Source organism: Gigantopelta aegis, chromosome 6 (assembly GCF_016097555.1).
Source record: "Gigantopelta aegis isolate Gae_Host chromosome 6, Gae_host_genome, whole genome shotgun sequence".
Lineage (NCBI taxonomy): Eukaryota > Metazoa > Mollusca > Gastropoda > Neomphalida > Peltospiridae > Gigantopelta > Gigantopelta aegis.
In genome coordinates, this window is record NC_054704.1 from 21,465,559 (window position 1) to 21,537,647 (window position 72,089).

The 72,089-nt window shown below is 37.4% G+C and overlaps 2 protein-coding genes across 2 annotated transcripts; one reads left to right on the top strand and one right to left on the bottom strand.

Annotated features, from left to right (window-relative positions):
- Positions 1–4,373: 4,373 nt before the first annotated feature.
- On the bottom strand, positions 4,374–42,184 carry LOC121374095 (protein wntless homolog). The gene is made up of 13 exons (XM_041501015.1): positions 42,024–42,184; positions 36,241–36,546; positions 26,748–26,872; positions 21,989–22,138; positions 21,325–21,461; positions 19,166–19,206; positions 14,995–15,122; positions 13,242–13,339; positions 12,421–12,484; positions 11,920–12,063; positions 10,838–10,991; positions 9,546–9,626; positions 4,374–6,681 (listed from the first exon to the last, which is right to left on the bottom strand). Exons 1-13 carry the CDS (start codon positions 42,127–42,129, stop codon positions 6,581–6,583), a joined length of 1,635 nt encoding a protein of 544 aa, XP_041356949.1. The 5' UTR covers positions 42,130–42,184; the 3' UTR covers positions 4,374–6,580.
- A 23,520-nt stretch (positions 42,185–65,704) lies between these two features.
- LOC121376175 (synaptonemal complex central element protein 2-like) lies at positions 65,705–70,558 on the top strand. The gene is made up of 4 exons (XM_041503986.1): positions 65,705–65,804; positions 67,760–67,901; positions 69,036–69,237; positions 70,071–70,558. The coding sequence occupies exons 2-4, from the start codon at positions 67,774–67,776 to the stop codon at positions 70,257–70,259; spliced, it is 519 nt and encodes a 172-aa protein (XP_041359920.1). The 5' UTR covers positions 65,705–65,804; positions 67,760–67,773; the 3' UTR covers positions 70,260–70,558.
- The last annotated feature ends 1,531 nt before the right edge of the window (positions 70,559–72,089 follow it).

Below are 72,089 nucleotides of genomic sequence, written 5' to 3' on the forward strand. Positions count from 1 at the left end.
ACGCCACTGAGGCTGGTAGTTTCAAATAAATTTCAGAGCTCTACAGTGTGATCACTAAACTGTTTTAATAAGAAACTGCACGGATTTCAAATCAGTATAACCTGCAGGTGTGAACACAACATTAGGCTTATTCATCATATATACATTTTCTCTAAAAATGCCCATGTTATGTTTGGAGCAATCACTTTATTACATTTTTTGTTTTGTTTCATAAATCATACCATATGAAGTTCATATTCACATGTAGAGAGATTATAACTTAAAACTGTCTGTGATCTTTGCTGTTTTTCTTATATGCAAAATGGATATGATCAAATATGATATGTGAACACAAGGGCCCAATTGTTCAACGTGCAGTGATAAATGGAAAGTTTCTGTTCTAAATAATTATTAGAGAAAGTTGATAAATTATTTCAAGCTGATTGCTTATGAAAATCTGACTTTTAAATATATTAATTTAATTTGTCTCCTGTTGTATTTTATTAAATCAGATACAAAGTCGTCACATCTCATTTGTTACTGTAATTTGGTATCATAACTGAAATGACTGCTATACATAACTATAAATAAGAAAATGTAACTGTTCATTTTTAGCGAACACTGTTGACAATGTAATTACTGCCGAGATTTTATGTTATACAATGGAACCTTGTTAATTCGGACAGTATGATTTTCAACAAAGGTGTCCAGATTTATAAATTTCTATATCAAATGAAACCTGAAAAGTTACTTCCCTTGAGTGACAACCCAGTTAGAAAATCAAGCAAAAACATGCAGACATTTAAGAATAACAAATACAAATATTCGGTAATTAATGTTCGTTTAAGAGACTGATGAAAGTAATTCCACATGTATTTTACCAATTATCAAGTTATGATATAACCAAATCAGTTTTCTAAGTTATTTCTAAACTGGTTTTTGAATTTAAAATTTATTTGTACTGACATCATCATCGTTTTAAAAGCATTTTTTTTTGTGCTATTGTCTTTTCTTGGCTTAAAAAAAGGATCTTAATTTGATTAATTATATTTTATACAGACAATGAAAATGTTACCAAAACAGTAATCAAGATCTGTGAACCTTGGAACCCACATGTTGAAAGAAAACCAAAACATAACTGTGTATGATACAACTAAATACAGACGTTTGCCACCTTTTTTCATGATTTTGACCTGTGTTCGTTATCTTTTGGTGTTTATTAGATATAGTTGAATGACCTGAAAGCAAGTTATTCTTTTTTACCCCTAATTAACAATCTATTCTAAGAAATTACCTCCAGTCAGATGAAGTAAAGTTTCACTTTGTTTAGAATAGTGACTGTCTGGTTCCACGAGCTGAATATCTGGATTAATGAATGCATTTAAAAGTGAAACATTTGTTTTCTATCTCGGATGTAGATAAGGCAGGGTTCTCAGACTACCAGAGTTTGGATTATCGAGGTTTCAGTTAGTTTGATATATTTAATGCAATTTAACCATATTATAAGGCAGTGATTCAAGGCTTCCTAATACGTCATTTAAAAAAAAAGAAGAGAGAGTTGTCATGTAATCAGTGTGAGTTTTGCCTTTATTATGCAAAATGCTATGCAACCCTTAATAAATTAGTTTTAATTTGAACTGGGCCCTTGAAAAACTGGAACCTGTGTAGGACTATTTTATATACAGATCTCCTGTTTGTCCCAGTCAAAACACGGTTTATTGCAAATAATTTTAAACTGTCTGAAGATTGCATAAGAATTCATACTAAATTACACATTTCATTTTCATTTTAACTTATTTTTGTGCTTATATCTAATTAAGATTCAAGCACACTGTCCTGGGCACATACCTCAGCTATCTGTCCAGGACAGTGGGTTAGTTATTAGTTGGTTAATGGTTACTGAGAGAGAAGAGGGTGTAGTGGCCGTAAACCTACCCATTAAGCCCTTAAGAACTCGCTCTGAGTTGGAGCCGGTACCAGTCTGCGAACCCTGTACCTACCAGCCTGTAGTCCGATGGCTTAACCACTGCACTAGTTTTTAAATTATCTGCAATAAACAGTGGTCTGTAAGGAACAAAGAAAGTGACCATTATATGAAATGGCTCTGTATGTATGCATATTAAACTAGGGCATGGTTTTGATTAATCTGTTAATCATTCTTTCAGACTGAATCATTTAAAATTGTTTGCAAAGGAATAAAAATTAAAAACATATATTTGTATAATTCACCAATATGGCATTTGAATTTGGCACCTTTTTGCTAATGTTTATATTCTTAAAATAAACACCAAGAAATGAATGCCATTTTCAGAACAGTAATTCCATAAAAATATGAGACATTGTGCCTTAATGGTCATGTTATATGTAAGGGCTCAAAGACGATTCACAAGATATAACAAATTTTGTTCCAAAATCTGATATTCTAAATCCATTTTAAAGGCTGCCTTTAGTATAATCCACCAAAAATGAAGACCACATTGAGACTACTGACAAGATGGATATTCTTGTCACTACATGCAACAAATAAATTTAATAAAAAATTTTTTTTTTAGGTAATTAGTGATTAACAAGAAAATGTAGCCATGCTCTATCATGAACCCCTTACAAGAACTCTCTGAGTTATAGAACCAAGTAACACATAATGTGTTTGAGTGTGTATGTTTATATGTTATGGTCAGTCTGTCAGTTGTCATTTAACTGGGTTTGGGGATCGAAACCTCCCTGCTCAAAGTAAATTTTATTGTTTCAATATATATTCCAGGGTAACTTGACTCGATAGAGCCATAAAACATGCCACAGTACAGATCTCCCCCAGCACAATTTCCTGTTGTGTGCATTAACTAACTCATAAAAGTCACCGTAACTGTGTTTTTCTCCAGCCACGACTCTTCCCTTGTATTAGTGTATTCTAAAATACTGACCAACCCAGCTCAGTATTTAAAAGGTGAAGAATAATGATAAGCAGAAAGCAGCGCATAAAATCTTGCCTACAACCACCAGTAATGACTAGTGTCCACCTAATAAATTCAAGATCTCTTGAATATTTTACCTGCTACGTCCCAATTACACTGGCTAAATACATGGAATAAAACCATTTACGTTATTGCCTTCATTCCACAACACTGCGGGATGTAGCTCAGTGGTTGTGTGCACATCGGAGGTTCACTGAATCAGTATCAATTTCCATCAATGACTGTGGTATGTCTGTCCGGTCTCTGGGAAAGTGCATATGAAAGGTTCCCTTGCTGCTTTTTCCGTGGGAGTAGCATGTGTGGCAACAGCAAGTTTCCTCTTGACCAAGTTTTAAAATTACCATATGTCAAACACCAGATAACAGTAGATTAATGTGTTGAGGTGTTTTTAAATACCATTTTCCCTAAAGGCGATGCCACACGATAAAGAGTACCGTGTACAATATAAGCCATGAGAACAGCCAATTGACATAACAACATTGCAGTCTTATCAGTTGCTATGCAATTGATTATCATGTGCATTCTCATACAAGTTGCCTTTATTCTGCAATGTAATATTGAACTTATATTTGAGATGAGCTGTTTGATCAAAGTTAAAGTTTGTTTGCTTTAATGACACCACTAAAGCACACTGATTTATTAATCATCAGTGTTTGGTAATTTTTGACATATTGTCTCTGATAGGAAACCTGCTATTTTTTTTCTTGAATAGCAAGGGATGTTTCATGTGTACCATCCCACGGCCTTTGATATACCAGTTATGGCGCACTGGCTGGAACGAAAAAGAGCCCAATGGGTCCACCAATGGGTATCGATCCCAGACCAATTGTGATACATCCCATCCCTTGGTTCATCAAATGCTGTTCAGTCACTTAACCAAATGACATCTTTGATAGCTTGACTTTAACATATAAATGTATATATATGTATTTTGTATGACATATTACTTTATATGCAAGGTATAAGATTTACTAGATCAGTGCTTGTTTTTTTAATTGTATGATTGTTAAAGCAAGAGTTCCCAACATAAATGTGCCAATGTAGCTTTCATTATTATTACTAATCTACTACAGAATTCATTTTATTTTAATTATTTGCTAACTTTAGATGACAATGAAAATATAGGAACAGAAAACATTTTAAATAAAATGCATCCAAATAAAACTTGTTTTTGTTTTTTTAATTTGAAATATTATATATACCGGTCTGTAGTATTAACAAACTAGGTTTTTGGGGGCTTTTTTTAAAAGCATTGATTGCACAGTAAAGGTGGGTATGTATACAGTTTCTCTTTTAATGGTAATTGCTCAGAGATCTATTTTGGTTTAGGGGCATGACCAAGCTCTCATATGTATGTCCATGTGTGTACATCTAAAATGCATTTATTTTGAATGACATTCACACACCAAAACAAAATCAAAGTTTTTCATTACAATTAATTTATTGACTACTAACTGTAACATTGTTAAAAAGTGACACATTAAATACAAGCTGCAAAAACATGCATTATAACAATATATAAAACTATGTAACTGGTCTGAAAGTGTAAAAATACTACCAAAATGTACATGACTTTATTGTATACAAATATCAAATATACACTTGATTACTGGCACGGAAAAAAGCAGATCTATGGAAGCTTAAAAAGAATAAAGTATGGAAGACACTTGTCATAATTACATATTTTTTAAAACAAATTCTGTGCAATTAAATGTCTCACCTATATTTTGTCAGAAACTGATCAAAATACTTAACTTTTAATGATAAAAGTTTAATGCAAAAGTTGCAGCTGTCACCACCAATGGAAATGTATATCTTATATCTTGCCTTTTTACTTCAAAATGGCGAGACAAAATTAGACTGTAACAAAACTGACTTTTATGTACTTACCAGGTTGTAATAAAAAGAACTGAATTTTGAATTTTTTTATGTTTAACGTAATAATATATACCAAACTTCTGAGCTAATATAAGTATTACCAATGAAACCTGATTTAAAATTACTTAATATGCAAATTTCATAATTGATATATAACCTTTCGAAATTATTATAATGAAAGAAAAATTCTGAATCCCTTTTTGTTACAATGAATTGACTTCATCAAGCTAATAAATTAACTTACTGAAAAAGGTGTGTAAAGACAAATGAGTACATTAATACAACATTCCAACATTAATCAACATATAAGTACTGTTTTGTTATGTGCACCTTTGTAATATATATAATTCACATATAACATTCTTCCCAATTGTTAATTTCACAGACAGCCAGTAAAATATGTATTTATTACGATTCTATTAAATCTTAAGTAAGTACCGGGTAAAGAAATTACTAAATACAATGCTACATATACAAACACTGGAAAATACAGATACATGTACATCTGTATGTATATTTAAAAAAATGTAAACCATTACTATAAACTCAGCAGTTTCAAACTATGAAATAAAGAGTAATATCGAAACAATGCCAGATAAATATAGTATTGCACAACAGATAAACAAAAGAACTTACACGCATAACTTTATCATGTAGACTGACATACCATACATTTACTCTTTAAAAATTATGAATTTCATTTTACAAATTAAATCCAAACAGTAAAAAACCCCAGTACATTGTAAAATGGTTATACTGGATACAAAACTTGATATTCAAAATAACTGATATCTAAACAAAATATTTTTAGTTTTAAAGATGAAGCCATTGATGTCCAAATACGTTTTTCTTTCATAAATATTATTCTATCTTGGTGGTTACAAAACTATATCCAAAATAACTAATATCTATACAAAATATTATTAGTTTTAAAGATGAAACCATTGTTATCCAAATGTTTTTGTCTTTCAAAAACATTATAATTACTCTATCCTTGTGGTTTAATAACAATAAGGTTTTTATTTGACTTGTGATTCGAAAACTAAATAATAAATTTTCTGACCAGCAGAACTATAAAACTTTGGTAAAAAAACAAACAAAAAACCAATATCCTTAGAATGTAAATCTGGCATCGAGTACAATCACAAATAATAATCACAACTCTTATATTTCTAATTTTGTATACAACACGGGCTATGATGAATATTTTGTTTTAAAATTCATCTTATGTAACTCTGCTCATTGGAACAACACTTTTGCCAACAAAATATCTACAGATCTTTAAGCCACATTGCAAGCAAGTCCTGGTTTAAATGCAAATATGTTTTCAGCCATATATTCCTTTATATAATGTACACCTAAACAGCACATATGATTTATTTTTGTTTGTCGTGTTCAGTACTAGCTGTCATAAAATTATTTGCAGCAGAAACCTTGTACTGTTAAAACACATGCAGGTATTAGAACCCACTGGTAAAAAAAGTACAGTACTATAGTCCGTCCCATCCTCTTACAAAAATGTTTTATTTTGTAAATAATTTCAGTTTTGTTTCATGTAAAAAGAAAATTAAAAGTGTTTTGGAAATAACAAAAAACAACAACTATTTTTTGTCTCCAATTTAGAACACAATTGGCTTGAAGTTAATTCCACAACATGAAAAAAGGCGTTCTCTGTGGGATGGACTATAGTTTTGTCTCCAAGCTGCTATAGGTAGCAGCGTCGTGCAAGTACCAAGGATCATGGTTTTCAGCTAGTCTGCAGCAGCCTTGCTTGTGAACGCGGTCATCGCGGACACCTCGGAGGGAATCTGAGTGAGTTGAACCTCCTCCTCCTGGCTCGTATTGGGTGAGTCTGAAAACACCACACACACAACTTTATCCAGCAATCACTGTACACAGTAGCAAGATACAACGACAAGAGAAGAAGAAGTTTGTTTTGTTTAATGACACCACTAGAGCACATTGATTTATTAATGATTGGCTATTGGATGTCAACATGGTAATTTTGACAGTTATAGTGAAATCAAAATCTAGGTCATTAACCTCTATTGTGGGCGGGGCCTATGCTGACACCAGCTGCTCTGAATGTTTACTTTTGTTTGATGAATTCTAAGCAATAATTATAGGTAGGTAATAAATAAAATACTACATTCCTTTCAGTTTAATAAATATTACATTCCTTTTAGTTTAATACCATTTTAATGCACTTGTACATTAGAAAATGGTATCTAGCTCGCTTTCGCTCAATAGATACCATTTTCTAATGTACTTGTCCATAAAAATGGTATTAAACCGAAATGAGTGTAGTATTCTCTATATATATATTTAGTGAGTGACTAAAATACGTGACACAAGCCTGAATCAACAGCTTTATGTCAGAGTATATTTTAATAACATCCGCCTTATATTGTGATTTTGAAAAAACTCATTTTGTGTCATGATAAAAGAAGAAATGTTTTATTTAATGATCCACTCAACACATTTTATTTACAGTTATATGGCGTCAGACATATGGTTAAGGACCACACATATACTGAGAGAGGAAACCCACTGTCACCACTTCATGGACTACTCTTTTCGATTAGCAGCAAGGGATCTTTTATATGCACCATCCCATAGACAGGATAATACATATCACGGCCTTTGATGTACCAGTCATGGTGCACTGGCTGGAGCGAAAAAATAGTCCATTGGGCCCACTGACGGGAATCGATCCCAAACCGACTGCGCATAAAGCAAGTGCTTTACCACTGGGCTATGTCTCGTCCCGTGATGATAAAAATAACAATACTTGCTTATTTAATTATGAAATAAAAGTTTAAGAAAACTTTTTTGATGTGACAAAATGTACATGTAACTAGCATCTAAGATTTTTATAAATGATGCCATATATTTTGCTTAACATCAAACCACAAAATAGTTTCTAGACAGATGTCTCACACATTGTATACAAAAACTACAATAAATATAATTTTCGAACTCTTCTTGCAGGATTATAGGATATGTACCGTATATTGCGATATTAATTGAGAAATTAATAAATGGAAATGTTTTTGTCTGTTCTGTTTGTGAAGATGTACATAATGTAAATTATAAATATTTGTTATAGTATAAATTAACCATTAGTATACTGTGAGACATCTCACTTGATGTCAGGTAAATTGACACCATATACTGCATGCAGGGCATATACCAATTCCAGGGTGTCAAGTGAAGCAATGGGTCAAAAACAATTTAAGAAAGAAATATTTCCTCAGAAAAACAGGAATTTTTATGAGCAAATGTACGAAAATAGGGCATAATGACAGTCCATCAAATGATAGTCACCTCAAAAAGTAGGATAATAGGAATCAACCCACTGAATAAATAATATGGGGGGAAAAAACAGGACTATCGTAGGAATAAAATAGGTTCATATTTATAGGATATTAAAAAAGCTTCCATTTCATATCATATTTATGTTCCGAGTGAAATAATTTTGAATTGTCACGAGCTTTAGTGAGTGACAATGAAAATTATTACACGAGGAAGATAAACATGATACGAAATAGTAGCAAGTTTAATATCCTATTTATTACCCATAATCGATCGTAATTTATATCACTCAACTTGTTTAGTTGACATTCCTGTAAGGTTGGAGTGCACCAATAGATGACGTTACATGATGTTACGTCCCCCTTGGCGTTCTAGTGGGATGTGTCACTTTGATATGTACCAAGATATTTTGAACCATATGGGTAATAATTTATTGAAGGTGGCCTCCCAACACCCCTTTAGCCATCCCAATCCACTACTTTATTTAGACAGTGCAGTGAATAATTTGGTTCCTAGAATTAACACTTTATCAAGAAACACACTGCAGTACTTCTCGTCTGAAAATATTGTGCTATTGAATAATACAAGTTACAAGTTCAAATTTGAATGTTTGATATGACATGGGTGTTAACTAATACAATGTTTAATGATGGCATCGCAAAAAATCAAAAACAAAATTGTCAAAAAATCAAAAACAAATTTAAAAAAAAAAAAGGGAAAAAATTGGGCTAAATAGGGACTCATGAAAAAATAAGAGGAAAAAATAGGACACTTGATGGCCTGCAATGACTATTTCTCACCAGTTTACATACGGCTTGCCTGGAAATAATAACAGAACAACTAAAAATAGCTTTAATAAAGAATGGCTGATTATGTTTTTCATTTTTCTGTGAGAAATACCTGATTGTTACAGTTGAAAAAATTGTTATTGGCAAGTATTTTCGATTGATAATTATATCAGGAACTAATTTGATAATAAATTTGACTGTTTTACTAACAACAAAAATCATGAAACACTGGGATATGAATTGAAGTTCTGTATATTAAAAACAAACTGTGGTCAGCAAAACAGTGATTGGGAGTAATGGCTCAAATACTGGACATCTGGCAAGAAATGTGCATAAGAAAGCATAAATTTATTGATTTTTAATTAATTTAAATAACATTAGCTACTCTAAAATCTCAAAATTAGAACCCCCCCCCCCAAAAACCAACAATAACTATGCTTTCACATAACCCCACCCCCACCCCCAATGTGGTTTTTGTCAAAAATGAATTCAGCAGTCTAAAGGTGTAGTTAAAATAATGAAAGGCAACAGCAAGTCCATCACAATGCAGAAACTCCTTATGTTATCCTTACTTTGAAGGTCCACCCACACCCGAAACAAGTTTGAACCTTACCTATATCTGTAACATTCTTGTGGGATGGCGCATACAGGGAGAGCAAAGCAATCACGTAAACATTCCATATGCCATACACTCCTGAAACATGACAAAACATTAGTTTTTAACAAAATTTGCATGCAATAAACAACTTGTATGAATTATATTTCTTAATTATAGAATTAAGAATTTCAGATTTACACAATGAAATACATCTTGAATCGTCTACAGCAAACACCAACAACAAATGATCATACCATCATATTTTATTATATTACTTTAAAGCTTAGTAATCTCATTCCTGAAGAGACAACCCAGGCAGTGAACGTGCATGTGGAAATCCTAAGTACTGACCTCTTCTTTAGTCTTGACTAGTCCACCCTTCTAACCGTTCCACTGTGCTTTCCAGTTTACTGTACTGTCTGTGGACGTGATCGGTTTATCATACTGGCCAGTCCTCTGTGGCCACAAGTCTACATTACTGACCTTTCTACAATAGTGACCAGTTCACTGTGGCCACAAGTCTACATTACTGACCTTTCTACAACAGTGACCAGTTCACTGTGGCTACAAGTCTATATTACTGACCTTTCTACAACAGTGACCAGTTCACTGTGGCCACAAGTCTACATTACTGACCTTTCTACAATAGTGACCAGTCCACTGTGGCCACAAGTCTACATTACTGACAATTCTACAAAAGTGACCAGTCCACTGTGGACGCAAGTCTACATTACTGACCTTTCTGCTATAGTGACCAGTCCACTGTGGCCACAAGTCTACATTACTGACCTTTCTTCAATAGTGACCATAAGTCTACATTACTGATCTTTCTACAATAGTGACCATTCACTGTGGCCACCAGTGTACATTACTGACCATTCTACAAAAGTGACCAGTCCACTGTGGCCACCAGTCTATATTACTGACCGGGGCAGGACGTAGTTCAGTGGTAACACGCCCGCCTGATGCACGGTCGGTTTGGGATCGATTCCTGTCAGTTGTTCTAGCCAGTGCACCACGACTGGTATATCAAAGGCTGTAGTCTGTGGGATGGTGCATATAAAAGATCCCTTGCTGCTAATCAAAAAGAGTAGCCCATGAAGTGGTGACAGTGGGTTTCCTCTCTCATATCTGTGTGGTCTTTAACCATATGTCTGACGCCATATAACCGTAAACAAAATGTGTTGAGTGCATCGTTAAATAAAACATTTCTTTCTTTTCTACATTACTGACCATTCTACAATAGTGGCTGCCAGTCTACATATTAGTGACCATTGTAACAAAAGTAACCAGTCTCCCGTACTGACCTGTGAGAAAGGCACTGGAGTACTCGAGACTGATGCCCTCGTCCCCCCACTTCCAGCGCCCCTCGCTGACCTGACTGATGATGAAGAAGATGACGGTCAGTGCGGCACACAGCAGGGTGGTCAGCATCAGGAACTTGAATCGGAAAATCAGGCCCTGGAAACACACAGCACAGGGACATTAAAATTTACACTTTTGTTTCAGAGCTTACGGCCAGGGCTCACACTGGAACAAATTTTGTTTTAGCCAATTTTCAGATATGTAGAGTATTTCCTTAAAAGTCATTAATTATAAGGAATATTTCATTAGCCAATCACTAATTTTTTTAGCTACTTTACATAAAAATTAGCAATTGGCTAATTTGGCAATGGACAGGGTGAGCCCTGCATTATCCTGTCCATTGCCAAATTAGCCCATTGCTAATTTTATACAAGGTGGCTACAACATTTAGTCTTTAGCTTATGAAATGTTTTCTAAATTAATAATTTTCAAGAAAATACTGTGTATCTGAAAACTGGCTAAACCAAAATTCATTTCAGAGTGTGTCCTGTTTTCAAACTTTGTTTTAGGTGATCATGGTCTCCAGCTAATTAGTCAGATTAGTAACATGGAAATGTCAGTTGCAATATTTTCTCTAAAAAACTGAATGCCAGCCCAAATAATCACTTCAAATAATTTTGTTTGTTGCAAAAAATTATTGAACATAATAAAAAGACAAAGAAATCTTAGACATACAACATACAAAAGAAGAGTTGTATATAACTTATATGCACCGATAGCTCTGGCACTCATCAAATTTGCAAAATGTGAATTTTTAAAGTAGATGAGAAATTTTATTTTAATTTGGCGAAATAATTTCATGTAATTTTTAACAATTTGTTAAAAAATAACTCTTGATTTCTTCAATTTTTTCAGTTCAATAGATAATGAAATAATTTCATGTAATAATTGACAATTTGTTAAAAAATAACTCTTGATTTCTGTGATTTTTTTCAATTCAATAGATAATTTGACAAAATTTTCTGATCACCCAGAGCAAGCCCTGAGATGAACATGTTAAGAAAAACACAAAAAAAGAACCAACCTTGTAGTATTTTCTGCGCACACTGCTCATCTGAGGCAGAGCTGTGCTTTTAGAGCTGATGTTTCGGAACACTTTGTACACCATATAACACAGGAAGATGAAATAGGTGCATGCTGCAAAGCCAGCCAGGATAATGAATGCCAGCTACATTACGGTTAAGGCACATAACAGAAAAAGATCATGACATTAATTCAGTATTTATTCAACACTTGATGAGGGTGAAATGGAGAAAAGGGATGTTTTGGTGATCATCAGGGCCTCGTTCCACAAAGCGATCTTAGTGCTAAGATCACTGTATGTGCATAACTACCGTATGCAACTAAGATTATCTTAGCACCAAAATCACTTTGTGGAATTGGGCCCAGGGCCCTGTCCCACAAAGCGATCTTAGCCCTAAGATCCCTGTACGTGTATAGCTACCCCATGCACTTAGGATGTTTGTAGCACTGAGAACGCTTCTTGGAACAGGGCCCAGGACAGTGCAATCCTACACAAGGATACAGCCAGATGTCTTCCGGTCTCTGTCACCCAAATGCTGTAGAATGGATTGGACAGCTGAACACCTCTGGAAAACAATAAAAGTGGTGTCGTGGTTAATCCATCGAAAATAAGGCTGGTAGGTACAGGGTTCGCAGACTGGTACTGGCTCCCACACAGAGAGTTTTAAAATGAATCAATGGGTAGGTGTAAGACCACTACACCCTTTTCTCTCTCGCTAACCACTAACGCACTGTCCTGGACAGACAGCCCAGATAGCTGAGGTGTGTGCCCAGGACAGCGTGCTTGAACCTTAATTGGATATAAGCACGAAAATAAGTTGAAATGAAAATAAAAGTTAAAAGTTTGTTTTGTTTAACGACACCACTAGAGCACATTGATTTATTAATCATCTGGCTATTGGATGTCAAACATTTGGTAACTTGACATATGGTCTTAGAAAGGACTTCTGCTACATTTGTTTTGATTAGTAGCAAGGGATTTGTGATATGCACCGCCCCACAGACAGGATAGTACATGCCACAGCCTTTGAAATACCCATCATGGCCCACCGATGGGGATCGATCCCAGAGTGACCATGCATCAGCCGAGCACTTTACCACCCGGAAAAACAATAATTCATCAGCATTTATAAAATAAATATATATATAGACTGCTATCAATATTTTGTATAAATTACTCTTTAAAAAGCCAAAGCCAAAGCCATGCACATATATATGTTTGAAAATTATATTACTTTCCAGTGTGAACCCTGCATTCATGGATCAATTTGTTTTCATTAAAATTAGAAAACCCACCCCAACTTTTATATGTTTGATCAATACCTTTCACAAATCTCAAACACAAAGAGAGCGAGACAGCCGAACACCACAGCTCCCAAGTGTTTCCAGTATATTACAAGTCTGTTCCTTTCCAACTGATCCTGAAAACAAATTAACAACATTTATTTATGCAATAACAATTCATAACAAGCATTCAGAGAGTACTACATGTCCCTACTGGGGCCAACAAATTTTTGTATCTCTTAAATTCAAGGGCTATAATTCTGTCAAAAATGGGTAAATTGTCATGAAAGTCAAAGTTGATTTGTAACTTGATAAAGCTATATACAAAATTTAATCTCAATATCTTGTGGCATTGTGGAAAAAACATCCGGAAAACTATGTGGAACAGAAGGACGGACAGACAGACCGGTAGACTAATAAAACCTGCGACGCATAATAACTATTATTAACGGTCATTAGCTCTTACCCATGTGAGAACAATGATACAAAATTAAAATATCATTTGAAGACAAAACTAAAGAACACCATAGTCCATCCCATCCTCCTACAAAAATGTTTTTTGTAATTAAGTTCAGTTTTGTTTAACATAAGAAGAAAAGTAAATGTGTTTTGGAATTAACAAAAAAAAACACACACTATTTTTGTCCTATTTAGAAAACATTCAGCTCAGAAATAAATAACTTATAGTACATTCCATAACACGAAAAAGGTGTTCCTTGTGGGACGGACTGTAGACACAGGAGAAATGCTTAATGAGTTTGCTTCATTGTAAGGTGTTTCTGACTAATAAAATATTTCTAGGAAAAAAAAAAAAAAAAAAAAAAAATGTTTTATTTAACGACGCACTCAACACATTTTATTTACGGTTATATGGCGTCAGACATATGTTAAGGACCACACAGATATTGAGAGAGGAAACCCACTGTCGCCACTTCATGGGCTACTCTTTTTCGATTAGCAGCAAGGGATCTTTTATATGCACCATCCCACAGACAGGATAGTACATACCACAGCCTTTGTTACACCAGTTGTGAAGCACTGGCTGGAACGAGAAACAGCCCAATGGGTCCACCAATGGGGATCGATCCTAGACCGACTGCGCATCAAGCGAACGCTTTACCAATGGGCTATGTCCCGCCCCATATTTCTACGATTAAACTTACATATTAAATATATTTTCTTGTTTAGAATATCGGTGTCTGATATTCAATGTGTTTCTGGTCCTCTTAATATTAGGAAATAAGATGAAATTTAACCTAGTACAAATATTAGAACAATCAGAAACAAGTTTAACATACAGCCACTAATATTTTATGCAGAAAAATATATTTGATATGTAATTACAATAATTAAAAAGTCTCTGTTAGTCGATGACATCTTAAAACAGTGCAGCAAACTCAGGAATGTCCCTTTAATTATGGCATATACACAATTTCTGGTACACATAATTCCTAGGCTGTACTAAATGTACTACACCATGTGATGATCCTGCCTCATACAGTATTAAAAATGTTTTGCTGGACAAGATTTTCATTTTATGCTCATATCGTTGATCCTACATGATATAGTATGGAAGATATTCTTTGAACAAAATGATGAACAGAGAGACAGCACCATAACATAATGTTCTGTATTTTTAAATATGGGTGTAAAAAAATTCACTGACATTCACATTAAAGACACCCAGACACAAGCAAAATGTTATTCCCATGTAAAACAAAATGACTTCTATACTACTGACTATATATACCGTATATACACCATGACCAGGACCTAGATAATGTCAACGAACCATCATGTGTTCTCCAGCAAATATAATCCAGAATGAGAGCAACATGGCGTAGAACGCTCCCTGCCGGACGTCTCCTATCAGCATCATGAAGGGCATGTCAAACCACAGGGTCAGCCACTCAATGGGACCTGCAATGTACAGTACTGGTGCAATTGTATGATATAGAATAGATGTAAAACAATTAACCAGGGGTTCAAAAATTTTCAAAAAAATTACTTGCCACAGGGCAAGTGCCAATCAGATATTCACTTGCCCCATATATTTTTCCCACTTGCCCATACTTCTTAAGGTAACCAATTGTGTTACTCCTATTTAATTTAATACAGTGCTTAATAATGTAATTATATTGAAAGTAATTGGTTAATTGCACAAATAAAGAATTTTGCCAATAGGTTACAACACTTACCCAGGAAGTACTAAATGTATATGTCTGTCCAGTAGTATCAGCTGTCTTCTCTATTTATTGATTTAAACTTTATTTTTTAAATAGTGTCCATTTGTTGATTTAAACTTTGTTATTTGTTTGGTAATGTCCACTTGTTCATCTAAATATAATTATTGTGTCGATGTATGCCTTAGTGACCACTTGTATGTTGTGAGACCCCTTTCCACTCGTGAACCATTCTTTTATGGCTGGCATTGGTTCAAATATTTTTAGGGATTGGTAAACAACAGCCGGGGAGGGGGTGTACATCGATTGCAGCCTTGTATTTTTAACTTATTGAGCATAATTTATTTGTTAAAAACTAGTAATAAAGCAGAAAAAATGAATATATTCATGTATGCTTAGAGGGCATCGCACCATCACGATTATGGTGTAGGGCTAATGAAATCTAACTTCACCGTACCCGTTCATTTTACACGAACGTAGATTTACATTTGCAAAGTACTGAAACACATTAAGTCTTTTCTGCTACAAGGTTTATTATATCTAAACTAAAACGTCTAGCATCTTTTATAAGTATACAGTTCATAATAAGTGAACTCGGAAATTATAAATTTGCTTTACGCCCCCGTTCATTTGCAAAGAGCAGATTCCGGAACCATATTAACGTCTAATTTGATTTGAATATGACATTTTAAAACTGTATCCCACCTCATTTAATATGTTTGGAAGGATTAAACATTATGATTGCACACACAAGGCATGTATACTTTATTTTTATATGAGCTGTAAAGCGTATTGAATTCAGTTTAACGTTCAGTGGCGGAAATGACCGATCTTAGTTGATAGTGAAAGGGGAATAACTCTAAAATTGTTATAGAACTTTTCAACACATTGTTTTCAGTTTTGGTGTGCAACACATTGGCAAGAGTTCCGATCATTCCAGCATTTAGGGTTAGGGTTAGTTATCCTTAGAGCTATGTAAATGCTCGCACGATTGGAACTCTTTCCAAAGGTTTTACCAGGATTTGTAACAAAATTTTAAAAAGGTTTTAGGTGTTACATTAGTCACTTAAGTCTTGTCATCGGGCATATGCAGTTAACATATTTACTTGCCCAGCATGAAAATTCCACTTGGCATGGGCATCGATTTTTGAACCCTTGATTAACATATGTAATTTTGGAAAATTTCTCTATAAAGCAGATAAATTAAGAAAATAAATTTTTTTAAAGGCATTTTCCGATTATATCCAGCAGCAACCATTTTTATATGTATGTTTATGTATTGTTTGCTTGTGTTTTGTTTCTCCTGTACATGTGTTGTTGTATGTATGTATGTATGTATGTATGTATGCCCACAAATGACTGTCAGGTCAGATGTCGGGAATTAACGTGCTTATATCAATTTAATGTTCAAGCACGCTCGTTGCGAGTACGATTTCTGACTAGGGCCAGAAACTGTGCTCACAACGAGAGGGGTGGGGAGAGTGATAGTAAAAAAAAACAATTAAAAAAAAAAAAACGTTTATACATTTGATTAGATAAAAATACTAATTAATGGTTAAATAAACTTTATTTACAAGGAAGTTAAAAAGTGTTTATACAAAGGGTTAAAACAGGGTTTCTACAAATGATTAGGTAAAAAGTAGAATATTGACAATAAAATATGTCTGGTTAATCTGGTATTTATGTCGGAGGAGAGTAGACGGGAAGGTCTGCCCCATTTTAATTCATTTCCCTAGGCCGTCCCGTCCACCACCTCCACCATAATGGAAATGAGATTGATGAATGATATCTCCATATTAACCATAACATGAACCTGCATAAAACTATGTGATTGGTGCTGTGACTTAACTTAAGTCAAAAGAGCTATCACCTAACTTTTAACATCCATTTAAAACAATGAGAAGGATAAAAAAAGTAAATAATAAAATAACAATAAAACAATAATAATAAAAAAATAAAATAAGAAAAAAACCTCCCAAAAACCCAACATGTCATAGTAGTAGATTAAAAGGTGTTAATGTAAGTAGAAAGGGAAAAGGTGGATTATATTTTAGTGTCCAGTCGTATAAAAGTAAAGTAAAATTGTGGGCAATATTAATGTTAAACCCCCTCTGGAATCCCAATAAGGATAAAAATCCATACGAGATGTAGTTCCAATAGGGGTCACATAATTATTAAAATACCTAAAATAATTTTGTTTTTATTAATCACATATGGTTAAGAACAAAAGTCAAAAAGTTAAAACGTATAAGGATTACTAATATACAGCGTATTACTCCTGCCAGAGAGATTAGACGCAGTGTAACCCTTGATAAATTAAACGTATAAAACACAGCATAAAACATAGAACATAACACACACACACACTGATCGCCATGTTGTTGTATTTGTAATGTTGTTTATACAGATGAGCTGTATAGCTCAATGTTAATAAATAATTGAAATATTGTAACGATCAATCAGCAATGAAAACTGATCGCCGTGTTGTAACAATTAATCAGCAATGAAAACTGATTGTGGTGTAGTAACAATTAATCAGCAATGAAAACTGATCGTGGTGTTGTAACAATTAATCAGCAATGAAAACTGATTGTGGTGTTGTAATGATCAATCAGCAATGAAAGCTGATTATGGTGTTGTAATGATCAATCAGCAATGAAAGCTGATTGTGGTGTTGTAATGATCAATCAGCAATGAAAGCTGATTGTGGTGTTGTAACGATCAATCAGCAATGAAACCTGATCGTGGTGTTGTAATGATCAATCAGCAATGAAAGCTGATTGTGGTGTTGTAATGATCAATCAGCAATGAAAGCTGATTGTGGTGTTGTAACGATCAATCAGCAATGAAAACTGATCGTGGTGTAGTAATGATTAATCAGCAATGAAAGCTGATCGTGGTGTAGTAATGATTAATCAGCAATGAAAGCTGATCGTGGTGTAGTAATGATTAATCAGCAATGAAAGCTGATCGTGGTGTAGTAATGATTAATCAGCAATGAAAGCTGATCGTGGTGTAGTAACGGTGTCAGCAATGAAAACTGTAATGATAATCAGCAATGAAAGCTGATCGTGGTGTAGTAATGATTAATCAGCAATGAAAGCTGATCGTGGTGTAGTAATGATTAATCAGCAATGAAAACTGATCGTGGTGTAGTAATGATTAATCAGCAATGAAAACTGATCGTGGTGTAGTAATGATCAATCAGCAATGAAAGCTGATTGTGGTGTTGTAACGACCTATCAGAAATGAAAACTGATTTTGGCGTTGTAACCAAGTTCGATTGAAAGATAACAAACATGCTAGATTATATTTCAACCATTTTCCTTTGTAAATGATTGCAAAGTCAGTCATCTATGCGACATTTCATGACCTGTAGCCAAATAAAATCCCACCCCCTTAGTTGGTGAATTTTGCACTGAAATCTTTTGTAATCTGTCCAGTCTTTAGCACTAAAATATAAACTGGAAATAACAAGTGTTTTCTATCTCTTTTAATTGTCTATCAGTAGGTGTATACAAATATTTTAACCAGTGAACCATACATAAAAAGTTGTCCCCCTCCCCACATGAATTATGAACAATTCTGAGCAGAAACTACAAAATAAATTGGGAGCTGAAGTGTTCGATTAGCTAGCAACACCTATGTAATTAGTAAAGAAAGTAAAGTTATTACTTGTCAGTTAATTCTTTACCAACATCATAATATTCCTATGAATAATTTCATTTCCAGCACTCTAATTACAATTACTATAAGTAAACTATTTTGTACAGGACTTACAGTTCAAAATGCTCAGCACAATTCCCAAAGCAAAGAGTGTTCTGAAAAAGATTTACGTTTATTAATTAAATGTCCATTATCATATCTGCATTTTGATATTTTTATATGTACTTGTTAAAGTAACTCCAAACTATTACACATAATCTCTTAGCATAATTAACTAGAGAATATCAAAACTCTAAAGGGCTGCCACTGGGAGTAAATACTGGTTTCCTAAAATATTCTTTGCTAAAAATAGAAAGAATACATCTGAGCATGTGGTTGCAATGTTGGGTTTTTTGTCAATTTTCCAGATCAATGTGCAAAGTTACCATACGTTAGACCCATAACAGAAAAAAAGAAAGAAAGAAATGTTTTATTTAACGACGCAGTCAACACATTTTATTTACGGTTATATGGTGTCAGACATATGGTTACGGACGACACAGATTTTGAGAGGAAACCCGCAGTCGCCTCTACATGGGCTACTCTTTCCGATTAGCAGCAAGGGATCTTTTATTTGCGCTTCCCACAGGCAGGATAGCACAAACCATGGCCTTTGTTGAACCAGTTATGGATCACTGGTCAGTGCAAGTGATTTACACCTACCCATTGAGCCTTGCGAAGCGTTCACTCAGGGTTTGGAGTCGGTATCTGGATTAAAAATCCCATGCCTCGACTGGGATCTGAACCCAGTACCTACCAGCCTGTAGACTGATGGCCTAACCACGACGCCACCGAGGCCGGTCAAAACCCATAACAGAGGCCGATAAAACAATGTGCTGGGGTATCAGAAAACATTCCTTTCCATTTCTCTATCGATTATCAGTGAGAAACAAGTGTGCTAAGAAGAACAAAGTGAATGGTTCATAATACTACAGGTGTCAAAAACAGACCAAACAACAGCTATACAGGTTGTCAGACACAGGTAATATAGATGATCAATAATTGTTTGGAAAGCAAAAATGTATATTAAATGTTAAAATTAGTGAAACATTTCAGCCAACGAGATACGAGGGAAACTTTAAAGGGAGACTATCCTGCAAGACTGCAAATACAGAGAATTCTTCAATGAACCAAACCTTATATTAAAATCTATCAAGAAAAAAATCCCACGAAGTTGTCATACAGAAACCAAACAGTAATAAAAGGTTTTATTCCTGTGAAGATACTGACAAAATAACAAAAGATTTTACTGGGACATCAAAAAATTCTATCAGAGGACAAGAAAACCATATAATTTTAAACTTTTTTTTTTGGTTTCTCTCTTATATACACTAAATGAAATACAACAGTGAAAAGAAATAGAACTGAATATAAAATTCTTTCAAAATTAATTCTCCGAGATTTTACAATTTGAATTACAAGAGAGAAAAAAAAGTGATATATTTTTAATGCATCATAAAAACTAAATTTGCAATAAGAATTAATTAAAAAAACAAGAGTACTGGTGAGGTACATGATACGCCCATCAGGAGTTTGATGAAAAACCATATCTATATTAATGAATAGGTCACGGGTATGATACAAATTCTAATTATGTGAAAAGTTTGCAATGGGAAGGACGAACAGTTTGTTTTGGACCAACCACCATCCCAAGTTGTTCCTACATGTGGTTTGATGGTCCTGTATGCATCTGTATGCAAGATATGAACTGGACAAGGATTTACTGTTATGTGCAGTAGACCATGAAAAGTAGGTCACATTGACCTAGTAATCATCCGTGACACACTGCCATCCCAAGTTGTTCTTACATGTGAGGTTTGATGGCCCTGTATACAAGATATGGTCTGGACAAGGATTTACTGTCATGTGCAACAGACCGTGAAAAGTAGGTCACAGTGACCTAGTAATAGTACACAACACACCGCCATCCCAAGTCGTTCCTACATTTGAGGTTTGATGGTCCTGTATGCATCTGTATGCAAGATATGGTCCGGACAAGAAAACGTTAACAGACAGATGTAGGAACCGATAATGCCATACCATAATACGACCCATCTTAGATGGGCATATAAAAAGGTTTGTCGGGCCTCAATATGAAATAAATTTGTTACAAATAGAGCGGGCAGCCAAAACCAAAAAATATACATTTAGACTCCATTTCAGTCCTTAAGCCCAAAATTGCCATTTCAGCAGCAGTTTGTAGAATATGTTCTGAATGAAATATGGCTGCACACCTTTCCAGTAGATTGGGCAAGCGACTGAGCATCTGGATTCTTCTCCAAAACCACACGATCACAGCCAGAAGACTTGGAAAGAGAACGGTCTTGATGGAGAACCACACTTTAGTGAAACCTCCATTCTGATGAATTGCCTGCAACAAATTATATACAGCATTAATATCATGGTGCAATGATAAATAAATTGGTACTAATTAAACCAAAAAAAACCCCACACTTCCACATTGTTTGCACACACAAATATCAGCTCCCATTTAAAGTAATGTTTAACAGCTCAATGGGAAGGTGTAAGGCCACTACATAGACGTCTCTTTCAGGGTGAATTTTAATAACTATTGGCAAATATTATTTTAATATGGTGGAAAAAAAATAGGGTAAGAATTGATATTTTGTTGGAAAATAACTATAGGTTTTATGGTTCTGAAATAATTTAGCGAACTTTTCTTATCAACCAGAGCTAAACCCTGTCTCTTAATTAACAACTAACATCTAACCATTAACCTTGAACCTGTAGACAGGTGTGTGCTCAAAACAAGAAAAAATAGTTTTAAATTAAATCAAGGAACATAATAGAGAAAAACAAATAGTCAAAATAACTTTTATAAGCTGGGTGACTTATATATTTGAATAATAATATATAAAAAAACCCTCCAGTACTCACAATAATATGTACATCCTCTATCTGTCCGATGTCGGAATTGGCCCCACGTCTAACAGGAATCCTGATGTTGATTACATAGTAATGATGATGGCAGCTGCCCAGCTCAAAGAATGGAATTGGTTCACAATGGTAATAGTCACCTTCCTGTTGCTAAGACAGAAATCAAAACAAACACACAATGAGCTAAGAGACACGGATGTCCTAAGTTAGACAGTTAAAATAATTCTGCTGTTTTCAACACAGGCTCCTCGTTTTACATAAAACCTCAAAAGTAGTTTACAGCAAGAAAACCAATAAAAATGTAAAAACTACTTAATATATTTTTAAAAAATATAAAAGTTATTGTCTCCAGAATATAAAATGGCAGTGTCAGGGTTGGGATGCCCTAAGCTCACAGTCTCACAATATTTTTTTATATTACATATGATATACCGTATATCGCTGTGTATTAGCCGACTCCATGCATTAGCCAACCCCCTAGTTTCACCCTCCAAATCGGCTTTAAAATTATCGACCTTGTATATAAGCCGACCCCCCTATATAAAACTAACCAAGTCAGATGTCTGTGTGGTCTCTACAAAATGACAAAGTACATCTGCTTTCAAACGTCATTTGTCACAGCAAACTTATCCGGAAGCAGTAGCCGATTTCTATTTATAGAAACGGTGTCCGGTTAATTTATTTCTCGTAAAATATAAGTACCAAGATAGCGAAATATACCTAAACATTCTTGATTGCAGCCACACGTTAAAAACACAGTGACTGTTTGCATTGTTGATTGTGCTAATCGGTCTTTTCATTACTAGTCGGCTATACCCTACCATACCCAACCACCCGTGTCGATTAATCCCAAGCCGACAAACAAAACAAATGAAGCTGGAACAATTAACGTGTTCACCGGTTTAGTAAGCAGTTTTGTAATGACACGTGACCTGCGAAGTTTGGCCTCAGACCACAATTAATTTCGCTATATGTTTCTATATAGCCTTAGTGGCTATAACATTTTTATTAATATCAGCAGGCCCGTGAAGTTTTGTATGTACCTTTGCCTGCATGGGGGACACATTCCCTGAAAAGGACAACACCTGTTGTCCAGCTCTTTCTCCCAGCATATTGGTTTAAACAGACACACCCTCTAAACCAGGCCGGAGTACACCCATTTTACACAAAAAGCACTACTTTTGCATGGGCCGGAATTACCACAAACAAGTCTTCAATGTCGACAAGTTACACTGTTTACAAACTACATGCTATCCCCTGTCACTTCAGTCAAACAGTTTGCCACTTCATAGCTGTCTGCCATGAAATAATCACAGTCAAACAGCAGACTACTTGCGCGGTGAAACTTCCGGATTTTGGACAACCAAATGGGAAGATAACTGTAATCTGAGGCCTATCAGTCCATTTTTTTCCCCTAAAAACTGGCCCACACTAATGCATTCCAATGATATACATATTAAAGCAATGCTCGGTAAGTATCGGTATGTCACCTTTAAACTGAGAGTATACAGAGGCTGTGTTAAAAAACACCTACCACAGTGCCTTGCATGGCCAATTTTAGCAATGGAAACTTGAGGGACACCAACTTCAAAATGTAATAACTTTATCAAATTTTGGAATTTCTTCATACAATGAGCAGCTATTTTTTTTCTTCTACATATGTTTTCTATCTGCACAGTGTTGTCTTGGAAAGATTTTGAAATATTTAAAGGAAAAAAAATCAATCATTAGATTTTACTTCATTTTTAATTAAATATTAAAACTTAAATTTAAATTTTTGAGAAACAAAAAAATCTAAAACTGTAAAATTTTGCATTTTAGATATGATAAGTGGAGGCTTAGTAAAGATATGGTGACTGATTTCATGATACATTATTAGAAATGTGTCAGAGGGATGGTGAAAGTCACAAAATTGGGGCCATTTGCAACAAATGTTTACACACTAAATTTCAGGGAAAATTAGACATGATAGGCCTCATATTCAATTTTGACCTGCTGTATTTACTTAATCTACTTCATTTACTGTATTAGACATGTAGCCACTTTGTAAAAGGCAAAACAGTCCATATAAATGCATATTAATATGAATATGCCCTACAGATATTACTTAGGTATACACCATAATATTTTTTTTGTTGACGACAACTTTGAAAATGAAGATTTTGTCACAAAATGCTGATATAAATCCTACCAAGAGGTACTTGCACCATATTTTTCAGTTTCCAGTGATAACTGTTAACAAGTGTAGTCATGTGCCAGTGTCTGGGATACCTCAGTGTAGTATTTCTTGATTGGAAGGATGTTTGTAGTAATGACCACTGAATATGCATTATGGATTATTTTGCCATATGTATTACAAGCCAAATGTTAACCTTTTTGGCACATTTTTCTGCAATAAACTGACAAGTATACCAGCATCTGGTTTACTGAACACAATAAATACATTCAGACAGCATAGAATATTAGCCTATTAGATTTTCTAAGATAAAAGACCATTTTTGAAAAATGACTGAAGTGTGTAATTTACATAAATGTAGGTGAAATGTATTATTAGAGTACTTAATCTTGTTAAAAACTGTATACTATTTATTTAAAGTGTTTTATTACATTTAGTAGTGATATATTCATTATATTTAGATCTTCTGTCCAATTGCAATAATTGAGAAACTCATTAAAATTCAATATGTAAAAAAAATTAAAATCTCAATATTGACTAACAAAATCCACTTTTGCTCTTTTTTTACCAAATTATTAGCTCAAAACTGTTAAAAATATTGCAACAACCTGTAGTAACATCAGAGGTCATCTTATGCTATTTTGGAGGATACTGAAATTTAAAAGTTGAAAATTTTTAATTTTAAATTTTTAATAAATTCAAAAAAAATGTTTTTTAATTTAATAAAATATTTAGAAAATAAATAAATTAGTTTTCATATTCCTTGTGGTATGCACAATCAGTCTGTGTAATTTCACCTCTCTGGTTATAATACTTTCATCAGAATCAAGCATTTAACCGGTGTAATGTGTGAACTATATCAGGCCTCAGACCACAATTAATTTCGCTATATGTTTCTATATAGCCTTAGTGGCTATAACATTTTTTATTAATATCAGCAGGCCCGTGAAGTTTTGTATGTACCTTTGCCTGCATGGGGGACACATTCCCTGAAAAGGACAACCCCTGTTGTCCAGCTCTTTCTCCCAGCATATTGGTTTAAACAGACACACCCTCTAAACCAGGCCGGAGTACACCCATTTTACACAAAAAGCACTACTTTTGCATGGGCCGGAATTACCACAAACAAGTCTTCAATGTCGACAAGTTACACATGTTTACAAACTACATGCTATCCCCTGTCACTTCAGTCAAACAGTTGCCACTTCATAGCTGTCTGCCATGAAATAATCACAGTCAAACAGCAGACTACTTGCGCGGTGAAACTTCCGGATTTTGGACAACCAAATGGGAAGATAACTGTAATCTGAGGCCGTTTTCCGAAATTGTTTTGATCGGTCACCATTTATTGTTGTTTAAACAGATAAATATTACTAAATAACTTTTAAACACCAACATTTATTAAAGATGAACATATATATACAATTTTAATATCTTTTATTTGTAATAGCTTGTGTTAAAATGCAATATTAAACCTTTATGAAAGCGGAAATGCAGAGCACAATAATGACAATAGATCGAGTCGAGCCGTGACGTCACTATTCTAACTTTACATTTCCAATAAAATGTTGACTCCTTAGATAAGCCGACCCCAGCCTTTGACTTTATAAATTTTGTATCAAAAAGTCGGCTAATACACAGCGATATACGGTACACAGTTTTATATACATACATATAAATGGCAAAATGTATACACACGAATTGATATAATCTACACACTTTATGTATATTGTTGTTGTTGTTGATATTTTGTTTGTTTTTTGTTGTCGATTTTTTAAAAATTATTATCTGGGGCCAAAAAGGAAAAAAAAAGAAGAGGAAAATATGTTATGTACGGAATTAATATTGATAAAAATGGAGATTTAAAAAAAAAAAAAAAATACATTTTCAGTTTCCAACTTTTCTTTAATTATAGTTTTTTTAAGGCAGAGAAGTTTAATTTAAGTTTTTGTATTTTCATGGAATAAATATAATATTTTATGTTAATAATTAACCAATTTATTGCATATGTATTTGTTTTCTTAAGCAGATCCAAAATGGCATTATGTTTATCTATAATTATGCACTCTCCTATAGTATTGAATATCCAGTTTGTAATATCTTTCCAAAATTCTTTAACATAACAACAATCATAAAAGAAATGTTCAGTTGTCTCTGGCATACGATTACAAAAAGTACATTTATTTGAATTAATATAATGTATTGTATATAGAAAAGTGTTAGTAGTGAGAATCTGTGTAGAAATATTATATTGAAATATCTCTATTAATACCTGTATTAATCAAAGAAGAAGTTATTTCAGATGAGGCTTAATTTAAATTTAATTTCTATAGAAACATATTATAAGATCTCTTCATGTGCACATATACATGTATATTTGCTATTATTTTTATGAATACAGTGCAACCCCTCAAAACCGTACCCTGTGTAAATCAGAATTCTCTCAAAACCAGACATTTTTCCTGGTCCCATTTTAAATATAAGTACAGAACCTGGACAACCCTTATAACCAGACTTTTTACTTGGTCCTGTGGATGTCTGGTTTACATGGCTTTCACTGTATATTATTACAAATATACGTACATCATCTTCGTTATTGTAGCAGTCCAGGGGGCGCTCTTCCTTAGCACGAGCAAGTTCATACCAATCCGAGTCATTTTTATTACTATATCCAAGTCTCACGTCCATAGTGAGGACTGGGTTTTTACCTACAAAAATAATATAATAACAATATCCAGTACGTACCTCCAGTAATGTTCTATGATGAAGCTGATGTTCACCAAATACCACATGAAGCTGAATGTGGTGCATATATTTTACAGTGAATTCATCAAGAAATATTACTACGGAAACTTTATTTTAAATTTAGTTTAGTGCTTTTGATTAGGCTGAATGTTTTTGTTTTGTTTAAATGAAATTTGTCGAATTAATGAATTTGGTAACAATGTTTTCTATATGTTTTTGAAAGCATTGTGATGTATAATTTGTAGACATTTGAGTGTTTTTCCTGCCATCTTATTGTCATTGAGTAGAGGCACTGGCATAGCCAGGATTTTATATTGGGGGTGTCAACCCATAGTGGGGGAGGGGGCCACAACCCACACTATTGATGTATGTAGGATTTTATAAAATTTAATACAGTAAAAAAAAAAAAAAAGATAAAAAGTTTGATTAGATGATGGGGGGGGGCATGGATCCTGTGGACCCCCGCCTGTGTCGCTGAGTGGACGTAGTTGTTTGAGTTAGTGACTACATGTATATACCAGGACACAATATTTCACGGCAATTCATCTTCTGTTTGCGTGATGATTATGAGAACTTTAAATTGACGAGAACTGCTGATTGGTTACGTAGTGCACCGTTACATTTTAAAACTGAAAGTTACAAATTCAGCAGACCTTGCCTTTTAAGGTGCGCGGGTGCGATCGCGCTCATACAACGCACGTAATTTCAATCTGGCGTGTGAAAAATAACGCACGTTACATTTAACAAACAGTGCACGTAAAATAAGTTTATATATTGATTGCCACTATTTACCGTATGTAGCTGAAACAAAGATCCATTTAATAATACCAGACAAAAAATGTTACGAGAACTGTAGCGTCCATGCAAGATTTTAATATATGACTGGTACTTATCTTTGCTATACAAATTGGAAAACACAGGTTTAATAGACATCTTCGAAGAAGTACCAATCCAATCAAAACTTCTTTGCCTATTTAATTTATTATTAATTAGAAACAGTCCACTGTTCATATAGTTATGACAAAAAGAGAAAAGGGATTGAATTAAATACTAAATAGTGGCTTCTGTAGCCTACACAAATTAACTTATTACGGAAATCAGCGAAGTCAGTAAAATTGTCTCTATTAGTTCATAACTGTTAGCCTACAAAGCTTACATGAGGTCCCGAAAATGGCAATCGTGTAATTTTATACTTTCTTAAAAAAAGAAAAAAAAGAAGAAATTTATACTGAATAATAATAAGAAGGAAACGAAATGATAATAGGCCTAGGTATTTCTTTTTACATGTATTATTTTTCTTTTTTATCTTTAAAAAAAAAATCAAATAAAACTTCATTTAAATATTTGTATTTCAGCCAGAGGTTAATGAATGTGCATATGCTATTTATATATGTATATATGGACTATAGTAACAGTAATCAATGATCATTGCCGAATATACATTTTTTGTTTTCGTTTGAAAATCACAGACCATGTGACTGGAACATGATTTGATGCGCAGTACTCTGTGGCATATTGATTATCAGATTATTTTTACTCTTGGAATTCTGCATGCACATGCTGGTCTACTTGACAACTTATTACACATTGATTATCACGTTTGGAATAAAATCCTTTGTAATGACAGATTTGGTCAGAGTTTGTATATTTTTTATCAAACATTGGGGCCGTCCTAGATCAATGACGTACCGCTGTCAGAGCCGTTCGTAACTTGTAGTGGTAGGTCAAATGACGTGTTACAAAATGTTGAGGGAGGGAGATGGGCTGCGTAGGCTAATTATTAATTATTGTCCAAACACTATCAACTGAATTATTTCAAAATAATTATTTTAATAATATGAATCAGTAGTGCACACCTGAGATGCTTGGGTCGTAGTTGAGGGTTCTCACTGGATTTTCTCCATTGGGGGTCATTTGAGCTTTCTTGTGAAATTTGGGGAGACCCATAATAGGATTTTAAGTTAAAAAAAAAAAAACTAGAGTCCTGTCCAAGTTCCATGCTTCAAAAGACACTTTTCGAGGGTCAGTGAGATCCCTGAAGTTCATGAACCACCTCCTCGGAACCAGTGGGTTTCCCCCATACCAACTATCCTAATCATGTTCATTGTACATAATAATGAAATTCAAGACAAGTTGATTCCTATATATGTTTAGCTGCACATTCATCAAACCATCTAACACTGAAAAGGTATATAGTTAGAAAATTTGTTTCTAATTTTCATTATTATTCATACTTACCTAGTGCTAGCATAACAAATATGCTATTCAACCTGAGTCATACCTACACACTGCAGAATTCTCTCCCTTGCCAGATATGCGCAATGCTATCCTTGCACGGGCTACCTGTAACGTCATTCTTGGTTCAAAGTCCACCCAAACCCACCGAGGGAAAGCCTCATAGGGGTGGGTGGGAGGTATAGTTTGTTGTGCTAGCACTAGGTAAGTATGAATAATAATGAAAATTAGAAACAAATTTTCTAATAGTCTTATTCAACTTACTGTGCTAGCACAACAAATATGCTATAACGGATATGCAATGACACCGTTAGAGCACGTGAATTCAACATTAATGGGAGGAGGTAAGAAAAAAGAGGACTTACCCGTACCCAAAAAGCTCCTTTGAAGTAATGACCATGACATACGGTAACAAGGAGTCAAAAAACTTTTGGGAATAAAAAGGGGCTTCCCAAAAGAAAAACTCATCCCCATGAAAGGGAGGAAAAACATCTCGCCAGGGAGAGGAAACGGTAGACAACACTACAAAAAACCCCATCCCTCAGAAAAGGGTGGAGTGTTAAACATGTCCGAAGCGTGAATCGATGGCAGTCAGATGGAAAAGAGGTTGACCCCTTTCCGTTGCCCTGTGCACAGACACGACGTGTTGAGCCACAATGACTGTCAGGACCAACCGCCATATCCTGGAAATAGAAAAGGTCAAAAGTGTGCCGTCCTTTCCAAACCCCTGCATTCATGACCTTTATAATATGTAAAGAGTCATGAAAATTCAGGGAAGCAGAAATGGCTCGATTTCATGTGGTTTAACAGAGAAATTCCGTAATACATGATCACCCGCCATCTCATATGCTAGCTTGATGGTAGCTGCTATCCATCGAGACAAAGCATTTTTTTGTGACATCACCAGGCCTAATGGTATAAGAAATAAACAATCTCTTTTTACCCTGCCGCTGGTTTTTTGTACTATCCAAATAATACTTCAATGCTCTCACCGGGCAAAGAAGTCTATCCGAGTTGTCAGATGACAGTGTACGAGATAAACTGTGAATGGTGGAAACTCTTCCCCGGTTTTTAGCAACAAAGATAGGGTCGGTACGTAAAGTGACAGACCCGTCCGAATTGTAATCAACCAAGTCATGCAAAAAAGCATGTATCTCACTGATCCGACGACAAGCCACCAGTGAAACCAGAAACAGAGTCTTCCACGTCAAGGCACGAAGACTAGCAAACCACAACGGCTCATAAGGTGCACCCTTAAGAGCATGTAACACAAGAAAGACATTCCATTTTGGAATAATGGAAGGTCGTTCAACCGTGGATTTTAATTATTTAAGTAAATCATGCAACACCAAGTTCGCAGAAAAGTCACGACATCCACACTGTTTAAAAGAGTAGTGAAAATCGCAGCTCTGTGACTTTTCACTGTAGTGACTTTAAGTTTCCTTTCTTGGACCAACGCCAGAAAGTACTCCGCTAAATCGTTGACAGTAGGCGATAAGGGATCGAAATCCCGTGCGTTTGCCCAACGAACCCACACACGCCAGTGACACTGATAAACTGACTCGGTAGATTTGTGCTTTGCTGAAGAGACGAGATGCGCAATTCTTGTCGCAAAAACCTCTGCGTCGCAAGGAAGCCCTGATAACCTCCACACGTGAAGCCGGAAGACCTCCGGCTTCAGATGCCACACCGTCTGACTCAGTCGCTGGCTGAGTAGATCGGACAACACTGGTAACCTGAACGGAACTGCCACTAACAGTGACAGGAGCTGTGGAAACCAGGGCTGCGCCACCCACAGAGGAGCTATCAACGTCACGTGACAAGGTTCCTGGACCACTTTGGTCAACACCTTGCCGAGTAAGACAGGAGGAGGGAAGGCATAAAAATCCAGTCCGTCCAATCCATACTCAACGCGTCGTACTCCAACGCCAATGTGTCCGGTACCGGGGACACGAACACCGGCAATTGGTTGTTCAACCATGTGGCAAACATGTCCACCTGTGGACTGCCCCAAACACGGAAAACCGCTGCGACCACCCCTTTGTTCAACATCCACTCCGTCTGAACAGGGGTATGTCGACTGAGGACACTGGCTAACACATTCACTGAAGAAGGAATGTGTTTCGCCCACAGTCGTCCCTAGTTGGTCGCAGAATTTCAAAATTGCAAGAGCTTTGCGACCCAAAGTCTCTGATTTGATTCCACCCCAACGATTGAGATATGCCACTACCGACATATTGTCGCATCTCAACAGAATTCGACAGTGTCGAAGAACACACTGGAAATAAAGACAGGCACGATGCACTGCCTCCATCTCCAAACAGTTGATATGAAGCTTCCTCTTGGAGAGATTCCATACCCCTGAAATGTGTTGATCCAACAGATGCGCCCCGTACCCGTGCAGCGACGCATCCGTGAAAAGGATCAGATCAGGAGCAGGGGGGTGCAACGGAACCGATAGGGACATGCACTTGTCCGACAGGCTCTCCTGTATCGGATGAGTGAACCATGGGCCCAGAGGCACTATCGTGTCCCAATTGTGACCGTCCCACCGTGGGGACAAATGCCACTGGAGTGGTCGTTTGAATCGCCTGAACCGCACGATCAATGAGGCCAGAGATTCGAGGTGGCCCAACACCACGTGGAGAGATCGTACCGTAGTATTTTGCTCCCCCATCAAATGTCGCGCCGACGTTTGAAAATTGTGGATACGCGCATCCGTAGGACAAACCAACGCAACCACAAGATTGAAGACCACTCCGAGATATGTGAAAATCTGAGCCGGCGTTAACTCCGATTTCACCCAATTGGAGGATCGTGTCCAAAACCAACCCGACATTGGTCCGACGAAGCTGGGATCAACCAATCGTCCAGATAGGGGTTCGAATGTAACGAATGAACATGACCTACCACCGCTTTTACCACACGTGTAAAAGCATGGGAACTCGTCGCCAACCCAAACGGGAGCACACGAAACTCGTACGCTTTCCTGTCGAAAAGGAAGCGCAGAAACTTCCAAAATGCCTTGTGCACCAGGACATGGAGGTATGCATCTTTCAGATCGATCGATGCAGCCCACTCCCCAATTTGAAGCAGGTTCCGGACCGAATGAACTGTTTCCATTTTCATGGAAGGAATGTCGACGTAGACATTCAGTGGCTTCAAATTTAGGATTGGTCTCCATTCCCCATTTTTTTTCTGGGTGAAGAAAAGATGAGAATGAAACCCCGGAGTGTCTAGACTGACTCTCTGGATGGCCCCTTTGTCGAGAAACTCGGCAATCATACTCTCCACTAAAATGCGCCGATCCGCGGACGGTAACGGTGGCATTCTCGGAGTGGAAGTAAGAGGGGGGCTCGAAGAAAAGGGTATTTTGTAACCGTGTCGAACGACCGACAGAACCTAGGGGTCGAGACCCGGCAGCTTGCACCAATTTCGAAGGAAATGGCGGAGCCTGCCCCCCACGGGTATGGTTGCTAACGGTACCTCCGAAAGCAACTGCCGATCGTTCACGTACCCTCACCCCAACCGCTTACCACCCATAGGCGCAATGCCTTTGGTGGACTGAGAACGGAACGCAGTACGATGTTTGGGTCCTCGCTTAGCGGAAGACAGGTTGTTACCTGGTTGCCTCCTAGTATCAGGAACCCTAGGGATCTGAGCCGACTGTAAAAAAGCAGCCTTTTTCACAGGAGGAGGCTTGAACCCCGAAAACGTGGACCGATGTTTACCAGAGGTTGAGGGTTGAGTGTTCGGGACTGGTCGCGACAAATCCTTGTCTAGGACAATATTAAAATTGGGACCGAAGAATAAATTTTCCCGTACCGAAGGTGTACGAAAAAACGTCTTCGCAACGTTTGACGCACTCAAACCCGCCAGGTAATGGTCACGCCGTAACAAAAGACTGTTCACAAACAATCGGCCAGATAACTGAGCAATATGCTTAGAGGCTTTTGAAGCAGCCTCCAAACAGCCTTTCGCCATCGCGGGAAGGCTCTCGACAGCCTTATCCAAGCCAAATAGGAACGTACCTAAATGATTATTAACCTGGAACATCGACTTGGCCAGCCGTTCTAACAATTCCAGATCCGCGATTGGCAATGACACATGCGGGAACAAGCGGCTCACACACTAGCGGGAATGACCGCCAGATCTTCGAGAAAATCCGCCCCCAACGTCTCATAGAAGTCGGCACGAAAAATGCGCGCTCCTGTTAAGATTTTCCCCGTAGGCAGTGCCGTTGGGTACTCATCAACACCCACTCCCAGGATACGATCACTGCCAGTGATCAATGCCACAAAGTGAACTGTGCGCCTCCTGTGCAAGTGGTAAACCTGACTCCTCACGAGGAGTGACCAAATTCAAAGAACGGTTCCCGAAGGAGACACCCCTGAATGTAGGCTGGGCCTCAACCTGAGGTATAGCTTCCCCGCATACCTGTCGGACCTGGTCCTTGACAAAAGCCAGAACCGCCGGATAATCGCACTCCTCCTCTACCTCCGAACCGAAGTGAGAGAGAGCTAGGTCAGCGACAGAATCCGGTCCAACCGACGCTTTCTCTGAAGCCAGGTCACTGTCCATTGGATCCCGAAGATCTACATGGACTCCTCCCCCTAATCGAGACGCCCCTGGGGCAGCGTCTCCCGAGATGGAAACAATAGGAACCGAACGACAATCCCTAACTGCATCGTCAAACTGCTGTCGAGACGCAGTTTCTGCTGGTTTTGGCAGAAAACCGGGGGGGGAGAGAGAGAGAGAGAGAGAGAGAGGAGGAATGGGAGCCGCACCCGATGGTCCCGTCTGCGAAAGCAATGATCCCAACTGAGGTGAAGCGTTAAAAAATTCCACAAAACTCCGAAACAATGTTTCCTGAAAGCCTAACGGTCGTTCCTGCACCAAGCGCGGAACGGTCGGAGTTTGCGGCCACAGAGTACCCCCAGCCGAGGGGTATCTGCGTGAACCTCATCCTCTATCGAGTAAAGTCGAAGAGGTAGGGACCAAAGACGGTGCAAACTGTGAGGAGATGTCCGTTGCTGCCGAAGTCACCGGACCCTTGGGGTAAACATGCAAACGGAGGACCCAAACGGGATGAGTCCTCCACCCAACGGTAAACATCGGTCGGGATCCGTCTCTGATGGCATCGGAACAACTGGCTCAGTTCGAAGCAAACTGACAGAACTCTCCTTGGGCCTTGAGATTGCTGAGGTGCCGAAGTGACTGTCAGCAATCGAAGGCAAAGTCGGGGCTACCTGCTCTGCGGACGAAGCAGTGGACCTATGCACAACGGAGAGCATGTGCTCGGTAACCGATGAAGTCGTCAAAACCGGTGCCGCGTCGACTCCACCCTGCCCTCCTTCTGTTTGTAAAGGTAACCGTAAGGACGATGGCGACGCCCGAGACGAAGCCACACAAACAGAAGAAGGCGCCGTCACTAACGAAGACGGCTCACTTACCACGGTCACAATAGGAGCCGGGGGCGGGGCGGGGCGGGGACGGGTGGCGGCGGCGTGCGCTCCCGAAGTATCGGTAACTGTACTCGTAACACGGACCGATGAAGAAACACACTTGTGTTTCCCCCCTTTCCGGACACTTTTGTCCACAGACTTATGGGACCTACCCACTAAGTCCGACTTGCCGACTACTGCTGAAGCAGCCGACAAGTTTTGCTGGTACCCGAAACCTGAGTCTGCGAACCGAACCGAACCCACTGGTCAGGAGACCATGTGGCGCAGATCTCACAATGACGATCTTGAGAACAAGACCGACAGTCCGGACACAACATGTGTGTGTCTTTACGTCGTAAAGGAAACCATCTCGCGCACAAACTTTCCATGCGCTAGCTGTCAACGAACTCGCGTCGGACATGGTAAATTCAACACAGAATTCTCAACTACCAACCGTATGTCAAGTTCAACCGAAAAACAAACACAAAATTACAAGTAAAGAAAACTTTTTGCCAAAGCTTAAACAGGTGTTAACAGGTGGACTGCAGAATTGAGAATGAAGTTACAGGTAGCCCGTGCAAGGATAGCATTGCGCATATCCGGCAAGGGAGAGAATTCTGCAGTGTGTAGGTATGACTCAGGTTGAATAGCATATTTGTTGTGCTAGCACAATAAGTTGAATAAGACTAAATATATAAATATATATTTTATTGTGTGTATCAAATTATCTGAATAGTACATATTGTAATTTAAAAATCTAATTGTCTCATCAGTGTATACATACATGTCATAATTATATTTCTATAGTACTATTCCTGAAACTTTTTAATAAATTATAACTCCATTCCTGAAAGGGAAAAGAAGTCAGACTACACTAATAAACCAAACAACATAAAATTAGAAGAAAACATTATTGGTTTATTGGTTCATTTTTGCAATATATGTCTCTGCATTTACATGTACCAATTACTTCATAAATTAATAATGGTTGGTTTTCACTCGCCTTAGCATTTTGATGAGTGCAATTTTTCACTCGCCTAAGCATTTTGAGGTGTGTGATTTTTCACTTGCCTTTGTTTTGAGGTGTGCGATTTTTCATTCGCTTTCAAAAACGAAGGACTGATTCAGGATCATCAGAATTTTATTCCCCATGCAAATTAATAATTCGAGTAACCAAACAATCGATTACCTGGCTGAAAATTCCGGTAACCTAACATTTTGAAATATTGTTCAATGATATCTACCATAACATGTATATATGTATGTAAATGAAAGCATAAAAAGTAGGTGGTGATCACAGCAACGACAGACACAAAAAATCCTTTGAAGTCTATAACTGACGTAAAGGGACATACCCTAGTTTTTAAACACTAAGGCATATTTTTTTACTATTAGAGCCATTTTTGATAACTGAAATCATACTTTGTCTGAGAAGTAACAGTTATGAAGTTAAGTTTTAGTCTATTTTTAGAAGATATTTCACCATTTCAAAGTCAAAGACTCATGTTTCACGCAATTGTAACTTTATCCAAATGTGTTACAGGTTTGTCGATTAACTAAACTTAGTGTTAATTTTCATGGGTTGAATCAAGGGTATGTCTCTTTAAGTCTTACAGTTAGAAAAAACTACAATTAAGAATAATCTCACTAACCCATAGGCTGTTTTGAACTGTGCTTGATGTCCAACTGTATGACACTGATAACGTGTTGAAACCAGCGAGACATCTTAAGCTGTTCTCCACCTCGGGGTAGTGGAATCCACTGTGAAAACACCACCTGGTCGGCCTCAGTTTTCTGTTCATCAATTTCAGGAGCACTGAGGCTGTCCACTTGTTTGCATGACTTGTCACCACGGGGAATGAAAAATGCCCTGTCGTCAATTTTTGGGGGGTTTTCTTTAGCTGTGTTATCGATGCATATTACCGCCAGTGTTGACTGAACGTTAGCTGGAGCTGGAGCTAAAAATTAATAAAAGTCTACATTTCAAATACATACCACATATCTTTAACTACATATCACCAAATACCACATGAATTTTACAAAATTTACAATTTTTGGTTTTGTTTATTTGTCGGATCCGACTGTCGCATGTTTCAGACAGTGCTCGAAAATGCTCCGTTTATGCACCGTTAATGGAGCAAGGATTCCCATATTATGATGTCATATTGGAAAAGACCATGTATCAGGAAATTGCAATTTTTCAGTCTCAGTGCTGGAATTAAAAACAATAGCTATGGAATTGTTATCATTTAACTGTGAAGAATCAGCACCATGTGAGATTCTCTGACCCGAGACCTTATTATGCAGACCAGTTTACTTTGTATACTTACACGTTTTATGTATTCCTATAGTTTAGAACCAGGGATGTGAGCGGAGCTGGAACAAAAAGCTTACTGCGGCCGGGTCCAGGGGCCGCTTAAGTGCCCCTGAAGGAAAATTGTTATTTGCAACCCCTGGAACTGCCGAAAATTGTATTCAATGCTAACAAATCTAAACTGGTTATAACTTATAATATAAGGCACACATCATAAACTTGAAACTGTGAAAACAAGCAAATGAACCTTGTGTGGTCAACAGTATTGAACATAATGTTTGGTGGGGTTTTTTTTAGACGAAATGGAAAAGCGCATTTAAGCATGTCCGCGTAGCTCTCACATCCCTGTTAGAACACAATAAAATAAATTTTCACTAGGTCTCATTGGTGTTACTTTGTAAGAAAATCTTGAGAATTGTCCTCTGACCGACGGTTTGACATGATCTGTTTAACACATGCATTAAACGGATCCAATACACGTGTCGCTAGCTTTAGCATGTGAATTAAAAAAACAAACAAAGGATTAAATATCAATTATGAATACTCAATATGGTAATATCTTAGTATAGTCTTAGAGGAAACCTGCTACATTTTCCATTAGCAGCAAGGGATCTTTTATCCCACAGATAGGACAGCACATACCAAGGCCTTTGATTACCAGACATCAGCCTCGGGGCATGGTTGGTATGGGAAAAACTCAACCAGTAAAGTAAAGTAAAGTTTGTTTTATTTAACGACGCCGCTAGAGCACATTGATTTTTTATCTTATCATCGGCTATTGGACGTCAAACATATGGTCATTCTGACACTGTTTTTAGAGGAAACCCGCTGTCGCCACATAGGCTACTCTTTTTACGACAGGCAGCAAGGGATCTTTTATTTGCACTTCCCACAGGCAGGATAGCACAAACCATGGCCTTTGTTGAACAAGTTATGGATCACTGGTCGGTGCAAGTTGTTTACACCTATCCATTGAGCCTTGCGGAGCACTCACTCAGGGTTTGGAGTTGGTATCTTAATTAAAAATCCCATGCCTCGACTGGGATCCGAACCCAGTACCTACCAGCCTGTAGACCGATGGCCTGCCACGACGCCACCGAGGCCGGTAAACTCAACCAGAGAATGGATCTACTGAAGGGGTTCAATCATTCGACTAAAGCATCTCAAACAAGTGCTGGGTGGGATTTATGTCAGTTGCTTGAGTGTTCGCTGGAGATGCTTGCGTCGCAGGATTAAATCACCTCGGTGGATCTATTCAAATGAGTGGCGTCAGTGAGGTGCTTCTCATTCCAACCAGTGCATAACAGCTGGTCAAAGGCCGTGGTATGTGCTTTCCTGTCTGTGGGAAAGTGCATATATAAAAGATCCCTTGCTGCTAGTGGAAAAATGTAGCAGATTTCCTCTGATGACTACGAGTCAGAATTACCAAATGGCTGACATCCAATAGCCAATGGTTAATTAATCAATGTGCTCTAGTCGTGTTGTTGAACAAAACAAACTTTAAGTTTATTCAAACAAGTACTCTATCGAATGAGCTAGATGCCACCCTACATGTATAGAAGATGATAACGTGATAAATGGTGACACTACAGTATCATCAGATTAAATGGTAGCAGGAAAAATTTTGCTTCCAAAATTTTGATTAACAATATTTCTAGTCAGATGAAAATTAATTAGCAATTACTGTTAAATATTTTAAAATGGTGTAGCAATCTCTGAAACTTGCACAGAAAATCCCAATGCGATAACAAACTAAATGTTCCCTGGATGTGCTGCTCCATAGACTGGTAGATACCGGGTTCGCCTCCCGGTACTGGCTTAATGACTCAATAAGTAGGCGTACAGTAACTACACCAACTTCCAACTTGAAGAAGTTACTTCTCTCTCACTAATCACTAAAACACTGTCTTGGACAAATAGTCCAGATAGCTGAGGTGTATGCCTAGGAGAGCGTGCATGAACCTTAATTGGACATATATGTAAGCATGAAAGTAACCATGAACAAATGAAAATGAACAAATATTGCCACCTGGTGTCAGGCAAATTCAGTCTAGATACGTTAATTGCCAAATATGCACCAAATGTTGGTCTTACAAGCCACGGCTAGCTCTGGGTGATCAGAAAATTTCCCCAAATTGTCTCAAAAAATGCAAAACCTATAGCTATTTTCCAACAAAATATCAATTATTACACAATTTTTGTTCTGCCAAATTACAATAAAATTTGCCAATTGTTCAAAAAATTTGCAATTAGTAAATCTGGCGAGTGGCAGAGCTCGCCCTGCAAGCCCTAACTTACAAAGAAAGAAAGAAATGTTTTATTTAACGACGCACTCAACACATTTTATTTACATTTATATGGCATCAAACATATGGTTATGGACCACACAGATTTTGAGAGGAAACCCGCTGTCGCCACTACATGGGCTACTCATTCCGATTAGCAGCAAGGGATCTTTTATTTGCGCTTCCCACAGGCAGGATAGCACAAACCATGGCCTTTGTTGAACCAGTTATGGATCACTGGTCAATGCAAGTGGTTTACACCTACCCAATGAGCCTTGCGGAGCACTCACTCAGGGTTTGGAGTCGGTATCTGGATTAAAAATCCCATGCCTCGACTGGGATCCGAACCCAGTACCTAACCAGCCTGTAGACCGATGGCCTATCCACGACGTCACTGAGGCCGGTACCCTAACTTACAAAGCCTGTTTTTCACTTATACACATGTTAAGCTATTTATATACACGTGTACATTAAACACCTGCATTTAAGGAAAAAACAGACTTCGTAAATTCAACCCACATTGTTTACTAGTTGGTAATTGGCTAATGGTATCATGGTGATCACAAGTCAATAAAAAATTCCAACCTTTGATGTTTTCCTGTCCATTCTGTTATTCAATACAAGCAGAGAAAATCTTTTCAGGCCTGACTGAACAAGTAATTGCAGTGTAAATTATAGTATACATGTACAAGTACTTGTATTGTACTGTTCAAATATGGTTCAAGGAATTTACCAAATGAACCCACAAGAAAGCAACAAGTACCCAGTGAAAGTCAAATGAGCCACACAAAAGTCAGACCATATATTATATACCCAAATAAAAACTAATAAACTTTAATAAATTAAAGGTTCTTGCAGGATCTGTCAGTGGTTAAAATATTACAAAATACAGAGTCCACACTCTATACAGCTATATGTACATGTTACTCACATTTGATTGGAAAAGAAAGGAAGGTTGACTAAAAAAATAAAATATAATAATAACAAAAATCCCAGTTTTGTTTAGCTAAAATGACCCCCCCCAAAAAAAATAAACCCAACCCCAACCAACCATAAAAAGACAAAAAGTAGTGCATGCAGTTGATATGTGTTGTCCTATCGGTGGGAAGGTGCATATAAAAGATCCCTTGCTGCCAATGGAAAAATGTAGAGGATTTTCTCTCAAGACTTTCCTCAGAATTAGTGTCATATAGTTGAGTCGCTAAACAAAACAAACTTTAAATTTAATATGTTCAGATATATGTCGTTAAGGACCAAACATCAAATAAGAAAGGACATAGCATGCAAATAAATTAAAATGAATTGACTACACGTGCCGCGTGCGTGTGTGCGTATACATTATATGGATGCACAATGATTAGGGTTCCACAAGTGACTCACCAGCTATAGACCAAATAAAAATAGCCAAGTAGAATAGGTAGGAAGGTAGGTGAGAGCCACCCACGTCTTGTATTTTAAAATATGTAAGGGAGTGGAAAACAGGCCAGCTATAGTCCTTCCCAGGCTCCATGAACATTATTTTTTTCTAAATAATTTAAATCTGACGCAAGAAGAAAAGTAAAAGTGTTTCAGTGTAATAAACATACACATTTTAGAAAACAATTAGCTCAGAAATAAATAATTTGTGGTAAATACATACTCTGCTGTTTGGGAGCTAGATGAACACTTGGATGGTTAAGCTTGTTCTCTGCCACCAGATATAAATGTATAGCAGAATACATTACATTGAAAAATTTTTTAGTGCACTGATAACAAATCTTTCACAAAGTAACCAACCACCACTAAGTTACTAGGGCCCTAAGGTCAACGGCAGTCACTTTTCGCACCCTTATTTTGGCTGAAATTCTCAGTCCTGACGTCACTATATTCAGTGTTTGAAGCACGTCACAGAACATTTATGGGTATTTTCTTAGAATATTATATACCGATACAATTTAATGACACTGATGAAAACAAAATATGTTTAAAAAAAAAATAGACACGTCATGAAAATCTCTCTCACCGCTATTCCAAGCCAATCAGAAAAAGTCTGCCTATTTCGGATTCTCTGCGCAGTTCGACATTTGTATAACTTCTTTCGGACTGAATTAGGCCTATTAATAGCAAACGTGATGGCATTCTAGGGACTGTACCTAGTGTCGGACAAAATGACAGCTATATCAACTTTGTGCCTGTCAAAGCATGCCAATACATAGCCTCATCAGAGTCATCTGGCTCATGCCAGGTATCTACTACCTGTGCAGCTACCGTTAGATTGATTTAGTTTAAAACCCATTTTGCCTGTCACAAGAGCATGTACCATGTATTACAAACATTCACCGCTGTGCGCAAGATTTTGTGCCACGGTCGCAGGAAAATTGAATTATCATTCTAAAGACATTACTATGAGTATGAATAGAAATTTACAGAATTTTTAATTTCCAACTAATCGAAACTAACGTTAATAAATTTTTGTTAAATTGTATCGAGGTTTTAAAATGTTTGACAAATATCAACAGATCAATATGTTTGATATTTGTCAAAACATTTTTGTAGGGGGATGCGACTGACTATTTACCTACTGTATCAATATCATGCAGTTTAACCATAAAGATAAACATATATATATAAAAATTTAAAATCTTGAAAGAAAGACAGAAAGAAAAGGTATTTCTGATATGTCCTATACACATATCTATACTCTGTGTTGTTTCTATTAAACACGAATTTCTATACATGTAGCTTGTAACCCGTCACCCAAGTTGAGAAATGAGACAATAAGCAGACATCCGATATTGGAAACAATGCGGAAACACATAAAACGTCAGGTTTCTTAAGAATCAAACTGCACACTTACCAATAAGTCCACCAATAAGGAAAAATGCCACAATAATTAATAGTAGAACACTAGAAAGAATTGATAACTTTCTATTGCTCAGGTTTTCTAGCACCACTCCAGCCATTTTCTTCTATAAAACTGACTTGGCAGTGGACCGAGTGGTAAAGGAAACTGTCACGGTCTACTGGTTCTGCTGTTACAATTGAGCGCCAAAAGTTTACCACCGACATAATGTATTACATTTGAGAAGTAGAACGGGCTATATCGTTAAAGTTTGGTTTGTTTAACGATATCACTAGAGCACATTGATTTATTAATTAAGAGCTATTGGATGTCAAATACTTTAACATATAGTCTTACAGAGGAAACCTGCTATATTTTTCTTAAGCCAGGTCATATATTTTTCTTAGTACAAATGATCTTTTATATGCACTTTCCCACAGACAGGAAAGCACATCCCTTGACCAGTAGTGGTACACTGGTTGGAACGAGAAAAATCTAATTAGTTGAATGGATCCACCGAGGTGGTTTGATCCTGCGACGCAAGCACCCCAAGCGAGCACTCAACCGGTTGAGTTAAATCCCGCTCCAGGCTGTCGGGTGCCAGTGTGTACGTGTGGGTGCATGCGTGTGTGTTCCCTCCACCTCATCCTCCTCGTCATCATCACCAGCACCACCACAATCATTATAATTATCATCATCATCAACATCATCATCACCAGCGCCATCACCACTACCATCCCCATCACCACCACCACAACCATCATCACCACCACCATCACCACCACCACCATCATCATTATCATCATCATCACCATCACCACTACAACCACCACCACCACCATCATCATCACCACCACCACCCGAAGAAACACACTTTACTCTACGTCACCACAAGAAAGTACAGCGCAGGATCGTTTGGCATAGGGGCGTCGGGTTTCTTCGTATAGTGTTAACGTTGGTACTGGCTAACACCATGTAAGTTTAATGTCATGACTGGACTCGGAGATTAATCAAACTAAAGCTCTGTGGCGTCAGATTTATGAAAAATTGATATTTTAGACACAGTAGTCTGACCATTTGGTTGTCGACGAGTGCCAAAGCATTACAGAGTTTCCTCTAGTCTTCCTCATCATATCAATACCAATAAGAGGAGGGCTGGAGGTGACTCGAGCAAGGGGTAAACCTATCCAGCCAATACAAACTCCCTTAGCCACAATTTCACTCGATTCATTAATGTTGCTTTGATACACTGAAAGCATACACAAAGCATTCGGATGATTTGGTAACTACACATGAGGCAGTTTTCATTTCAATTAATATTCGTATGTCCTCAATCAAAAAGTTATATTTTTGGTTCTGTCCTCAGTGTTTTTACAACTGCAAACAAAAGAGGATGGTTTGTGTGATAGTCTTTTTTCTTTTCCTTTTTTTGTAACAGCAGAAATGTTGACTCATTCGTGGTTTGGTATCAAATGCGGTGAACACATGACCCAATTACATTCAAACATCTGAAATAAATAATGTTGTTTTTGCACAGATCCATGATTGAAGGGTAATTATTTTGATAATGAAGTTATAAATTCTTAAATCTGGGTAATTTTCAAACAAGCTGATTTTGTGAAAAATCGAATAGCTAAACTTTTATTCGAATGAGGATTTAAAAAAAAGTTTGATGAACAAAGTTTCCATAAATATATACGCGTCATATCCGTCAATTCCCGCTTGGGTGTCATTTGTGTGAGAGTGAACATTATCACAAATGTACAAAAAGAAAACAACCCCGTACAGTTTGGGGGGACATTTTGGAATTTTTGGCATTTTATGATGAAAGTAACACAAATATATTTAACTCAAATTATTTACAATGAGTCTTATTTATTATTATGACCGTATTTGAAAGTTACTTGAGACTGAACACACCTACAGTATGTTTTTTTTTTTTTTTTTAAAACATAATAGGGTATTTGTGATGACAGGGACTGGTATGAATAAATCTCAGCTGAAAGTTCGCAAATAACTGGTCTTTAATACCTATTATTTAGTTACCAACACATTATGCCGAAAATTCAAGAAATTAAAATCACATTAAAACGGTTTCGGTTTCTGTGAAACATTTAAAAATGAAGATGTAGATGATACAGGGATACATATTGATGGTTTTTGTATTGGAACTTAAAGATCGATGTAAAAAGAAAGATGGCGGTGGCGGTAGCGGTATAGTAGTGTATATTAAGGCACATGTACCTTTTATACGAAGAAAGGATCTAGATTGAACTTCAATATCCCAATACTAAATCTTTTCTAGTAAATTTTGTATATCGACCTCCTGATTCAATACAGTCTTGGATTGATCCATATGAAATTGAAATTAGTAAAGCAAATGAAGAAAACATTGAATTGACCATACTTGGATATCAGTTTAACATTAATTATGTTAATGGACTTGCAAACAAAAAATGGTCACAGCTAGTACCTTGCACAGCTTATTACTCAGCCCACCAGAATATCGGCAGAGAGTGCAACCACTATAGATCACGTTTATTCCACACATAGAGAACATATTGTTGAAATTAAGGTACCGCGTTTAGCCATAAGTGATCACTACCCAGTCTGTACAACTCGTAAAAGAAAATGGCAGAGGCGGATCTGGAGGGGGGGGGGGCAGGGCCCGCCACCCTTAAATGTTGCGATAATTATAATTTTATTATATATTAATTTTCATTTTTTTTTACGATCCCCTCCAAACCTCCCCCAAAGTTCCCTTGGCATTCCACCTCATGTCACTGCCCGGGCCCCCAATGGATTTTATAGATCCGCCACTGAATGGGTATCTGAAAATAATTTACAAGGCTATACAAATCATAAACTGCTAGATACGCATGCCCCAGTTAAAACCAAAATGGTTAAACGAATGCACCAACCTGAATGGTATTCTGAAGAAACTAAACCAGCTAGGCAAAAGAGGGATAATTATTATGGGTGTAAAAACTGGGAACTGTACAGAGTCGGGAAAAACAAGACAACAAATCTTACTGACAAAGCTAAAAAGGATTTCTTTAATAATGCAGTTTCTGACAGTAAAAATCCTGGTTATCTCTGGAAACACCTAAAAAGAATTACACCATGTGTCAACAGACATCCAGTACCAATAAAGGTGATATATAACAATAAAACTACCACAGACTCATTGGAAACATTAGAAGATCTAAATCAACATTTTGTAAATATATAAAAATCATTCCACAAAACAAACCTAAATACACTAGTATTTGATACTCTTGAGAAACTAGTCCGGCAGAGATTACCTACTCACAGTTCCTTTAGCCTGCAATATATTACAGATATTCAGGTAATTGATATTATCAATAAAATGGACTCCAATAAATCAATAGGTATTGATGGTTTTGGTCCTAAATTATTAAAACTATGTAAGGAATATAGTATAGCCCCCTCGGTAGCATACATTATAAATAAGAGTATTGATATATGTACCTTTCCACAAAAGCTGAAAACAGTAAGAGTAATGCCATGTCACAAAGGTCGATGTAAAGAAGATCGTAATAATTACAGACCTATATCTATTTTACCCACAATGTCTAAAATGTTTGAAAAAATGTCTCAAAACAATTAAAAGATTATCTTTATAAATATGAACTACTACACAATGCTCAGTCAGGTTTTAGAGACAAACACTCAAGTCAGACTGCACTAACATCTCTAATAGGCCAGTGGTTAGAACAACTAAATAAAGGAAACATTTAGACTTGAGCAAAGCATTTGACTTGGTGGATTATCAAATCTTCCTACAAAAACTTCAGGTATACCGGTTGTCAACAAATATAGTTGAATGGTTTAAGTCATACTTAAAAAGAGAAAACAGCTATACAAATTCACAATATTAGCTCCAAAGAATTGGCTATAGTATATGGTGTACCTCATGGCTCTATTCTTGGACCTTTTTTTAATGCTTATAAATGATCCTTCCATTATCTACACAAAATGTCAGTGTAGATATGTATGCAGATGACACAACATTACACACATCTGGCAAACATCTGTCCACAATAGAGACTACGTTACATATAAACTTGGATGCCGTAAACTCTTGGTGCATCAATAATAATATGTCTATAAACCCATTTAAAACTGCATGTATGTTAATTGGTACACAGCAAAAATTGAGCCAAACTGGTCAATTGCAACTAAGTATCAATAATAACCCTATCACCTGCTCATTGCCAAAAACATTTAGGACTCTAAGTTGATCAAACTCTTAGCTGGAACACACACGTTGATCACATTTGTTCACAAGATTCATCTAAACTGGCTCTTTTGAGACGAATTAGCAAATTTCTCACCCCAAAATCAAAATCTCTAAACTATAATGCATATATTCTTCCCATAGTTGATTATGGTCAGTAACATGGGGTCGCTGCAATAAAACATACGTAGACAAGATTAATAAAGATACAAAAAAGAGCGGCTAGGCTAATCTTTGATAAACCACCGCTAACTCCTTCAGCAGATCTCTTTAAGGAATTACAGTGGTTGCCTTTTGATTATAGGTGCACATACCATACAGGTACATTAGTATATAAGGCGTTGAACAATATGACACCTGCATATATATAGGTAATAATACATGAGTGGCCGTTAAATACCATTTATCTCACGAGTTGTGAGATAAATGGTATCTAACTCATGTATTATTCTATTTCTTACATATCCTCAAAAACCATGTTTTAAGCACATTTTAACATCTTTTTCGACTAAAATTTATTTACAGCCGTTGCACTTGTAGCTGACTTACGCGTCACAGACACATGAATGTCAGGTTAAATATAGGCCACAGTCTAACCGATTTCCATCGTGCAGTGTTTCATTGGTTGTATGGTATTGATGACCTGGTCATCACCTAGGAGCGGCCAGTCGTATGTCTTGAAATTGTTAACACACGTACATGTGTTAATAACCATGTGTAATCAAAATAACGCATGGTGTTCTCACCAACGGGTGTGTAAGAATAGTGATTATTTCATACCATCATCAGCCTCAAATAAATATAACCTGAGATCAGCAACACATAATAATCTTCTATTTCCAAGATCCAACACTGAATTGTATACACGTCTTCAGATATTCCGGTGTTGAAACATGGACTACAATCCCAGATTCTATTAAAAAGTGTATCCATACCTTCATTTAAAAAGACAATAAAAAAAAAAACCCCAGTGGCTCTTGAAAATGCCTCGTAAAATCTTTATTCAGGAGTCTGTACGTTTATTTTTGATTCTAATACAACTTTCATATAAGCCTTTTTGCCATTGATTAATTTTCGTGATAAATCCACGGGCCTGCTGATATTAATAAACATGTTATAGCCACTAAGGCTATATAGAAACATACAGCGAAATTAATTGTGGTCTGAGGCCTTATCACGATAACAAAATTCCGAAAACTCGTCTAATATGCTGTCACTTGCCCTCGTGTGTGGTGTTTTCGTTAGTATATTAATTCCGCGTCTTCGATTATATTTAAACGTCGATATAAATAATTTTCAATAAAATTACTAACTTCAGATGAAAATGATGTTATTGTTACTATTTATTTATTAGTTCGTGTCATTGTAACTTTTAACACTTCGTTAGCAGCAATGAACGTGCATCCACCCACCTCAAGTAAGGTCCGATCACTGATCGATCGCAGAAGTCACCAGGATGTGTCTTGTGCCGTTGTGGTCTGCTCTTCAAGTTTGTGTTCTCAAAAGGGTGCAAGCAGGTTCATCAGAAAGAAAGAAAGACATGTTTTATTTAACGACGCACTCAACACATTTTATTTACGGTTATATGGCGTCAGTACTCTTTCCGATTAGCAGCAACTTGCCAGCAAGGGATCTTTTATATGCACCATCCCACAGACAAGGTAGTACATACCACGGCCTTTGATATACCAGTCGTGGTGCACTGGCTGGAACGAGAAATAGCCCAATGGGCCCACCGAACAGAAATTAACAGCCAACAAAAATATTTCTTTTAGTGTATCCTGTATTACAATAAATCATGTTCAAAAGACAGACTACAATGCTGATAAATTTGCCATTTGGTTCGCCCCAAAGTCAGTGACGTCATACTAGTAATAAGGCTTAAATTACATATGTATTTGTTGATTCAGGTGTTTGTTCATGTAATTAATGTATATTTATGTTATTGTTACTGCAGATAAATATATATTATATTGTTATTTTTGCTCTGCCCATATTCGGGTATTACGCAAATAAATTATTCTTATTCTTATTCTTATGAAGAGAACAAAAAAATATTACGTCATACCTTTACTTAATACAAGCGTTTTCATTGAATATCGTAAGTAAGGAGAATAGATAATTATTATATTTTTATATTTGTGGAATTTCTTTAATAAAAACACAATAAAATGTCTTACAGATACTCCTAATAGGTGTAGTATTAGAACAGGGATAATATCACTGTGTTTCGTTGTTAACTATAAGGATTTATCACAAATATTTTGGATTTAGGGACTCGACTTCGTTATATCAATTTGTGATAACATTTAAAACTACATTCCCTTGAATATTTTTATTATTTAAGCATACAGAAGAGAAAATCCAATTACGTTTGGTGCATATATGACGCCGCACTCCGCATTGGTTTTACTACGCTGGCTTATCCAGGTCAAAAACAAAGCCATGATTTTGAAAGTGGGACACATTTGACAGGCTCGTACCGATCTCGGTTTTTATTGGCTTATCACAAGTATAGAATTCCCCAACAAGAGATCACGTGAGATTTCGCAATTTTTGAACAAATTTAACTGTCTTGATTGAGGGGTCGTCTCATATCTCCAAAACATATTTATATCCATAGAGGTATGGTACAACGCCTTTCCAGGGGTCGGCGAGTGAGGGATTTGCCTTGAAATTTTGACAGTGGCCAGCTGTTGGCATACACGTTACATGTAAGGGGGTGTTACTAATTACGCAACGCTCTAGGGGTAGAGGAAGAGGGTACTGTGTTCGATTTACGTAACATTTTTCAAGACTATATGTTATTTTTATTCATTACTTAGACCTAAAAAGGTGTTTTTTGGAAATGCGCGGTCAGTCTAGGATCGATCCCCGTCGGTGGGTATACAAAAAAACCCCATGGTATGTGATATCCTGTCTGTGGGATGGTACATATAAACAATCCCTTGGTAAAAAAAAATGTAGCGGGTTTCCAAGGCGCGTGTGCAGGGATTTCAGCGGGTTTGGGATTATAGACTGTGTTAAGCGAAGTTTATATGGGGCCATGCTCCCCCCAAAAATACATTTCAATTTTTTTTAAGCTTGGGCAAGAAGGGTTTCGACCTCCAATACCCTCCCCCTGCACATGCACCTAATTCCTCTCTAAGATTATATGTCAAAATGACCAAATGTTAGATATCCAACAGCAGATGGAAGGAAGGATAGGATATGTTTTATTTAACAATGCACTCAACACATTTTATTTACGGTTGTATGGGGTCGGATGATTATTAAATCAATATGCTTTATCTTTGACGTCGTTAACCCTCCCCCCCCCCCCCCCCAACTTTACCCTTTCCAAACGAAATAATATTTATTTGAATTTGTCGATTTTAACACGTAAAATTAAGAAGTGAAAACGTTCATGGTCTACTTTAGTATATTTTATTTTAAAAATATATACATGATTAATGTGTTACTAGTATACAAACTAAACTTTGAAAGTTCTACTAACACTTTATAAAATATCAATTCTGAAATAGGAAGGTACGACTGTCGATAATACGTTGTCGAGATCAAACCGGTTTTAACTAAAGACTCTAGTACCGTATCGTCAACCGAACGTTCTTCGTACAGCGCAAGATTTCTCTTTTAATTTTTTGAGACGGACCCTACAATTTGAAATCGGCAAACGCACGTGTTAACTGAAACTGACAACAGGCTGTCGTTTGTGCTTTGCCGAGCTATGGCGGCACAGGCGACGAATCAAGCGTATATGTTTGACGATATCCGTTCATAGCGAACACACACGACTTTTTAAAAAGTGCATTTGAGCTTGTATTTTGACACATTTGTACATGATGTTATAATATGGTAACCAGAGAATGTAACTTTAATTGTTTGTATATAAAATTTGTTTGTATTAATTATGTATGCATCATGGGTATTTACCTTATAGTTTCGATGCATTTAATGAAGGATAGCTATGTTGAGTTTTGTTATTAGGCCTACATTGTATATTTCATTATATGTATAGAGTAATAATTTTTAATGCTTAAAGCTACAATCCCTGGAATATTTTTATTACTTAAGCATATAGAATACCGTAGATGATTCAGTTCTGTTTGGTACATAAAAGGTCCACCATATCGCTATAGTTTCGTATTGCTCGCTTATCTACATTATCTAGGTCAACTACAAACGCAATGCCAACTTTGTTTTTCTTCATTTAGCGGGACGCCAGTAGAACGGACTTTACTACGTGATTTGCGCAGGCGCTGAGCTTCTCACATGATTTTGAACAAATTTAACTGTCTTGATTGAGGGGTTATCTCATATCACCAAAACATATTTATATCCATAGATGTATGGTACACCTTTCCAGGGGTCGGTGGGGGATTTGCCTTGAAATTTTGACAGTGGCCAGCGGTTGGCATACGCGTTACATGTAAGGGGGTGTTAATAATTACGTAACGTTCTAGGGGTAGAGAAAAAGGGTGTTGTGTTCGATTTACGTAACATTTTCAACATGTTATTTTTATTCATTACTTAGACAAATCTAATTAAAATTAGCTCCACTATTACATGTGGATCTAAAGACAGCCAGTTGGAGCTCATGTCCACCAATCAAAACCTTACTTGCAGAATCATGCCAGTGATTTAAAACTAACAACACTGCGTAGTCCCCAATGTCCAGGTAACATTTCGTCTGTAAATAATAATTTAAATATTGACCAATCACACTTCGCCTTTTATAACGTTATTTGGGAGCATACAAATTCTAAAAATATCGGGCGAGTCTATTTTAGTGGCCGCAGTACAGCGAACCATACCAATACGTACGGGGTGGGTTATCAGTCTTCAATTTTACATTAAAAATTATTTATTTATTTATAAAAAAAAAAAAAAAAAAAAATCAGTCTTCAGTTTTACATTACAAATTATTTATTTTATAAAATAAAACATGTTTTAAGGCATTCGTAATTCACACGAAACATGTCGTATACCCTCAGGATAATTCAGAATGTTTTCAAATTATTTTTAAATCACTGGCATGATTCTGCAAGTAAGGTTTTGATTGGTGGACATGAGCTCCAACTGGCTGTCTTTAGATCCACATGTAATAGTGGAGCTAATTTTAATTAGATTGTACTTAGACCTACAAAGGTGTTTTTTTGGAAATGCGCGGTCAGTCTAGGATCGATCCCCGTCGGCGGGTATACAAAAGGCCATGGTATGTGATATCCTGTCTGTGGGATGGTACATATAAACGATCCCTTGCTAAAAAATAATGTAGCGGGTTTCCAAGCCGCGTGTGCAGGGATTTCAGCGGGGTTGGGGTTATATGAGGACATGCTCCCCCAGAAAATATATTTCAATTTGTTTTAAGCTTCAGCAGGTAAGGGTTTCGACCTCCAGTACCCTCCCCCTGCACATGCACCCGATTCCTCTCTAACATTATATGTCAAAATTACCAAATGTTTGACATCCAATAGCAGATGATTATTAAATCAATATGCTCTGACTGATGTCGTTAAAAAAAAAAAAAAAAACCCCGAACATTACCCTTTCCAAACAAAAAAATATTTATTTGAATTTGTCGATTTTAACACACGTAAAATTTAAGAAGTGAAAACGTTCATTGTCTACTTTAGTATATTTTATTAAAAACATATATACATGATCAATGTGTTACTAGGCCTAGTATACAAACTAAACTTTGAAAGTTCTACTAACACTTTATAAAATATTAATTCTGAAATAGGAAGGTACGATGGTCGATAATACGTTGTTAAGATCAAACCGGTTTTAACGAAAGACTAGCACCGTATCGTCAACCGAACGTTCGTCGTACAGCGCAAGATTTCTAATTTCATTTTTTGAGACGAACCCTACAATTTGAAATCGGCAAACGCACGTGTTAACTGAAATTGACAACAGGCTGTCTGTCGTTTGTGCTTAAAGCTTTGCCGAGCAATGGCGGCACGGGCGACGAATCGTATAATGAGATAAACATTATAACAATTAATACATGCATATTAGTCAAACCTGTAAGTGCCAAAAGGAAGTCTGAAGATAACGAAAGCTCAGGAAAAGGAAAAGGCAACTGCAAGTCGTAAGTATATAACGTGTTGTGTCACTGTCTACACTCAGCGCTGCACGGACCTGACTCACGACCACGTGACACCAAATACACATAACCAATGGCTCGTCCCTAGCCAGTATGGCGAGAAACAACCATAAAAGGCTTTGTCTAATGCACCAATACGATATTCTCAATGCAGATTGAGAATATCCTATAATAAAATAAATTGAATCCTAAAATATATATTAATAGTAATAGATAAAATATGTTATTTATATACAAACGGCCAAATATTTAGTCCCCGTTACATACTCCCCCTAGTTGTGAAATGACGTCCTCGTCATTTAATATCATATGACCCCAGTGAACTTGTAACAATCTGCAGTACTGCATTTACTGCTTCTATCGGCATCCGATCAAATAAGTTCATTGAAGCCATATCCGTGAGAATTTTTACTCTGTCCTTCCAGTCACATCCCAAAGACTTGATCATGGCAAAATCCCCATGTGTCATCCACTTTGGAGGCCGTCTCTCCCTAATGGATCGTCTTGGAACTGGAACTGGAACTGGAACTGGACTCCTAATGTCTTCAGATTCAGACACAAAATCTGCAACCGGCTCAACCTCTGCCGTCTCATCCGCAACTGTCTCATGGTCTGAACTAGCTACTTCACCTACAAGGGATGTCTCATGATCATCCGTTGACGAAGTGCTGTCTATACCCATAACACCAACAGAGTCCCTGTCAGCAGCAGGTGCGGTGCTGGCATCTGTTGGTTCTGTGACTGTTGCCTCTGTAACCAGCACAACAGAATCGACTTGAAGATAGTCTTCATCATCCGACGGGGTTGCTCCGTCGTCCAATTCCGTTGGGGGTATCTTTTCAGCAGTAACCTCAGTTGGCTTTTGTCGCTGTCGTTGGGTTGGTCGTCTTGGTTTTGGTGTTGGCACATCTGGAACATCAATAGCTATGGGAAGAGATCCGATTGGTAACAGAAGGTTCCTGTGAAGTGTTCTACTTTTACCGTGTTCATTTTCCTTCCGCACCACAAACACAGGGATATCCTTGTTTGGCTGATCTTGGATAAGGTAAGGTTCCTCTTCCCATCTGTCGGTAATCTTATGTTTACCATCGAATGCCAATCTTCTAACCAAAACTCTGTCGCCGGGTTGCAGGATGGAACCCCGAACTCTGACATCATATCCCTTCTTCTGATGTTGTCGACTGTGCTCTGCTGCCTTAGACGCTAACCTGTATGTTTCTTGCAGTCTTTGTCGTAAAGCTGACGTGTAATCATGTAGATTCTTCTTGTCTTGCATTGGTTACAGACCCAAGGCAACATCAACAGGCAACCGTGGATTCCTGCCAAACATCAGAAAGAACGGTGCATAACCAGTGGAATCATGTCTGGTACAGTTATAGGCATGCACTAAAGGGGCTACATGGTTCTTCCAGTCAACCTTCTTTTCTGGATCTAGGGTACCAAGCATATCCAGTAATGTCCTGTTGAACCGCTCTGTCATTCCATTACCCATTGGGTGATATGGCGTTGTCCTTGACTTTTGTATTCCTGCGATTGAACACATTTCTTTCAAAAGCTTGCTTTCAAAATTTGCACCCTGATCTGAATGCAACCGCTGAGGAAATCCATAGTGTACAATAAAGTTATTAAATAACACTTCTGCAGTTGTTCTAGCAGTCTGATTCCTCGTAGGTATGGCTTGAGCGTATCGAGTGAAATGGTCTGTTATAACAAGGATATTTTGGAAGCCGCCCTTTGAAGTCTCCAATGTAAGAAAGTCCAGGCAAACTATCTCAAGAGGCTGACTAGTTGTGATGTTGACAAGTGGCGCCCGGCTGTTGGTTGGACCTTTTCGGCGAAGACATCTGTCACAGCTCTTAATCCACTCATCGACACTCTTGGACATGGCTGGCCAGTAAAATCTATCCTTTAACAGAGCAAGTGTCCTCTCACGGCCCATATGCCCAATGTCGTTGTGGAGCCCTTGCAATGCCATGGGTCGAAACTTGACTTGGAGTACTAACTGCATCTTCTCATCTCCATTAACCAGTGTAGATCGATATAAAACTCCCCTGTACAGTTTCAGATGGTCAAACTCCCGGTACAACGCTAGTGCTTCTGCTGAGCGAGGCAACCCTTGTAGAGATGGTTTTGTACCTTGTGTCAAGCTTCTCAGGAATGGTTCTAGGGTTATATCTCCAGTTTGGTGATGTCTCCAATCTCTCAAAGTCATGTTATTGATTGAATGTCCATCTTCATCCTCGTCATCAATTACATCCGAGGACATACAAAGACTTTCAATATAACTGGGAGTCTGACATGCTGCTGCGATCGCCTTGATGGATTCAGAGGTAATGCCTAGCTGCTTTTCCCCACTGTAGTTATTACCTGGGAGGCGAGAGAGCGCATCAGCATCTGCATTGCTTTTCCCTGTCCGGTACTGAATTGAAAAATCATAAGACGCTAAGGAGGCTAACCATCTATGGCCTGTGGCATCTAGTTTAGCCGTGGTTAATACATAGGTGAGAGGATTGTTATCCGTAAACACAACAAACTTGTGTCCATATAAATAATCACTGAATTTCTCAGTAATTGCCCATTTCAGTGCCAAAAATTCTAGTTTGTGTGCTGCATAATTTCTCTCAGTCTTTGACACCCCAGCCTTAGAGTTGTAGTTGCCCAAATATTTTGGGTGTTGTTTACTTTCAAGGTATTTTATCTGGGTGCTAGTTTTAAGTCGTTCTGTCTGATAGTAGCGCACCCAGGGTGTGTTGCCAGATTCAAGGTGTTTGACGTGTGAATATTTGATGTTTGTTTAATTGACCAAGAGGTGATCACCAGTGATACACCTTGTTCTTGTTTGGAATTGACACTTTCTTTATCAGAAAGTGGCACAGAGTGAATAGATACTCGCATAAATCCCTTGTTGTATGTATGCTGTATTTCCTGTATGTATTGTGATGTGTATTGATATTACCTAAATGTGATTTATTTGCTCATAATTTTTATATTGTTTAGATTGAATTTCAGCACTGATACTTTTGCATTGTTCGAGGAAAAGAAAGCATTTTGTTTCTCTTGCAGGTGTCATTTATAACGTTATATTTCATTGATTTTCAGGATGGCACAATTTGGAGGTCTGTTTGAGGCCAGTGGTTTGGAAGATGATACATCTACTTCTGCCCATATTACCATGGAAGAGGTTCCAACTTTGCTTTCCACTTTTAAGAAACTTGGAATCAAACCCAAGATGGATAGCCCCGATGACTTCAAAGCTTGGGCTTTAGCTTATGCTGAATCGCTAGGAGGAACTGAACTGAAAGAACAGAAACCAGTTGTTAGCACGGTTGAGATTAATCAACCACCCAGAATTTCTTTTTTCTCAGGTGACATTGGTGTCAAAGCAGAAAGTTCTTTTGATACTTGGGTCTATGAGATAGATTGTCTTAAGAGGGACAAGAAGCACTCTCCTGAGGTAATTACCCAGGCAGTCAGGCGGTCTCTTAAAGGCGATGCGGCTAAGGTTGCTATGCGCCTAGGTTCTGATGCTAGCCTTAGTCAGTTGGTTCATAAACTACAAAGTATTTATGGGTCGGTTGATGAGGGTGAGGCACTTCTTGGCGAGTTTTAGAGCGCTCGGCAACAAGATGGCGAAGATGTTTCGTCTTGGGGTTGTCGAGTAGAGGATTTGTTTTATAGAGCTTTTAAGAGCAACGCAGATCAGATGAATGCCAACCACATGCTGCGAACTAGATTTTGGGGTGGACTACAACAGTGGATCAAGGATTGTAGTGGCCATATCTTTGACAAGATCCAAAATTTTGACAGACTGAGAGTGGAGCTGCGCCGAGTTGAACAGAACCATATGGTTTCGGATTTCATCGGGACGAAGCAACCCACCAGGAAGCCTGTTCCGGTCAAGAGGAGTTTGCTCGCTCCACCTCCACCACCGTCCGAAATGGAGGGTATCAAGAAACTTGAGGCCATGATGTACCAACTTTCTTCAAGATTCGACAAGTTAGAGACTCAGTTACATGACAGGCCAACCAGAGGTCCCACACCTGATAGACAGCCACCCACCACACCTTCGACTTATAAGGGTGTAAGAACCCATGCCCGGAGCAGCTGGAGCCCCAGAGGTGCAGTGTGCATGACCCATCGGCGTATGGACACACTCTGGCACTCACCAATCCAGCCCCAACTATGGGTAAATAGACGACCAGATAGAGGGCGTAAGTCATGAAAGACAGTCTATCTAGGAGAAGGAAATCTCCAAAATCAAAACCAACCCGGTGCTTCCCAGGTAGGATCTTGATCCAGAAGCTATGGTTGAGGTAACCCAGACAGAAAACCTAAAGAGCTGAAGACGGAGGTATTGGGCCACTGGCGCTCTTCAAAAAACCACAGTACCACGCAAAAATCACAAAATGAATATACCAATAGACAGATGTAATAGAAATGATGCTTGCCCATTGAAGTCCCCCCAGGATGAGGCAGTGTCGGGCTCCGTGCCTCGATGGAGTCCACCCCATGCTACTGGAGGTCCTTCCCATTCGCTTTTCCGTGCCAGGGGGCGAGGGAGGAAAGTTACTGGCCGAACAACAACAGCAAAGAAACAACAACCCCTCAAGGTAATGCACTGGAATGCTGAGGGAATTTTCAACAAAAAGACAGAACTAGAACAGTTCCTACATGAGAAAGCCATCACCATTTGCTGTGTACAAGAAACTCATCTACAAAACAGCAAAGCTTTCAAAATCAGAGGCTACCAATGTTTCAGATCTGACAGAACAAACCGCCATAAAGGAGGAATTCTGACACTCATCAGGAACAACATCCATGCTTATGAGACATCAGTGCACATGCAGGATTCTGAATATCAAATGATCAAGGTCAAAACAAATGCAGAAGAATTACAAATCCTAAATTTTTACTGTCCCAATGATCGACCACTGTCCTTAGACACCATAGAGGTATCTCAAGCAAACTTCATAGCAGTTGGTGACTTCAACAGCCATTCACAGAGCTGGGGATACAACCACATAGATCGACGTGGAGAAGAAGTGGAAACTTGGCAAGATGAAAATCAACTGATTCTAGTCAACAACCCAAATGACACTCCAACGTTTTACTCCAGATGTTGGCACACCACCTCCACTCCAGATCTTGCTTTCTGCACCGAAGACATCCAGAGAGATATGAAAAGAGAAGTTGGAGAGCAGTTAGGAGGCAGTGACCACAGACCAATAATCCTCACTGTCAACAGAAAAATCAGCATTCAGTCTCCACTTCCACGCTGGAACTATAAGAAGGCAAAATGGGGTATCTACAGACATCGAACAAGCACTCTGATAAAGAATTTGCAAGTGAAAGGAAGGGATATCAACCATGTTGTCAAGGAATTTAATGCATGTATCCTTCAGGCAGCCCATGAGACAATCCCAAGAGGTGCTAGAAAAGACTACAAACCCTACTGGACTAACCACCTTCAAAAACTACAGGATGACATGTCTGAATCTAGGAAAAAGGCTGAAGAACAACCCTCACATGACAACAACCTGAAGCTTCAGCAGGCGAAAGCAAAATATCTCAAAGCAAAAATACAGGCAAGAAGAAAAAGTTGGAGAGAAAAGACAGCAGCTCTAAATATGGAGAGAGATGGAAGCAAACTATGGAGACTCACAAGACAACTTAATGATGAGGACAACAGAGGACAGAGGATAACACTGGAAGATAATGGAGAAATGATTATAGGCAAACAAGCAGCAAATCGCTTAGCTGACAATTATGAAGAACAGAGCAGCATACACATAACTGTCGAACAGCAAAGAGAAGCAAGAAAAGAACAAAGGGAGAGATCAATAAACGCCACTCCAACAGGACCCATGCAACAACCTATCACACTGCATGAGTTACATGTAGCTCTAAAGAAATTGAAGAATAGGAAATCACCAGGCCCAGACTTGATCACCAATGAGATGCTAACTCACATTGGCAGTGCAGCAGTCAACAAACTACTGGAGATCTTCAATCACAGTTGGGAAAATGGGGTCCTTCCACAAATCTGGAGAGAGGCTACTATGATCCCTATTTACAAGAAAGGAAAAGACCGAAAAAAAGCTGAAAGCTACCGTCCAATCAGCCTAACCAGTTGTGTTGTTAAGACAGTGGAGAGGATAATCAACCAACGCCTACAATGGTATCTGGAAACTGAGAACATCCTGTCCCCTGAACAGTCAGGCTTCAGACAGTTTCACAGCACTGAAGACCAAACAGCATATCTTGCTCAAGAAGTTGAAGATGCATTCCAAGAAAAAAAAACATGTGTTAGCCACCTGGATAGATCTGCAAAAGGCATTTGACAAAGTATGGACGGATGGCCTCATCGTCAAGCTACAGAGAAGCGGCATATCTGGAAACATGCTTGCGTGGATCCGATCATATCTTCACAACCGTAGAGCAAGGGTCACAGTTGACAGAAAAGAAAGCAAGAAAATACTTTTGCGACATGGGGTCCCACAGGGAGGAGTCCTATCACCTACACTTTTCTTAATCTTCATCAATGACCTTGTGCAGGAACTTCCCAATGGAATACAAGCTGCCCTTTATGCCGATGATTTGGTGATGTGGTGCAAGGAAGAGCATGCCACTACTGCCACCTACAGAATGCGGATAGCAGCAGACAACCTGACAGCCTGGTCAGAAAAATGGTGTGTGGCTATCAATAAAGACAAGTCTTCTACCACACTCTTCACTCTATCACCAAAGAAAAAAGCAGGAACAATCAAAATTGGGAACACTCCACTGAAACATGCAGATGAAGTAACATACCTTGGGGTCACCTTCGACAAGAAACAAACTTGGAAACCACATATTCAAAAGGCAGAGACAAAAGCCAGATGCAAATTAGCCATCATGCGGAAACTAGCAGGAACTAGCTGGGGAGCAAATGAGACAATCCTCAAGAGAGTATATCAAGGAACTGTACGGCCGCATCTTGAATACGGCTCATCAGCCTGGTCAACCACTGCAAAGACCAACCAGCAAGCTTTAGACAAGGTTCAAAACCAAGCTCTGCGAATCATAACGGGATCCATGAAGTCTACACCCATTAAAGACATGGAAAAAACTGCAGCAATACAACCCCTTGGTGAGAGGAGAGATGCCAAGATCATGATCCAGGCAGAGAAATTCAGGTACCTGCCCAATCATCCAATGAAACAAAGAATGGATGGTCTGACAAAGAATCGTCTCAAACGTAGCAGTTTCATCCACCAAAGCAGAAGACTTACTAGAGAACACCAAGCTAACCCGTTACCAAAGACACTTCCATTTTGCCCAACAGATCTTCCACAACCATGGAATGATGAACAAGCCAATCTACAGATCAGCATGTCTGTCCCACAGTTGGCTTCAGCAGACTCCCAAAACGACCTGGTCAAACGGTCACTGGCAATGGCTATGATCAGTGACCGGTACCCAGAAGAATCTTGGATCCATGCATACACTGATGGTTCGTCAACAAATGCTGTGGCCAATGGAGGGGCAGGCATATTTATCAAGCTCCCTTCAAGAAATACCCTAACTGCAAAAGTACCAACCGGCACCCACAGTTCCAACTACAATGCAGAAACCCATGCACTTATTCAGGCTGCTACAATGATCAAGGATGCAAAAGAAGACTGTCAACAAGTTGTCTTCCTCACAGATGCTCTCTCAGTCCTACAAGCCTTGCAAGGGGAAAAACTTCCTCACCTGAATGAAGCCATGCAAGAGGTAGCAAAGGAAAGACGAGTAGCTCTACAGTGGATCCCAGCACATTGTGGGATTCCAGGAAATGAGGAAGCAGACAGGCTAGCCAAGCTAGGAGCTAATCATGTACAGCCCAGCAACAACATTAGCTTCTCAGAGAAGAAAACCTTGATAAAGGCAGCCAACAGACCCAGGACAGAACAAGATGATTACCACCTTCTCAGTCGCTTGGAACAAGTAACTCTGTTGAGACTCCGGACAGGCCACAACCGACTGAATGCTCACATGTTCAGAAAGTTTAAACTTGCAGCAACACCAACCTGCAGTTGTGGCCTGGAAGACCAAACAGCAGAACACATCTTACAGGCGTGTCCAATTCATCAAGACCTGAGACAAGCTGAGTGGCCAATCGAAACTGCCATACACACCAAACTCTATGGAAAGAGAGGCGAACTGGAAAAAAACAGCTCATTTTATCTTACAGACTGGACTATTGGTCTAAATTGTGAAAGAGAAAAAAAAAAAAAAAAAAAAAAAAAAAAAAAAAAAAGAACCCATGCCCAGTCTTCTTCAGGCAGAACTCCACAACGTCGAAAGGAGATACAGTGTTGGAAATGTGGACAAGTTGGACACATAGCCATAGGTTGCAGAAATGAGCCTCTGGATTTAAACTGAAGACCACTTTTGTTGGGGAGCAAACAAAAGTTGGCACAGGCAAATGCTCCAAGGTTTTCTCTTCCATTCCAGAGGGTCTCATTGGTGAAACGAATGAGGTTTCCGTTGTTGTTGGTGGTAATTTGTGTACAGCTTTGTTGGATACAGGTTCCACTGTTTCAACAGTCAGCGAAACCTTTTATTCCGATTATCTCAAGGAAGCAGATATTCATCCTCTGACTGATCTGTTGAATATTGAATGTGCGGACGGTCAGTCACTACCATATAAAGGATATATTGAAACGACTGTGGTGTTACAGGGTTTGACTGATTCACCTAGGTTTTGTTTGTTTTTGGTTGTTCCGGATAGCAGTTACAACGCTAGTGTTCCAATTTTATTGGGAACAAATGTTTTAACCTCTGCTTTAGATGAATGTCGCCAAACTTATGGTGATAGATTTCTACAAGTAGCGGAATTGCGTACACCTTGGTACCTTGCTTTCAGGAGCATTGTGTTACAGGACAAGACACTTTCACGGTGTAAGGGTAGATTAGGTCTGGTTAGGAGTGCACAGAGAGATAGCATTACTATTCCACCTAATTCGACCATTACTATCCCTGGGTACCTGGATAAGAAGATTCCTTACAGGGATACATGTGCGATGATGGCAACAACAGGGAAATGTGATCATCCAGACTTAGAGGTATCGCCTGTTGTATTTAGGTACCAGTACAGATCCAATTCTCCAGTGGAGGTAAGATTGTCCAATGTAACTACTCAGACCGTTGTTATTCCGTCTAAAGGCCTCTTGTGTGAGATACAGGAAGTAACTTTGGAAGACGTAGAACAAAAGGAGGAAGATGACGAGTGGTTGCTGCAGAAGATTACTCTACCTTCACAAGGACTAACTCCGGAGCAGTTGCGGGAGGGGACCAACTTGATTTTAAATTATCAAGATGTCTTTTCTGCAAGTGAGTTCGACATTGGGCACTGTACTAAGGTACAGCACAGAATTGAGCTTATTGACAGTACCCCGTTCAAGCAACGACATCGCCGCATTCCGCAACATTTACGACAGCTTTTGTTGTGTGGAATCATCCGGAGATCTCACAGCCCGTGGGCATCACCAGTGGTGATTGCAAAGAAGAAAGATGGTTCTTTACGGATGTGCGTTGATTACCGGCAGTTGAATCAACAAACCGTAAAGGATTCGTATGCTTTGCCTAGGACAGAAGAGATTTTTGATTGTTTGGCTGGTTCGAAGTTCTTCAGTGTTGTTGACATGAAGAGTGGATACCATCAGGTGGAGATAGCTGAAGAACATAAAGCCAGGACAGCGTTTACAGTAGGACCACTCGGCTTCTATGAGTATAATCGTATGGGTTTTGGACAGACTAATAGTCCTGCAACGTACCAGAGACTCATGGAAGATTGTCTTGGAGATCTGTACCTGCAGAAGTGTTGTATATTCATTGATGATCTTATTGTATTTTCATCATCATTTGAAGAGCATCTTCATCGACTGGAATTGGTATTTAACCGTCTTCGGGAATACAATCTCAAGTTGGCACCCAAGAAATGCAGTTTCTTTCAGGATCAAGTCAAGTATCTAGGGCACATTGTGTCCGTGGATGGCGTCAAGGTAGATCCTGAAAAGATAGAAAAGATTGTCAACTGGCCAGAACCTACTAATCCAGAGCAGTTGCGACAGGTCCTAGGATTTCTTGGGTACTATCTTAAGTATATTTCCAATTTCTCTACGATAGCACGGCCTCTTACGATTCTACTTCCACCAACCAGGACTAAACAGAAGAAGTCATCGAAGAAAAGATCAGCTGTGGTGGATTGGGTATGGGGAGCAGATCAACAAAATGCTTTTGATCAGTTGAAGCGGGCGTTGACCTCGCCACCTATTTTGGCGTATGCGGACCACTCTCTTCCATTTGAATTGCATACAGATGCAAGCAGCTCTGGTCTTGGGGCAGTACTCTACCAGGAACAAGAGGGTACGAAGAGGGTGGTAGCTTATGCAAGCCGTGGTGTGTCAAAGACTGAGAGAAACTATGCAGCACACAAACTAGAATTTTTGGCACTGAAATGGGCAATTACTGAGAAATTCAGTGATTATTTATATGGACACAAGTTTGTTGTGTTTACGGATAACAATCCCTACGTCGGCTCCAAATGTAACAGAAAAATATCAACCTTCACTGAAGGGATTCGAACCACAGACTCTCAGTACGAGAGTCCAGTGCTCTACCAACTGAGCTAATAGGGAAATTCCCACTAGCTACTGCCAGTAGGAGCACGTTATACCAACACTACTACATACTCCCCTCTCAAGTGAAGCTACGTCCCGGAGCTGTGGGCCACGGGCAGTTGAACTGTTACGGGTCCTGACTGGATTATAATTGTATTCTTGTGTTAAGAACACACCCAGTCCCTACGTCGGCTCCATTGTAGCCTACTGGAAAGTATTCCCCCAAAAGAAACACAACAAGGCTGGGAAGGGTTCGAGGGTTTATTCTCTCGATCACACCATACGCGTGGTTCTGTAAAAATAATTACAAACGATAAATACACTGATAATAACAATAATTAACAACCTCGACTTAATCATAAAAATAAATTACAAATGTCATTACATAGCAATATATATACTCATTTAAACCATTATTACACAATTATGCCAAGTTACTGGCATAATACTTTCCTTCAAAAATATACATATACGTTTCGGCGACGTTAGTGCCAAAAACAATCATCAAAAATAAGTACATGCATTTAAGATAATTAAATGCGGTTATACAAACAAAAAAATACCACAAAGCAGTAAAGACTTGGCAACATTATTGCCAAACGTTACTCGATTTACTTCCCCATTTCAAATGCTGTCAATATAAAACATAATAACGTTTGGGTTTGTATAACAAACATTAAAATAAAGACCATTACAGAATACAAACTGGAACAATCGATTTAAAAAACAATAATATATATATACATAAAATACTGTTACAGCACAGGTGAAACAAGTCACGTACGTTGGTCAAGACGCACGTGAAACACCTTCGCTGCAAGAATTGCATGTAATAAAGAAATAGAAACTAATACACACACCTTCGCTGTCACTAACATGTATAATAAATGGATAAATATCCTCTTAAGAAGAAACGCAAAATTAAATGCGGTCCGATATTAAACAATTGTTCAAAAATCCACAAAGTAAGTGATAGGTCAAGACATTGGCAACATTACCGCCTGCCCATTGAAGCCAGAGTACGTTATCGATTACCAAATAAACACTTCCCCATTTCAACTCGTCCCATAGATGCTCAATTGGGTTCAAATCCGGTGATGTCGATGGCCAAGGAAGGACAAAACAATGTTCTGTTGGAAAGCCGTTGTGGGTTTGTATAACAAACATTAAAACACCATGACAACCCCCGCCGAACCTTCCTTACAGAATTCCATCAACTGGAACAACCTGTCTCGATTTCGATGAAAAAAACATAAGTCGATATATGACATAACTGGAATATTCCTACCTCACGTAGGCGGTTCCGTAGGTCTGGTCGGATATCCTGCGCACCTGGTAGTGGAGGTGGCAGTAGTCAATCGTTCCCGAAGGTGGCGTACCCGGATGTACGGTCCTGCCCGGGGGGTAGTGACCCGTGGTCCGACCTAGGGAGGTCACGTGTTGATCCATGTTGCTGGTAACGGTCCCACAGTCTGGAGATGGTGCTTGGGGAAACACCTGGCAACGGCCGTTCGCTGCAAGATTGTTTTCTTGCATGTAATAAAGAAATAGACAATACTACTACTACTACACACCTTCGCTGTGGGTTTTTGAACCGTATAGGAACTGATAACACTTTTATCATGTACGTGGGCTTCATCCTGTGAATAATGGATAAAAATATAAGCTACCTTTTTTTTGAAGAGTATCAAAGCTACCACTCAAATGGATAATAAAACTACAGCAATTAGACATCTCATCCAACACTAATCACTAATTCTGTTTATACAATTAACTTGCGCCTCTATCTATATTTATACGTTTAATAGTATATATCCCAACACCTTTACTTTATTACTGTTTATAAAGTTAACTCGTCCATATATATATTTATTCGTTTAGTGTGTTTTAGTGAATTCAATATTTAAAACGTATTTAGCTAGCATTAATTATGGACGTTTAAACACTTTTCCACATTATGTATTACATTTACATATATCTAAAATAATGAGATAAACATTATAACAATTAATACATGCATATTAGTCAAACCTGTAAGTGCCAAAAGGAAGTCTGAAGATAACGAAAGCTCAGGAAAAGGAAAAGGCAACTGCAAGTCGTAAGTATATAACGTGTTGTGTCACTGTCTACACTCAGCGCTGCACGGACCTGACTCACGACCACGTGACACCAAATACACATAACCATTGGATAGTATCAACCAATGGCTCGTCCCTAGCCAGTATGGCGAGAAACAACCATAAAAGGCTTTGTCTAATGCACCAATACGATATTCTCAATGCAGATTGAGAATATCCTATAATAAAATAAATTGAATCCTAAAATAAATATTAATAGTAATAGATAAAATATGTTATTTATATACAAACGGCCAAATATTTAGTCCCCGTTACATATACTTTTGACGATCTCCGTTCATAGCGGATGCACACGAGTTTTTAAAAAGTGCATTTGAGCTTGTATTTTATATTTGTACATGAATTTATAATATGGTAACCAGAGACTGTAACTTTAATAGACAGAAGGCCACAAGGGAGATTAGCGCACTACTATTCTACTATTTGTGTAACCTTCTTTTAATAAAGATTATTATTATTATTATTATTACCTTCTAAAAAATAAGTTTGGCTTTTAACTGTATTACATTGAACGTCAAAAAAGCGCGTCAAGGCCAGTAACTCTAATTAATTTGATTTATTTCAAAGCAGACGAAACGCATTTTCATCATTGACCATAATGATGATGTAAAAATATACTGTGCAGTGAAAATTACTCAAGTGGGTAGTATTTAAGTTATAATTTGTTATGACTGAAGTCTGTTGTATACATATTTTAACTTAATTTTTGTATGTAATTTTCAGGATTTCTTTTGTTTTGTATTGCAGAGAATAAAAATTCAAAACTAAAATTTACCGTAACCATCGACGTCCCAAACTGCGTTCACCTAACGACGAAAACACGAATACGATATTTACGGAAATATTGTTTTACATTTTTCAGCTACGAAAACAATAATGTGGATTAACACAAATCCATTCTAGTGAACAAAAGTGAAACACCCTCCGGTAAACAGGAAAGAGTGTGACGTTTCTAACTGCGTTCAGGCGCATGCGTTTGCAAAAAGTATCGTAACACGAATGTGCGGTTTGTCATTTTCCATTTTTAAGGCCACTACATGAAAAAATATATGTTTCTTAACTATATGCACAGTTGACGAACACTTATTGTCTGAACCAAATTGTTAACAACTACGAAAAATTACTCTCCTACCTTTAATTGCTGTTAGATTTCCTCCAAAGTTTGTCCAGACACAAATCTTGAATAAACCATTACAATGATACAGATTCCACATACCAGATGATAACCATGTCACCTATATCGACTTCCCTGAGAGCGCATAGGGAAAAAAGCATGTAATTTTGTATCAGCTGCCATTTTGACTTTTTATGGGATATTCTTCAAGAGGGGTGAAAGGATAGGACTTAATCTAACAACATCATAACATGTTATGATATAAAAGCAAACGTGATGACGTCATATTATTAAATTTGGTTCGGACAATAGTTAAATATTTTTTTAAACGGATAAATTCAATTTGTCAAGCGTTCTGGTCCGGTCTGCGTTTTATCAACACACATTGCTAAAACTTGATGTCAATACTGATAGGCATTACGTTTATACCAGTGAATAGTTTGTAAAATATAAAAAAATTTAATGAATTGATTCATAATTAACACAATTTATACACTCAAAATTATTTACAATTATTATGAATGGATTATGAATATTATTCACTACAATAGAAGCACAAAAATGTAGCATACCTTTTGCAGATCGAATGTAATAATTGAAAACAAATTCTAGCAACAGGGGTCTTAAAAATCGTAAAAATTAAATGCTTTGACCTTGTTGATCTGGCACATGTGAGGTCATGTGACACGCACTGAATGTTAATTCATCTTTCTCCATTTTAAGTCTATTTCTACGAGCCATGTGGACCCCATATCCGTAATTTTAAGGAATAAACAAAAACGACTTAGTAAAATTAATGGTTTTAGGGCTTTGTAAAGTTTTGTACTTGTCTGAACTTTATTGTTAATGAAAATGTTCCGGAAATGTGAGGAAAAACCTCATAAACGACATGCCGATGACAACAAATCGGATGTTGATTGCGCGAACCGTGCATGAGAAAACAAAGTGAACGGAATTTGAAGCATAATGCAGTTAGGGACTTTGACGATAAATAAGGCGTTATTAAAACGCACCACCAACAACCCTACAAAAAACCCCACCCCAACAACAAGAACAACAATGAGAAAAACAAAAGAAAGAAAATACCCACACAAACAAACAAAGCAAGCAAATAAACAAACCAATGACATTCTACACACACACACACACACACACACACACACACACACACACATCCACCACCACAACCAATAAAAAAGAAAGTTAAATACAAACAAATAGAGAAAACAAAAACCTCAAAAACCTTCAACAACCACCACCCCACCCCCTAAAAACAAAGGAAAAAAAAAAAAAAAAAGGAAAAAAAAAAGCAACAATAAACAAAATGACTATTTTCATATTATTTTTTGTATGAAGTAGATTTACCTCTCTTGCCTTAGTTTTAAATTAGCTACAGGGTGTAATGTAATATTTATTTATTTTTTAGAAAATGATTTTCTAATTGTTAGTGGATATATAATGTATATATTCCTTGTTTTAGATAACCTAGATGAAATGAATACTGATGGAGATTTGCATGGTACAAAATGCTCACCATTTATAGAGCACAACACAGATGGTAAAGAATGTGACACTACATACATGTCAAGTACAGATAATTTTGAAGCAAAGGGTGCTGGAGGGTGTGTAATTCAAGATGTTTTCTATTGCTTTTCTTGTCAGTCTTATGATGAGTTTAATTTTTAACCATCCTACTGAGGGAGCAGAAAGTTGCTTGGTGGTGATTAAGGTGCTTACAAGAGGTGCAAGCGGTTGAAATATATTGATCATCCTCGATCGACTTGTTTTCCCCCTCTGCCCAAACCAGTCCTCCACAAGTGATACATCAACGGCTGTGGTATGTACTGTCCTGTCTATGGAAAAGTTTACATAAAAGACCTTGCTGACCTTCGGTATGTGTAGCCCAGTGCTAATTATTGCTGCTGATTTTCATATTGATAATTGAACCTCGCAGATTGACTATTAATTGATTATGATCATTTTCTGCTCATATACTGGCCTGGGCGGGATGTTTAGGATCGATCCCCGTCGGTGTCCCCATTGGGCTATTTCTTGTTCCAGCCAGTGCACCACAATTGGTGTATCAAAAGCCGTGGTATATGTTATCCTGTCTGTGGCATGATGCATATAAAAGATCCCTTGCTGCTAATCGAAAAGAGTAGCACATCAAGTGGCTACAGCGGGTTTCCTCTATATCTGTGTGGTCCATAACCATATGTCTGACGCCATATAACCGTAAATAAAATGTGTTGAGTGCGTCATTAAATAAAATATTTCCTTCCTTCCTTCCTCATACTGGCCATAAGTACAGTTTTAATCATTAGAGAACCCAGAGGGTCATTAAACAAATATTCCTTTTATTTCTTTTGTTTTACCCATTGACGGTTATTAGATCTATACCTTTTATTTCATCCATTGACGGTTATTAGATCTATACCTTTTATTTCATCCATTGACGGTTATTAGATCTATACCTTTTATTTCATCCAAGTTAATCTATTCATTGGTCTACATTGTATTTTGTTGATCATGTAGGCCTGCATATGAATTTCCTAAGACTAAAGAATTGAGCATTTTTCAGGGCAAATACTGAGGGTGTTTTTACATTTTTAAAGACATTTTATTAATTTTATTTAGTTTTTCTTATACATATACAATATATTTTTTGCATTTACTGACATTTTAATAGTTTTGTTCAGAATGCAGATATTTATGTCAACAAATACATTGCACTGAAATATTAATTATATTTGCAGTGATACTGAATCAAATGTAGGTTCACAAACAAAGGATAGTTTATTAATAGCAGAGCAGTTATCAACACAAATGAACAAAGTAAATACCACAGAAAGGGAACAACTGAATGCAGCTGCTCAACAGATTATTGAGGATCTTAATTCTAAACGAAGGCAGGATAACCAACTTCTTGCAGATTTCAGGAAAGGTTTAGAAACAGAGGTAAAACAAGTGACATTTTCTCGAATATTTGATCATTTCTTATTAAAGTAATGTTTGACAATTTTAAAAGCCAGGCAAGATCTTAGGATGGTTTGTGGGCATATTCACTCATGAATGTTTTTAAAAAAAATTGCAATTGTTCTTAAATTCATCCCGGGTTATTTTGAATCAGCTGTGCTATTCTTTTAGGTGATTTTTATTTTTAAGTTGTAAAACTAGGATGTTTATTGACAAAATATTAGTGTTTAGGGAGATTTGGGGGAGGAGGAGGGATGGGGTGTGTGGTCAAGAGGGCTAAATTTGTTGAAATTAACTTTTTGCCGGGCACAGTTGGGGCCGAGTTTATTTATATTATAATTCATAAGATGAACCTAAATAAATTTAAAAAAAAAATCAGTTTCTGCACTGTACCAGGGCACTGGTAAATATGTACCACATAATATTTCTGAGCATTATATGATGCTAAGTATGATGTACTGTAAATCAGGGAAAAAAGAAGTGTGTGTAAACAAGAGTGCATCCATCATACCCAATTTCAAATAGTGAAATTTATATGCATGCATTAGTTTCATTGCAGATACCAACCATGAACAGTTATTTGCAAAATTAACATGTCGCATGCATGCTGTAAGGTGCATATTCATTAGAAAACCCCCCATATTGCAATATTAATCCAATTTACAGTAGCACCTTTTTAATTCTATTTTTTTTTTAATTGACTGTAAAAAGTTTTTTTTTTTTTATGTGATAGATGTATAATTTTGAAAGATATAATTGTTAATATTATGTAGTTTCACTGAATTTATTAAAAGTTTTTTTTTAATGTATTGCAGGTGAATAGAATGTGTAATGGAGTTGAACAACAAATGTTTCGTTTATATGACAAGAAGAGTAGCCAGATACAAGCCAAAATTCAGGAATTGTTTGCACGCCTAGACAGGATTTGTAAACTAGAAACTGAGCTTCAGGAATTTAAGCAGGCTCTTCAAGGACTATACCGGGACATGAATATCTCTCAATAAAATGTTTTAGTGGAGTTTCTGCAGTGTACGTTTGTTGGCTTTCACTCCGGTTTTCACTTTTGTTTTCTTTGTTTTGAATATGATGTATACATTTTAGTAAAAATTCACCATTTGTTACTGGTGGTTTTAGTGTTGTTAGAATATTCGTACTGTTGTCATATTTTGTCCACAATATGTAGTCTGTAGTTTTTGTCTGGATGTAATAATTTCACTTTTCAAATGTTATAAAATATCATATTTATGCAAATTATAATTTGATTGATCATCCTTAATAAAAATAGGGATTTGTTGTAACCTGATCCAAAGTTTTATTAGTCAGCAAGTTAATTAGTATTTTTAGAATTTTCTATTTTTAAGTTTTATAGTCATTGGGTTTTTTTCTTTCTTGTAATATACAGTGAAACTCCTCGAAACCGGACACCCTTGGGGCCAAGTAAAAAGTTCAGTTTTAAAAGGTATCCGGTTTAGGGAGGTTCTCTTCTGCACAGATATTTTAAAAGGGACCATGAAAAACGTCCGGTTTTGAGGGAATTCCAGTTTATAGAGGGTCCGGTTTTCGGGAGGTTTCACTGTATATTACAAGAAAGAAAAAAACCCAATGGCTATAAAACTTAAAAGAAACAGATGTCCAAGCACTTGGTAAAAATCAGTTTGGTTATTACTGTGGTAGGCAAAACATTTTAATGTCAGCCTTACCCAGAATGAAATAGTAGTATTGTATGTTGTAGAAAATTGGACGATCAGAAGAGCAAGGGATTATGGAATGGCTTTTTTAAAAACATGTATTGTGTTATTGCTGAATGACTTGAAACCAGAAATTGCATGTATTTTGTACAAAAAATATCTCAATATGATACAGATGTGGTTTTACAACGTGCTTAAAGTAAGTGAAAAGTGGGGAATGGAAATGGAAAGTAAACGAGAATAGATATGGCTCAGGACCTATTTACAATATTGGTACTTCCAGTTTAAGAACTCATTGTAATGGTTAAAGTTTGTTTTGTTTAATGACACTCCTAGAGCACATTGATTAATAATCAATCATCGGCTATTGGATGTCAAACATTTGGTAACTGACAGTCTTAGAGAGGAAACCCACTACATTTTTCTTTTATATACACCACCCTACGGACAGGATAGCACATACTACGGCCTTTGACCAGTTGTGCATTGGTTGGAACGAGAAAACCCCCAATCAGTTTAATGGATCCACCGAAGTGGTTCGATCCTGCGACGCAAGTTCCCCGGCCCCTTCATTGTAATGGAGAATATCTGTTGTGGATTTGTGTAACCAGATATATGTATTTTACAATCTTATTAAAACATCTATTGCTTCTTGCTAGCAGTTAAAAACAAAATGCTATAACCACATGACTTTTAGAAATCACCCATACTTCCCTCGCCTTTACTAGTTATTTTTAACAACAGTAATAAAAAACAAAAAACGTTTTTGATAGTGAAAATTAAAAAAAGAATATATATACTTATATCCATCAAACCACCATTTGAATGATTGATTGGGATACAGCAAATCCATTTCGTTTCTTAAAGATGGCTTCATTGTTTAAAAAAAAATAAAAAAAATAAAAATCGCAAATGTAGTTAGAAGCATAATAATTATTATTATTTTTTTTTTCTTAAAAAATTTATAAAGTATAATTTTTTTATTACTTACTGTACTCGGTTATTAAAAATAATAATCTGTATTTCCAGTATGACAAAATATTGAAATTAGTAGCTACTAGTGGTAGTACCTTTGTTTTAATCACCGAAATGTTTTTAAGTATTCAATAAAAGTTGTTAATTACCAGACTTGTCTAGCTGTTGTAC

Bases quoted from the DNA above. Each gene is read 5' to 3' on its own strand.
- LOC121376175 (XM_041503986.1), top strand. From the start codon at position 67,774: ATGAATACTGATGGAGATTTGCATGGTACAAAATGCTCACCATTTATA. The intron at 67,902-69,035 runs GTGTGTAATTCA...TTATATTTGCAG, and splicing joins GAAGCAAAGGGTGCTGGAGG to TGATACTGAATCAAATGTAG. The intron at 69,238-70,070 runs GTAAAACAAGTG...AATGTATTGCAG, and splicing joins GGAAAGGTTTAGAAACAGAG to GTGAATAGAATGTGTAATGG.
- LOC121374095 (XM_041501015.1), bottom strand. From the start codon at position 42,129: ATGGCTGGAGTGGTGCTAGAAAACCTGAGCAATAGAAAGTTATCAATT. The intron at 15,123-19,165 runs GTAAGTCCTGTA...TGTACATTGCAG, and splicing joins TGTGCTGAGCATTTTGAACT to GTCCCATTGAGTGGCTGACC. The intron at 12,064-12,420 runs GTATCCTTGTGT...ACCGTAATGTAG, and splicing joins AGACCGGAAGACATCTGGCT to CTGGCATTCATTATCCTGGC.